General features: G+C 33.3%; 1 protein-coding gene across 1 annotated transcript; it reads left to right on the top strand.

The window, feature by feature from the left end:
- The first annotated feature begins 28756 nt into the window (after positions 1-28756).
- LOC129217220 (FAD synthase-like) lies at positions 28757-54434 on the top strand. The gene is made up of 5 exons (XM_054851496.1): positions 28757-28818; positions 34112-35239; positions 36284-36547; positions 40100-40250; positions 53962-54434. Exons 2-4 carry the CDS (start codon positions 34167-34169, stop codon positions 40245-40247), a joined length of 1485 nt encoding a protein of 494 aa, XP_054707471.1. The 5' UTR covers positions 28757-28818; positions 34112-34166; the 3' UTR covers positions 40248-40250; positions 53962-54434.
- Positions 54435-72089: the final 17655 nt, after the last annotated feature.

Below are 72089 nucleotides of genomic sequence, written 5' to 3'. Positions count from 1 at the left end.
GTAAAATGTTTATTAGATGAAAACACATAAGATTCGGCTTCAAAATTTGGATGCTGTGCTCTTCAAGTGGATACCCATATTCCATGGAGATTTATTCAGGCAAAAAAGAAGGATCCCCTGATGTGCAATTAGGATCCAGAGTTGTAAATGATCTATTATCAGTTTTGACTGACACGTCTAAGCATGAAGTATACTTTGATAACTTTTTTACATCATATGACTTAATTTCTCAGCTATCAAAAAAAAAAAAGTGTACGAGCAACAGGAACAATTTGTGAAAACCGAACTGGCCATTGTCCACGGAAATCCAAAAAAGCCCTTTCTAAAGAAGATCGCGGAAATTTTGACTATCGATCTGATGGATCAGTGTACATGTGCAGCTGGAAAGATAATGCAGTGGTTACAGTAGCATCTAATTGTTATACACATGAGCCACTTGCATCTGTAAAATGTTACTCAAATGCGCAGAAATGCAAGATAGATGTGCCACAACCTCATCTTATCAAGAGATACAATGAAGAAATGGGGGGTGTGAACGTCTTGGATAAACTTTTAGGGAGCTACAGACCTCATTTGAGGAGTAAAAAATGGTGGTGGAATCTTTTTAGTAATGCGCTGAATATTTCAGTTGTAAATAGTTGGTTACTTCATTGTGATTTACACGAAGTCAAGATGAAGCATTTAGAGTTCCGAAGAGAAATAACAACTCACCTCCTAAGAAGAAAAGTACGAGTGGAAAGTCCTCCAGGGCCTCGTTGTCATTTACATAAACGGTCCAGAATGTCTGACGGACATTATATTGTATCTGCATCCCAAGGACGTTGCGCGGTGTGCAAAAAAATGCGACTAAGAAATGTTTCCATTGCGACAAACGACTTCACCAGCAACGCTTCCTTTCATATGATGGGCATTAGATATTTCTGTATTGGATTTTCTGAATTCTGATATGTACACAAATGCAATTTCAAATATTATTTTTTCCGCAATAAAGTATTCTAAGATAAAAACCGCATTCAAAACCTCTTAGTTTAAAAAAATTCTCTGAAAAAAAAAAACTTCATGCAAAACGCCAATGTTCCAAAAATGGAACACGCTGAAAACCATAGTAAAAAATTTTTTTCTGGAAATTTTATTTTATTTCTGTATTTACTAGACATAAATAGACATAATTTCAAAAAATTACTCAAATTTGATCATCCGTCAATAGTTCGGCGGTTAAACGGTTAATGACACGCGCAGAACATTTTAAATGATAGAACTGTGTATGCGTTTTTTTTTTTTTTTTTTTTTTTTGAGGATTTGATGTTATTGGGTCACCCCCCCCCCTCCCGCGCAAATGAGAGGATATCAAGTTTTTTTGTTTTTTTTTTAGCCATAGCATTTTTAATGAAAGAACTATATAATATTTTATGAATTTGATTCATTGCATTACTTTCATGCCCCTCTCCTATTCAACGGCGAGCGCAAAAAAAAAAAAAAAAAAAGCATCGAAGGACATTTTTAAAAATTATATGTAAAGTATTTTAAATGAGAGAAATGCAGGGCCTGATTACCGCACAGACCAACTAGGCCTGGGCCTGGGGCCCCAGCTTCCTCAGGGGCCCCGATTTTTTAAAAACTTATACATAGCATTAAAAAGTCATGCATTTTTGTGAAAATAATGAAAATTAATGATTTATTAATTGAAAATATACCTCTAAAATATTGTTAAACATTTGCATTGACTTAATGTAACAGAATAGAGAGGGGGTGCTTCCAAAGCATTGTAGGCCTTGGGCCTCACATTTATTTAGTTTACGCTACTTTCGATGTTGTATTCTCTTCGCCCAATTAAAGTTGTTAAAATATTTAAGAAAAATGTCCATTAAAAAGCTTTAAAATTAATTAACTGATCAGTAACATGAATTGTTTTGCTTGAGTATTAATCACACTCTTAAATTTAAACAGCATCAACGTGTGGACACATTTTCCGCTTAACACATTGGCCAGTTTTTGTCATTTTTCACCAGGATTGCCCATCCCTCTCCAGAGTAATGGTACACCTCCAAATACGAAGATTATCAAACTCAAGAAAGGAATGAGAGTGCCCCCCTGCACCCCCCAAATAAAAGAAATACCCGATTAAACACCTTTAAAATGTTCAATGACACAGTCTGTACCAGTAACTATTACATGGGGGGGGGGGGGGGGGAGCACGCACTCCTGTTTTCACATTTCACACATACAGCATACTCAGGCCGCAAGTCCCAATAGCTGCCTTGGGCACGAAATTAGTTTTAACCACACATTATTTTTAATTATTATTCTTGAAACTGAAACATTCTTTCATTTTCCATAGCGATATTCTTTTCTTTTAATTTTAATGAAAAATAATGAGTGATAACAAGAAGCTGGTGCTGATTGCAGAAAAGCAGGTGTTATTGCGTTTAGCCAGAAGTCGCTACAAGATTGGAGTTTGACTGAGATTTTCAGTGCCTTATTAAAGTTTACTCAATTGAGGTTTCTTGAGTGATTGACATTTATTTTTTCTTTGATATTCTTAAAATATTTAAATTTAAAAATTAGCTTCTGTTAATGTTGCCTCGGAGGCAAATAAAAATGAGTGTCGAGCAAAAAGGCGAAATGATTTTTAAGTAATGAAATATGTAAAAATGAAAACCGGAGAACAGAAAAGAGTCATCAAAAAGTTTTTAAAATGGGCAGTTTTCAAAAGTGGAAACTTTCAACTCTGGAATGTAAATCCAGTTACAATTTACAAAGGAAATAAAATCGAAAAGTAAGGAGTGGTAAGAAATTCACGTAAGTGAACGCAATGACTGGGAGATTAATCAAATAGACGTGTGAAGAAGTTATTCAAATCGTAATGGATTCGTAGATGAAAAAAAAAGAAAGAAATGAAGGAAACATCATCTGAATTTTGAACGTCTTGAATTCATATTACGTTTTCGCAATCATGAATTGCGATATGACCCTACTAGTTTCTACAAATGGAATGGATCGGAAATGGCCAAGAAATTTGCACCCATCATATTACGACTGGTGATTTTCTAGAATGGGTATTTCGCGGCTAATCCATAAAAAAAAGGAATGATGATTGGGATACGCTAATAAACATAAAAATTTTATGGCCGCAACACAATTATCATAAAGAATATTTACCGCGTATAACGTTATGTACCTTTATCAGTATTAAATGATGGGAATATATAATTAGGTTTATATGAAGTTCTGCATTTTAAATTCATCTATATGGTGTTTTTTTTTTTTTTTTTGTTTTTTGTTTTTTCGAAAAACCTAATTTTATACCCCTCTCCCCTTCCCTTTTTCTATTTTTTGTCTGTTGAGTTAAGCACCGAAAAAAATATTAATAAAATCAAATCGTAGACGATTTTTAAACACGACAACTAAAATTTCGCTCTCTAAATAAATATAAAAACAACAGTTAACATGGTAATCTGGAAAATCCGAACAACATCAACTTTGGTCAAGTGATGATAAAAACAATTCGCGATTGTTCAATAACAGGATAATATTGCTTTTATAAATAAAGATGACAGCTATGATAAAATGGTAAACGCACATTGGGCCCGACTAACAAAAAGTGAGGCCCAAGGCTCACAATAATTTAGAGAAACTCTCTGTCTCTATTCTATCACTTTAAGTTAAACCAAAATATTGTTTAACTTTACCGCAGTATCGGTACTAGCTCTAGCGGGGCCCTTGCATATAGGGCCGCGGGGCCCTGTGCAGTCACTGTTTGCCCACTGCTTTTTTATATTAATTATTCATTTTATAAATTAAAACTTTTATAACCCAATTAAATAGCGAAGAGGATATTGCCCCCTCCCCAAAACCCAAAAAAATAAAACCACCAGATAGATGAATTTAAAATGCAGAACTTCATATAAACCTAATTATACATTCCCATCATTTAATACTGATAAAGGTACATAACGTTATACGCGGTAAATAATCTTTATGATAATTGTGTTGCGGCCATAAAATTTTTATGTTTATTAGCGTATTCCAATCATCATTCCTTTTTTTATGGATTGGCCGCGAAATACCCATTCTAGAAAATCACCTGTCATAATATGATGGGTGCGAATTTCTTGGCCATTTCCGTTCCATTCCATTTCTAGAAACTCCCACTCAAACATTAAAAAAAAAAAATGATTACTTGCCAAATAATTCTTTTTTTCAGTCTTCTGAGCTTAATTAGTCAGTTTACTTTAAGGAAAAAAAACTAGGAACCATATTTAAGTCTTTCTCTTACAGAATTACAAACTAAAAGAAATACTAACAAAGTATCAAAACAGTTTTTTTTCTAATTAATATATCATTAATTTTTTTTATTTTCTTAAAAATACATGATTCTTAAATGCTACGCATTAGTATTTCAAGAATTTCGGACCCGTAAGAAGATCAGCAGGCCTACTTGGCCTGTGCGGTAATTAGGCCCGGAACGCACAAACTGTTGAAGTTCAGAGCTTGGATTCAGCTTCATAGGCATAAAATAGCTTGATTAGATATTCGATCTTAAAACACAGGTTTTAATCAAAACAGCACTAATGCCTGATTTTGAAAAAAAATTCCAAAATTATTTGGAATGTACTCGTTTTTTTTTTTTTTTTTTTTTTTTTTTTTTTTTTTTTTTTTAAATGTCTTTTTGAGTAAAAGATAAGGAATAATGAAACAACTCAAAGGAAGTTAATTTCTTCTGAAAGTAAAAATGCTGTCTCGAATAAACCAGGTTTAGACAAATCTCGATTAATGTTTATTCCCCCATTTTCTGTTATTACACCTTCCCTTATAGGTCTAACTCATGTTTAAACCATTTTACAAAAATTCATCTGCGCTGTCTAAGAATGGAATGTTTTAAACTTCAAAGGATAAAAGAGAACAAGTGTTATAAAACTACTAGGGAGCGCTGCCTCCTGTTCGCTTCGCTCGCCAAACCTCATTTTGCCGAATCATGTTCCTATTTCACAAAGTGATGACGTGCGTGCATATCTTACAATAACATCTAACGATAAAGAAAATTAGGCATAACAAAAAAAAAAAAATAAATAAATAAATAAATACAAAGAATTTTTTTTTGGGGGGGGGGGACATTTTTGCGTTTTTTAAATCCAGGAAACTTTGCTCCTATTATTTTGAGGGGGTGAGGAGCAATTTCAACTCTGCCTAGGAACCCGAACCGGGCCACTATATAGTCAGTTTGGTCGTTCACTTCCCTTCTCCCATCCCGCATAAAATTTATAACTCTCCAGTGGTGTAAATAGCGCCCCCGCAACACCCGAGATGCGGGAGGGCGCACGAAGTTTCAGGACTAACGCTCCAGAATAATCAGTTTTAACAGTTATTTATTTATTTTTTATGAGTATTTATTTTTACCTGATTTATTGTCATAGCTTTGTCCTGGGCTTTCTGAATAAAATCTCTAAAAAAACTTGACAAATGCTTTCATTTCACGCTTTTTTTTCTTTCAAGATTTTATTTTATTTATTTATTCATTTTTTTTAAATTTTATTTTAAGTTTAAATGTAATGTAAAAGATTTAATTTCGTTTCAAAAAATCTATATCTAAAATTCAACACAGAGGCGTATGTTTAATTTCGAAAAATTGTATTTCATTATCGATATGATTTACATCACTAACTATATGTGAGCAAATATAACTTTAGGATATTTATGCTTTCCAAAACATGTAAAACTTTTAATGTTGGGACAGAGATGAAATGAACTGCCGATGATGTTACACACTTTGAGATCCCACTCGGCTATAAAGGCAGAGCCAAATTTCTAAGACCGAGTACGCAGAGCTGTCAAGAGCAGCAAAGATTTATTGGGGAGAAAAATTTACCCTTCATATAATTTTCAAGATCCATTAAAACAAAACATCAAAAAAAGAAAAAAAAAAACTCACAACTGTTTTGAAAAATCAGAAATTGCTTATTATCCCGACTTGACCAAAGTTGATGTTGCTCTGATTTTTCAAATTACCTTGAAACCGATTGTTTTTATTATTTATTTAGGGAGCGCAATTTCCGTTGTTAGAGTTTCAAATCACCTGCGGTTTGATTTTATTCATTTTTTTTTGGGGGGGGGGGGGGCTTAACTCAAGCAGACTTGACATTAAAAAAAGGATTCTTTGTGTAAAATTATGTTTTTTCGTTTTAGAGAAAAGCACCTAGATGAACTTTAAACAGTTAAATTTCATCTAAATACAAAATTTCCAAATGACTTATTCACAACATTTATGATTGATAAGAAATAAAAATACACACGGTATACCCTGTAAATGATCTTTATGATATGTCTTCGTCGATATCGGCCACAAAATCTATCTTTTTTCCCCGCATCCTAATCACTATTTCTTTTTTTATGGATATGCCTCGTATGCCCTATTATAGAAAATCACCAATCATAAGAAGAAGGGTGCAAATTTTTTTTCCGTTTCATTCTATTTGTAGAAAAAAGAAACTCAACGAGTAGGGTGCTATTGCAATTCGTGATTGCGAAAAACATAATTTGAACTCAAGGTGTTAAATTCAAACAAATGCTGGATGCATAGACGGCCAGTTTCAACGCAATTATTCACTAAAATGACATTTCAAAAATCGAAGCAGATGGCCACAGTAGACTTCCTCCTCCCAACTCAAAGTTCCATTGGGCCAAGTTGGCAATTTTTATGAAAATAATAACCGTGAGAAAAATATAAAACGCACACCACTAGCGCAGCCTGAATTTCTTTCTGGAGGGTTTTTTTTTTTTTTTTTTTTTTTTTGATCAAAACTCAAAACAATGCATGCGTGTAAAACACTGGTGGGTCCCCCCCCCCTTTCCGCTCTGCGCCACTGACGCGCACTTATAAGGCAATTCTTTATTTCAACGCGTGAATTCACCAATACTAGCATTAATTGATCGATCCATAATTTTTAATTTAAAAGTGGAGGAGCAAGGGCCCTTTGTTGTTGAAAAAAGTAACGGGGCAGTCGCCCCTTTCTCCCCCGTATGAGCCACGTATGGCTGCACGTTATATTGTTTATAAATATTTTATTTGAAAAATACTTTTTGATATTTTTCTATCATTCTTGTTTGCATTTTTGATGGGTAAAGCTCTATAAATAAAAATTCTTATGTAAGGGGAAAAAAAGTTCAACTTTGGTATAAGTGAATGAGTTCAGCTCTTTCTGAAAAAAGACATGGTAGTGAAAATTTTGTTAGTTCATATTTCCTTAAAATTCCATTTTTTAAAATAAAAATTTGGTGACCAATTTCTACTTTAGAAACGTTAATAATCAGGAAAGGGTCACTTAAACTAAATGAAAGAGAGAGTAGACATATAGGGGAGAATAAAAATTTACATTAGAGTTATGAATAAAATTATAGCTGATTCTTATTTATTTATTTATTATTATTGCATTTATTTATTTATTTATTTATTAAATTATTATTATTGGTTGGTGCAAACTCTTTTAAAACGGTACCTATAGTGGAAATTTAAACTGCATTCTGTGCCCTAGCTTTAAAGATATTTTGTAAATTAGACATTTTTATCTTAAGGAAATGTATGTCTGATCAATTTCTTAAAGTTCGTTGATGAAATCAATTCGAAGCAGTTTTTGAAATAAGCGGTTGTTAGTCTCATTTTTAGATCAAAAACTTTGATTTGATGCCTAGATTTCTAACTATAGGTACCAGGGCAGAGCATTTTGGATCACGTTGAAGCTTTTATTTCTTGTCTTATTGTGATTAAAATAAAAAGACCCGTGATTGACTCAATTGATGAATTTGTAAAAGTAATTTTCAAATGCAAATCAACTTTGTCTTTGAAAATCATTTCCATTTGATTATTTTACAAATGTCCTATCGGCAGCGTGTTTAATAACAAATTTAATGTTTGAATGTGACCCCCCCCCCATACGACAACGAGCCGCTCTTAATTGTTAAGAAGATTAGGTAATGCAATTAACGTAATTTAATCACATGTAAATTAACATTGTGAATTAATTGATTTGTTTGGTTATTATATTTTTGATATGTACTAATGTATTATGCTGAGTCGGAATAGAAGTAGAGTCACATTCATTTTAGGGTAAAGAAGGGGTTAAGATAGAATGGGTTCTGTGACCATGCAGAACTAAAAATTTTCAGACATATTCTCAAATCTCAATCTTAGTACTTTGTGTAAAGACTTGATATGACCTTCCCCGAAGGTAAATTCTGGCTGCGCAAGTGTACTACCGTAACTTTTTACTGCATTTTTTAAATTATATATGTTAAGCGTTTTAAAGAAAACCTTGTTTTCATAATTTCCCCTTTATTCAATCCTTTAATCAAACATTTTTGTATAAATTGGTTTGATTTCACCAAATTACATTTAAGTTCGTCTTGAAACCACTGAAAAACGACTCCATACTCCATACGAAAAACTAATACTTTTTTTGTTTTAAAATAAAACTGCGCTCTTTCCTTTTTTTAGAAAAAAAAAAAAGAAAAAAATCGAAGGTCCTTGATTTGAATTTTATTTTTCATTTTCACTAAAAATTCAAATTTCAATAGCATCTTGTTGCTTATCAATTCAAATGTTAAAAAGCAGAAAATAAGGACCAAAATTTAGAAAAAAAAAAAAAAACTCCCAAAAATTATTCTAATTCAGCGATCACGGCACTGAAGTCATCTCTCTCATTCTTCAACATCTAAGACCGGGCAGTGACCTTGAGTGACCCCGCGATAACAACTCTTTTATTCGTTTTATACCACAAACCCAAAGAATGCAGGGGTAGGGGGGAGATCATCCACACGTGTGGAGAGTTTCAGAAGAAAGCTATTGTCCTAGTTGCCGACACCCCGTCTTTCGGCAGACACGTGGGAACGTTCTCAAGAGACAAGAAATGAAATAGGTGTAAATTGTAAAACAGAGAACGGCTTAAGAAAGATTTTTTTGCAAGCTTAACACATACTTCATACTTCCAAATTTTATTACATTGTATTTTCAACTAATAATTTAAAGATCTGAACATAAGCTGTATTTTTATATATATTGTACCGGTTCGGTTCCCCGAAATGTGCGTTATTATTGTAAAAATAATGCAAATACATCGTAAATTTATGAAAAATCACCTCTTTCAAAATAAACAAACTAGTTTTAACAAAATGAAGGCATACAGTCAATTGCCCATACTTGGGACAGTTTTGAAATTTTACCTTTAGTAGCACATTAATCATTTGTTTTCCATTTGAACGAAGTATTATTTTTTTTAGAATGTGCCTTAGTACTTCCCCTAAGGACAATGCATTGATTTGTTGATATGTCCCTTTAAAAATACAGCAAAAACATGTTCATTGTCCCAAGTTAGGGAACCCACTTCCTAACTTGGGACACTTAATATTTTGATCTTTCTTTAATGTATGCAGCAGCAAAAGATAATCGTTTGGGACACCAACTATCACTTTTCAGAAATTATTTTTACAACTCAATAATAAAAAAAATAATTAGATAGAAATAATAAAATCTTGTAGACGCTCAAAGATTTTAGAATATATACTTGCCCCTGAAAATATTGCATGCCTCCCTAGTCATCTTAATGCTTCTGAATAAACGTTTTCCTCTATATCTGGAAGCATAAAAGCAATTGTGAACCCAAGTAATACTTAATGCAGCTGATTTTTAGCTCTCCATGTTCCTCATTTCGCATCTTTTCATATTCATTTTCATTACTTCATAACACGTAAAGTTCACAACAAATAAATTAGTCTAATCAATACTTTGAGACTCATTTTCATTAGTAGAACTAACATATGTAATATTTTGGAAAAACGTCTTTTGCTCATCAATTAATTCCAATTTTTTTTTTTTTTTACAATGACACTTTTTTGTCTTGCTACTGTATGACCCATTTATCGGCATCAGAAAAATCTTCGTTTTTTAAAATTTTGTATCTATGCTTTTTTTTATTGCAATTATATATACTTTATTTCCACAATAGGATAAAGACCCCAGTAATTGGCACTTTAAGAGTTTGTCCTTAAACTTACCTCTGTTTTAAGTACTTATTAAAAAAAAATACTCTCTTGCAAATATTTTTGTTTCAAAGAGTGCACATCTGTGCATCTATTTGGTTCACTAAAATCAAAAATATCTTGAATCGATACTTTTATAAAAATATGTATGTAAAAAGCTACCAAAATCCCCAGTAATTGGCACCTGACACTCCAGTGTATGACACCTTGTGATATAGTAATTGGCATATGTTAATAGAACTGGAAAATCACTTTTAAATTACATACAAATTTTATCATCATAAGAAACATGAGTAATGATAATGTAAAGTAGGTAATCTTTACTAATAATAAAGCAGAAAGTCTCTCTCTCTCTCTGGATCTCTGTCTCTCAGGATCTCTGTCTGTCAGGATCTCTCTCTGTCAGGATCTCTCTCTGTCCGGATCTCTGTCTGTCAGGATCACTGTGACGCGCATAGCGCCTAGACCGTTCGGCCGATTTTCATGAAATTTGGCACAAAGTTAGTTTGTAGCATGAGGGTGTGCACCTCGAAGCGATTTTTCAAAAATTCGATTTTGTACTTTTTCTATTCCAATTTTAAGCCCATTTTTCAAATAAATTTGATAATATGAGGAAGAATGTGTTTATCTTTCTTCTTCTTTATCTTTACTAATAATAAACCTGGAAGTTTCTCTGTCTGGATCTCCCTCTGTCCGGATCTCTCTCTGTCCAGATTTCTGTCTGTCTGTCAGTATCTCTATGACGCGCATAGCGCCTAGACCGTTCGACCGATTTTCATGAAATTTGGCACAAAATTAGTTTGTAGCATGGGGGTGTGCACCTCGAAGCGATTTTTTCGAAAATTCGATGTAGTTCTTTTCCTATTCCAATTTTAAGAACAAAATTATCATAAGATGGACGAGTAAATTACGAAATTATCATAACGTGGAACCGTAACATGGGCACAAGCCAATTGGCGAGATACGAAATTATCATAACGTGGAACCGTAACATGGGTACAAGACAATTGGAGAGAAAATTCGCCACACAGGCGAACCAAAAGACCTTTTAATTTTTCTATTACGGGCAAAGCCGTGCGGGTACCACTAGTTTTATATAAATTAATGCTAAATCACTCTTCTTCACGTTGGAAAAGTATTTTAGAGAAATAAAAACATAAATTTGGAATGTTCCATGGAAAAGATATTGAAATTAATGCTGTTTCATCCTTCGGTTTACAGTTTTGATTTTACGAATGCTACCAAGTTAGGTTTGCCCTAAGTATAGTTAAAAACTCATATAGCATACTTTTTTGCATAAGTTTTCCTCTTTTTTATTTATCAAATGTAACAAGTCGGTTTTCTTTCTCTTGAAAAACCACCAGCTGCAGGCGGCATTGAGATACCGTAGGTGGCGAACGGGGGTTAGCGAGCGAATCGAGCAGAGGACGGAGCCCCCAGTACAAAATTAATTACTGACTAACTTTCATTTGGATTTTTTTCTGGTGAAAGTCACTCCAATTGACAAAAAGCCACAACTTCAAAAATTGGTGATTTTGATGCTTTTTTTTGACAATTACTGTACAAAAGCTACCGATTTTAATTTCCGCTTTATCATATTCGTAATCTACGCAAAAAACTGAAGATAATGACACCTCACTCAGCTTTATCGCGGAAGTGACGCTATTTCCCCAGTACTTGGCGCACATGCCAATTACTGGGGACGAGCAAAATTAAAGCACCAGTAAGTGGCACCCATCATTATTTTAAAATTCCAAATAGGGTTAAAATTTAGTAACATGAATTGAAGTTATAATCTTTAAAATTAATGTACATTCAGTTGGTATATAGCCTTCTTTTTTAAAAAAAAATTGGATACGAGTCTTTTTTTAGGACATTTTTGTTGGAAGTGCCAATTACTGGTGCCGTGCCAATTACTGGGGATGTTACCCTATTTCGTATAGACACTTTATGCCTTAGTACCTGGAACAGTGTCCCAAGTTTGGAGCGTATTTGCAATTTCTTAAATTTACGAATAAATTAGTTAAACCGAATTAGTTAAGTGGAAATGAATTTACCCAAATAAGACACAGGTACATTAGCCGAGATGAAATGTGAAACAAATTAAAACTAATGCTGTTAAGTTAGCGTAGGTAACCAAAGTTATTTCCATCCTTAAAAATGGCATTTTTTTTTTTTTAAATTTTCAAAATCATTAAACCAACCCATAAAGCTAAAACATCAGAGTTTAGCTCTCATAGCCTCAAAAGATAACTATTTATTTATTCTGTAACACCATTTATTTCTTACTGATAAAATACTGACAAGTGTACCAGCCCACTAAACTAATTTCGGCAAAATGTCCCAAGTGCCAAGTTGGGGTACTGTCCCAAGTATGGGCACTTGACTGTAAGTAATTTAATCTGAGCTTTTTTTGTTCAAACAAAAATTTGTCAAATTTCACATTTACCTCGAAAAAGGATGCGTTCACGCAAACAAGGACGGAAACAAGGACTAGAATGTAAGGGGGGGGGTGTTGAAAAGTATGGAGCTGTAAGTACGAAAAATTACTAAAAGTATCAAATCGGAAAGGAATAAGGAGCTTAGCATGGTATACAAACTTTCTTAATTAATATCAGAAGCAATAAAAGGAACCAATTTTTTAAAATATTTACTTGAAAAAAATGATTAATAAATCCAAAAGATTATGAAATATACTTGCACTTTATTCATAAAGTACAATTTGAACGTAATGTGTAATTTGTGTAATATTACATTTGCATGATATTCTACATCCATCCATTTCGTATGCAGTTATTAAATTATGACCACATACAATCGACGGACGGTAATATTGTCGACAGTTTAGGTGGGGGGGGGGGGGGCGTTCAGGGCCCCCACGGCCCTCCCCACGTATCCGACGTATCCGCCCTTGCCTCCAAATTTTCTTTTTCATGTTTATTCATGAAACCTATTTTACAATATTGAAAATTTTTATAAATTTGAAGCGGAAAGAGGGGGGAGGGGGTCATGTGAACATAGTTCAAAATATTTCACTGAAAAAATATTATCAACTGTTAAAACTTTGGTACAGATGTTCAAAATTTATTTTGCTTTCTTGGCCTTGGGGCCCCTAAAAGGCGAGCCTCCCCCCCCCCGCACCGTGGGGTTTTTCGGGTACGTAGATTTGGGTTTGGCTACGAGACTTTAAAATTTGACAGCGCCATTGCGGGGCAATTGAAACTGACACAGTATAGGTTAAAAACCATTCAATATGTAATTGTTAGGTACATAGTAAAGGTTTGATATTAAGGAGCTTTTTCCTTGAAATATGATGTTTGCTTCCCGCAAAAAATCAGCAGGGCCCCTAACGGCTCAATTTTGAATTCATTTGTTTGCATGTTTTATTTATTTACTAGCTGCGTCGCCCGGCTTTGCACGGTCTACCTCGAAAATAAAAGTTATGTCAAGTGACGCCTGTTCAACCCTCAGGATTGGACAAAAAGAAAAGAAAAAAAAATCAGTGAAATTTTGCAGCAGATTGCGGAAAATCCCCAAAAAGTAAACATTTTAAATCCCCTGATTACAGGAAAAGCCTCAAAACAAAAACAAGAATTTTACCTGTTCATATTCGAGAAAAAAAATGGCAACAAATCTTTCATCTCAATGATTTTCTTCACCCGATATACATTTTAATAAAAGCGTTGTTGTGGAAAGTTGAGATGAAGCACTGAATAATAATTTGAATGGAGGAAAGCCTTCGAAAAATAGGGATTTGATTTTGTAATCTAAGAGTCATAATTAATAGTTTTTAATTGATATCTCCGCTAATTATTATCGGAGGATTATGTTAAATAGCCAAACATGAAGACGGGAAGATGACGAATCCATCGATACCTGGTTCGATGGTCAGTTCACTGTCGTTCGGGAGAAGAAGCTTGGACATAGATAGATAGATAGATAGATAGATACTCAGATTTTATATGTATAAGACTAGCTGCGTGCCCGGCGTTGCACGGGCTACCTAAAAAATGTAAGAGCAGTCCAGTTGATGCTTTTGTAGTACACTGACACTAGTTTCTAACGCGTTAAGGAATAAATAAATGCGCGTAAAGCAAGGTTTGCAAAACACCAGTAAAACATATTTTTGCCAAAACACCTCATCAACGTTAATAATCGTTATCAATGATACAAGTTATGAGTACATTTTCAGTCAGCACAAAAGGGGAAAATATATGCATTATCAACTATAATCTTTACTCACGTTAAACTGAATTACATCTGATAGACTATATCGGAAATATTTATGCACAATAACAATCCGCTTTTTACATAAAATAGTCTACTACCCGGCGTTGCCCGGGTGTTTATTAATGCAACATACCACTCAGATAAATATTTGGATGGATTCTATCCACATGGTCGTACAAGAATTACATCAATCCGTTTTCCAGGTACAAACCCTCAAAGAACTCAAATAACTTGTAAATCACTCATTTACTTTACGACGTGCACGGTCCTCCTCGAAAATGAAAGTTATGTCATGTGACGCGTATTTAACAATCAGGCTTGAACAAAAAAAAACAGCAAAATTTTGCTGCAGATTACGGCAAAATAATCGAAAAGTAAACAACTTAAACACCCTGATTACAGGAAAAGCCTTAAAACAAAAGCCTAATTTTATTTCTTTATATTCGAGAAAAAAAATTGCAACAGATGTTTCTTTTCAATGATTTTCTTCACGCTGTAAATTTTAATAAAAGCGTTCATCCGGAAAGTTGAGTTGAAGCACTGAATAATAATTTGAATGGAGGAAAGCCTTCGAAAAATATGGATTTTATTTTGAAATCTAAGAGTCATAATTAATAGTTTTTAATTGATATCTCCGCTAATTATTATCGGAGGATTATGTTAAATAGCCAAACATGAAGACGGGAAGATGACGAATCCATCGATACCTGGTTCGATGGTCAGTTCACTGTCGTTCGGGAGAAGAAGCTTGGACATAGATAGATAGATAGATAGATACTCAGATTTTATATGTATAAGACTAGCTGCGTGCCCGGCGTTGCACGGGCTACCTAAAAAATGTAAGAGCAGTCCAGTTGATGCTTTTGTAGTACACTGACACTAGTTTCTAACGCGTTAAGGAATAAATAAATGCGCGTAAAGCAAGGTTTGCAAAACACCAGTAAAACATATTTTTGCCAAAACACCTCATCAACGTTAATAATCGTTATCAATGATACAAGTTATGAGTACATTTTCAGTCAGCACAAAAGGGGAAAATATATGCATTATCAACTATAATCTTTACTCACGTTAAACTGAATTACATCTGATAGACTATATCGGAAATATTTATGCACAATAACAATCCGCTTTTTTACATAAAATAGTCTACTACCCGGCGTTGCCCGGGTGTTTATTAATGCAACATACCACTCAGATAAATATTTGGATGGATTCTATCCACATGGTCGTACAAGAATTACATCAATCCGTTTTCCAGGTACAAACCCTCAAAGAACTCAAATAACTTGTAAATCACTCATTTACTTTACGACGTGCACGGTCCTCCTCGAAAATGAAAGTTATGTCATGTGACGCGTATTTAACAATCAGGCTTGAACAAAAAAAAACAGCAAAATTTTGCTGCAGATTACGGCAAAATAATCGAAAAGTAAACAACTTAAACACCCTGATTACAGGAAAAGCCTTAAAACAAAAACAAGAATTTTACCTGTTCATATTCAAGAAAAAGAAATGGCAACAGATCTTTCATCTCAATGATTTTCTTCACGCTGTAAATTTTAATAAAAGCGTTCATCCGGAAAGTTGAGTTGAAGCACTGAATAATAATTTGAATGGAGGAAAGCCTTCGAAAAATATGGATTTTATTTTGAAATCTAAGAGTCATAATTAATAATTTTTAATTGATATCTCCGCTAATTATTATCGGAGGATTATGTTAAATAGCCAAACATGAAGACGGGAAGATGACGAATCCATCGATACCTGGTTCGATGGTCAGTTCACTGTCGTTCGGGAGAAGAAGCTTGGACATAGATAGATAGATAGATAGATACTCAGATTTTATATGTATAAGATTATTATTATTGTTTTAAAGTTTTTAACTTTCATGTTTTTACGTTTCTGGGTAGCTGTGTGGGTTTTATACTGATTTTTGAAAACTCATTTCATTTGTAAGTTACATCAGCACGAAAGCAAGTCTCCCATAACTTTACAGCCCCCCCCCCCCCCTGCTTATGTGCTTTAGTAATATTTGTTGAGTTTTAATTTTCCTCACATTTTTACTAAAAACATTACAAAAATGTATTCTTAAACTGTTAATGTTAAAACTTGAGTAAAGTTTTTAAAAATGTATTTTGTGTTTTGTATTTTTTTTCCTTCAGTTTCTTGGGCTATGAGCCTCCCTCACCGCGTGGTCTGCGGGTACGTAGATCCGGACCTGCTTGTATTTCATTTATTTATCTCCTGTTCATATGTACCCCAGGCTTGTGCACAATTATCCCTCCCCCTGGCCCATGTAAACAATTGAAGATAATTTTATCAAATATTGTAGACCCCTCGTTTTACGCGGGGGTTACGTTCCTCGGAAAGGCTGCGTAAATCAAAACCGCGTAAATTAAGACTTAATATTAGTGTTAAAAATAGGGGTTAGGTTCCGTAGATTAAAAAAAAAAAAAAAAAACTTCATTCTAGTGATGACTAATGTTGTATAACAAGTTTAATGTGTACTTAATCAATTTCTGTGAACAACATGTATAAAGAAAACACAAATTAATTTAGTGTTAATGAAAAGGAGCTGGCTATGATAGTCTTTTAGCAGTCAAGAATTTTACTCTGCAGTTCTTTGCATAGCATTGATGCAACATGATTATTTCCATAGAATCTTCCTTCAGTAACAAATCCGAAAGATTATTTCTATTGTAAAGGAATGACTGAAAATTTTCAATGTTAACGTTCTTGGTTCTGTGTCATCGATGTCGGTATCCTCGTTGCTCTTGTCCTCCTTTGTCACTCCTAAAAGCTTTTCTTTCAGTGAGTTCTGAACTGTGTGAGTTTAATAACTTTACTTTTGGAAAGAGCTCTGGAACCAATCGCATATAAAATGTCTCCAGTAGCCCAAGCTCGATTATTAGCACGCCAAAATTCAAAATTGCTTACATGTAATCTGAAATCTTTAGGAGTTTGAATTTTGAAAGGGGGGGGGGGATTTTATCTGTTTGCATTGCCCCATCAGCGTAAAACCGAAACTCATCCGCGTAAAATAAAATAAAGGTGTCAAATCTTAAACCGCGTAAAATAAATCCGCCTAAAACGAGGATAGACTGAACCATAAAGTAAATAAATATGTATTTGAAAAAAAAAAAACCTTTAAAAATTCCATGACACAAAGAAAAGTTATTCAAGCATAGGGGGCCTTTTGCGCTAAGAAATTGATAATATTTTTGGAAAAATTAAGAAATATATTATCGATAATAAAAGTTTTCTGCTTTCCCTGAAATTTCTATTTCCTAATCACCGTTTTTTTTAATAGATATACCCCACATTACTTATTCTAGAAAATCCGCAGTCATAATATGTCGGGTGCAAAGTTCTTGGCCATTTACATTCTATTCCATTTGTAAAAACAAGAAACCCTACCATTTGCGTCTTGTTGAAATTTGTGATTGCAAAAAACATAATTTTAATTCAAGATATCAATCTCAAATGAATGTTCTTATTTTTTTTTTTTAATTAATTTATTTTTTTGTCATACTGATCCTCCAATAACTTTCGCTAAATTATTCTGTGGCAATCTGCTGGTTAATAACGCTTTATCATCAGTTAGACTTCTGATTACAATGAATCACGATCTGGCGAATTTTTTCTCCGCTCAATTAGGAGGGGGGGGGGATCGAACTGATTCATGTGGCATTTAGCCACACCTACCATACATATATATTAATACCATGGACAGTTCGCTGCCCCCCCGCACCTCTTCCTATAACATCCAGTTTGAGAACACCTGTGTTATTGTGTTTTGTTGTTTTTCCCTTGTAGTTTGTATTGGGTTTGCACTTTTTGCCACCTTCCTGAAAAACTTGGAAATAACTGCCCTGAATGATTGTCTATTAATTTAAGATGAAAAATTAATCTGCAAAAAGATGATACATACTTGTATACACTTGTGCTACTAGTAATGCAGAAAGAAAACGCACACACACGCGCGCGTCGCAAAATGATAAGATAAATTGCCTTTGTATAAATGTTTATAAACAATTACTTACAATGCACCAAAGTGCCCTTCCGTGCCCCCCCCCCCGTACCTTCTAACTTTTATACTATAACGTGGCTTAGAGGTTAGATATGGAGTACTGAAGACGACTCTGTTTCTTGACTTCAAGACTAGGAGCCGCACCGCACCTGATCCAGCACACCCAGAACGAGGTATTGATTTGGAACGAGAACTAGAACTTTGTGAACACTAAATTTAACGCGCACTCGTCACAATTGCGTACACGAAGGTCTTTGACCAGCAACGGCAGCTATCGAATCCGCGAACCTCCAGTCACGAGTCCAAAGTTTTTACCGAACAAACATTCACGACTGTTCCCACATTATATGATGCAAATTTATAAGGGGCTAAAACATTTCCTTCTCACTAAAAACTGCACTACGCACTCTCATTTAATGAAGTAATACATAAATTAATTCAAAAACATCCCAGAAAGAATGTGCGTTACTGCACTAGTTTAAACATATATGCAAGATTGCCCATCTTCAAACAAGGAGGACGCGAGTCCATGTCAGCCTAGTGGGAAATTCTGCCAGCCCCTTGACAGGGCCCGGTGATCTAACTGACAAGGGGTCCGCTTTGGCTCTGGGCGCCTTTTGTTGTCCCCCCCCCCCCCGAGCAAGAACACCCAAAACGAAACCAATATCATAATGCAAAGTCACACGACCCCAAAAACTTTCAATGGCATCCCAAACCAGAGTCTGATTACCGCGGGGCACAGGTCCCCTACTCTTAGATTTCAGAGGGGCCCAAAATCTCCTTAATTTATCATGCTAATTAAAAATAAATAATGGTTTCACTCAGAATCGAGAGTACAATGATGTCATTGATATTTTCGCAAAAGCGAAGACAAGGAAAAAAATATCTTTATTTGTTGATAAAAATTCCCCTTACATCACTTTGCTCACATATATGTGATTTAAAGTACGGGGATGGGGGTTAAGAATTACGAAAACGCGTTTCAGTTTCGTAAAGTTGGCAGATTGCAGAAATCTATAGATTCAAATTATGACAAATGTTTGGGGCAGAGCCCGATCATTCTGATATTGGACATGAAGCTCATTTGTATTTCAGGGCCCCCCCCCCCCAGGGCTTGACTAAAGATTTTTGAAGACACTGGGCAGGAGATTCATTTTGTCCCCCCCCCCCCCCCGCATCGGACTTCGGCCCATTTCGGCTTATTCTTATGCTATAAAATATTTCGACACTTGCGTATTAACACAACCATGCTAAATTTAGTGGTAACTTCATATCACAAACGTTTAAAAAGTAGAAGAGATATAGTATACGATAATAATATGAAATGGGGTTAAACTTTGCTAGTTTACCGTCAATATAAAACGTACTTATGATATAGCTTTTAATAGTAAATACAGACTCAACTTGGAGTGACTTTGAGATTTGCACAGAGATCTATTTTTTAAATGAACATTTTCCAGTTTTGATTTTGCCACTTTATCCCTTTGCTTCTCACTGCCTCATATGCACTCTCAGTTCAATAACGTAATTATTTTAAAACATCGATTAAACACATGCCATAATTTTTACTTAAATACTGCAGTGCTAAGCACAAAAATCGTATTAGCACTTTTTGTCAAAATTGAGTTACTGTCACCATGTGATTCTTTGTCACATATTTCACCTATCTAAAATGTTTTACGGTAATATGACAATGGGAAACATTTTTTTTTTAAAGAAAAAGTTAGATTTAAATCAAGCACATGGAAGCGCAGAACTTTAAACGGCAATTTCTCATTTTGAACTGAGCTGCAGATACATACAACTTTTGCGTTTAGCATGGTAGTATAGCTCAGTGCATGGGCGCCCTTAAGAGGAGGGGAGCCCTATCCCACTTTGTCTCCCTAGGTACTGGCACAGCCAATTTCTTAAATAAAGTTTGAGCATAAATATCATTCAGAACATTTCAACGTAGTGAATGAAACTAATAAAAACCTTAACTTTTTAGAATGACCACGATTTTTTTTTATATATTGCTTCGGGGGGGGGGGGGGGGGGCGCCGACCAAACTGACAAAGGGGCCTGCTTTGGCTCTCGGCGGTCCCGTTTAAATTAATGCCTCGAAACATAAATTTTCTTAGTCCCACTCTAAAAATTACATATATTGGTTTCCAAGACTCCCTGCTCTCGAATAATTGGCAAAGTCAGTCCTGTCATTTCAAATTTCTCTGGGAGGTTTTAGTACTCAATGCAAACTATATCGAAAAAAAAAAAAAAAAAACACGCGACCATTTTTGTAAAAATTCATTAATTTTATGAATCTAGACGGAGGTGCAATGGTCTCTAATGAACCTGCTGCAAGGCATTAAAACTATCTTCCCTTCACTAGCACTTCAAATCATATTTGCTCGTCCATTAAATAAAGTAATTAATTCAAAAATAATTTTGATATAATGTACAAAATGTATTTGTCGGCATAAAAATCTTTTGACATTCAGTGCACAGGGGCGTGCACAGAAATTTTGGGGCCCGTTTCAAATGACTTATACGGGCTCTTCTCCATACTGTTTGCCCCTACGTTCCTAGAAAGAATTTACCCCTCATATTGACAATCTCGGGCCCTCTTCAGGCTCGAACTGAGGCCAATAGGCGCCCCCCCCCCCTCCTTCCCGTGCATGCCCCTGCCCCATCAACATGAATTTCTATCTTTAAAAGCAATCCTCTTATCCTCTTGCTCACCTCAAATCGTATACGAACTGCAATTTAACTACAAAGTAAAACCGGATTTAAAAAAAAAAAAAATGCATGTTATGCGTCATTCGGCAATGCATAACTCGGAATGTCTACATTATTATAACGTACACTTTCCGAGATAGAAAATAAGAACTAAAAAACATGTAGCCAAAATAATAATGTCAATGAACACCCAGCTCCGAATCATAATTTGTAAAATACCCTCAAACAATTTAAAAACAATTGCGAGAAAAAAAAATGTGAAAAGTAATGGATAAAATGTATTTAAGAATCTAAATAACAACACAATTTTATTATATAGACGACCCCCGTGCATCGAGTTAGAATTAATACGTACAAGCAACAATGCAAAACGTGGAACGTTGCCTACGTAAAACGAAGATTTTCCCTTTCCCCAAGATTCTGTGCTTGGCAAAGAAAAAAACGATAAACTGCCAATTATAGTAGCCATCACACTTCCGTCGCCCGTGACAATAGCTTATTTTGGTTACTTACTGCCACGGGCTTTCCGTGTCAATAGGCGCAGCCAATGTGATTTGATGTTAATAACATGTTACAATGTATTTAATATTGAGCTATTGAGATGAAATGATTAATTTATGTATTCCTCTTTCTTCAAAGTGATCTCGTAATGGTTTTGGCGCTCGTGAACATGAGAACAAAGAGGATTTTTGCTTTGATTCATAAAGGAAACAAACAATGGTACAATTTTATTCATATTTTAATTAAAGCATAAGTAAACTTAGATAACGGCTTGTAATTCAGTGTAGATTTCATATTAAATCAACTAATTTCTAAAGAAATGCATCTTAATAGTATCTTACAAAACGGTTTCGCTCAATGATGAACGTCGTTATTATGGATATGAAGTAAATAAGGATTTGATTTCAATAATTTCTTGCTATGGACTTAATACTTTGCTCGTTAGACGAAATGAGATTTTTCTGTTAACTAATAACTATTTCTGCAATAGTTATTATATTTAGCTTCCTATATAGTGTATCTGTTTCATTTGAGTAAAATTGCAAAGTTACAGACAGGAGCAAAATATGGTATTTTCTAGAAGAAAAATAATTTATGCATTTTTCTTTTTCAAAATGCAGGTACCTATTGACCAAATTATGTTTTTAAACAGGAGTATATTCATCTGATGCAGATTCTTACCTTTTTGAATTATAAAACAGTTATCAAACAATCATTTTTTTCCTTCTAGCTTTTGCTATTTAATAGAATTCTGTGTAACGGAAATCTCAAATTAAATAATTCACTCATCATCCTTTAAAAGATCTGTCAATCATGCTTTTATTGCTGAATTGCTTCATGACTTTCAGAAAAATAACATGCAGATTTGATTTTCTTGCCAGTTCCAGATATTGTCGCATGCTTAAGGATAAATACTGAAGTATTTAAATCAAAGTATCATGTGGGGTGCAGTAGCTGTGAGCAGCAACAAACGCTCCAGGTTAAAGTGCTTATATGTTGAGGATTTTTACTGCTTGATATTTGTTTTTATTCTTGAGATTTTTTCTCCATACGTAGAAAGATGTCCAATCTATTTTAATTTATTACAGTTCTACTTTTTGAAACTATTCTATATTGTTTATCTGTTTAATTATTCCTAGACTGTTATGAAACTTGATCCTCAACTTGAATTGGTTTTGTATCATACTATAATTTGAGAAATTTTTCCTGTAATAAGCAGGTCGTGCATTCAATTCTTGATGTAATATTATGAAGCTATCATAGTTGAAGTATATTTTTTTATAATAGATGGTCACACCTTAGTGTAATAGACAACAAAAAAAAAAGTTAAAGAGAATAAGCTATTGATAACAGCTAGTTTATTATTGTACCTGTTGAAGAATGTTTTAATTAATAACATGTTGAGAAGCAAAATATATTAATTATTTTCTGAATAGGATGGATACCTATTTAGAACTATTGTATGCTATTCCATTATCATTGTTATAGTGTTGCATTCAAATTTTAAATTAAGTTTTTCCTCCCCAGAGTCTAAAAACTGTTTCTGGTGTCCAGTTGCAGAGGCTGAAAATTCCTGACTGAATGGCACATAGTAGAGGGGATTGGTTTCATTTGCTGCCGTTTCCTCTGCTTATGCTTTTCGGTTTTTTTCCGAGCTTGAAGAGTAATTACTGAATCAATGGAAGTGTGGGTATGTTTGATCTTTAAAATTGTTACTTTCTTATGGATGCTATTCTCTATCGTTAATCTGTGTAATTGGAAACTTGGATTACTCCCAGACTGTTACTAAACTTGATTCTCAACTTGAATTGGTTTTGTGCCATACTATATTTAGAGAATTTTCTTGTAATACACAGGCAATGCATTTAATTCTTGAACAATCTTTCGTATGAATGTGTCTTGCTTTTATTCTTGATATAATCTCTATTATGAAGCAATCATAGCTAAGTAAATTTTTTATATAATACATGGTTACACCTTGGTGTAATATATGACAAAAAAAGTAATAGCAAATAAGCTGTTGATAACAGCTATTTTATTATTGTACCTATTGACGAAATATTTTAATTACAAACATGTTGAGAAATAAAATATATTATTTTTCTGAACAGGATGAAAAACAGGATTGTGTCCATTAGCATTGCATAATATTGTTGCTTTTAAATTAAGTTGTTTTTTCTTCCCAGAGTTCAAGAACTATTTCAGGCGTCCAGTTGCAGAGGCTGGAAATTCCCGACTGAATGGCACATTGTAGAGGGAATTGGCTTCGTTTGCTGCCATTAACTCTGCTTGTGCTTTTCGGTTTTTTCCGAGCCTGAAGAGTAGCTACTGAATCAACTGAAGAATGGGATTCTCTCTCTCTCAACACTCCAGGGTCATACTTACTACAACATGGAGATTAACCAGTTGGATGAGGCCTTGAAGACAGTTCTGGTTTTTTGATTCAGACCAGGAGCCAAGCAACCCCTGATCCAGCAGTCCCAAAAGTATCAATCTGGCATGGGAACTTGTACTTTAACCATGGATATATTTAACAAGCCGTGGTCACCACTAATCATCACTGAGGTCTTCAATCATCTGGAATAAATCCCGGAACACATTATTTTTTTATTTGTGTTATACAATCAACTCTCAATATCTCAAATATTCCTTGAGGGGCTGTGGTAACTTCCCATAACTTGAAGTTTGAACCAGTCTGAGATTTGAATGTATTATATATTTTCACTAAACATAATGAAGTGTAACCAAAAGTGTAGGGAATTAGTGTCATTGAACCCTTTAATTTCCAATGACTGGCACAACTAAACTTTTTTTTGTGTGTGTGTGTGTGTTTTTTTTTTTTATAAATTAGGGTTTTTTTTTTCTCATATCACTTCTTTAAAAACCTCTCTCTCTCTCTCACTTTACACAACCTTTATAGAAATGTATAAAGCAATTTTACTTCAGGTGTGGGAGCTTCTTTGAACATCCCATGCTTTGCTCAGTGAGTCCTCATCACAAGTAATCCCTTTTCCTTGATACCTCATTGCTATTTTTTTTTCATGTCCTGATATCTTACCCAAGGGTGCCTCTAGGGTCAGGGACTCAGCTGCATTCGATTCCATGTAGTTTAGTAATCAAAGCTGATGTCATTAACCCACATAATCCCTGATCTGGGCCAAAGGGAAAACCGAAGATTTTTGTATTGCTATACGGTTATCCTAAGGCTTCTTGTTAAAAGTAAAGATGCTTTTGAAAAAAATAATGGCATCAACTGCACCACCTGCTTAGCAAGATTAAATCAACTTTATTAAAAGAGTTTTGTTTACAACCATGTATCAAATTTCTGTTTCATTAATCACAAAGTAAAGATTACATATTTTGAAATGTTTTGTTTATAACCATATAAAAAGAGTTTTGTTTATAACCATGTATCAAATTTCTGTTTCATTAATCACAAAGTAAAGATTACATATTTTGAAATGGTGCCTATATTTTTTGTAGCTATAAATAAAATTCTTATATCCAAGTCTATGTGTCTGTATATTTAGTTTTTTCGACTAAATGGTTATATTTTTGCAAACCCTCAAATTTGCTACTTCTGTGTGATAAAGTTACATCAATTTATAAACTTTATTTTTGCTATAAAGAAGAAGCCAGAAAGGGGAGGGACCATTTTAATCAGGTGAAGTCTGGTTGCTAATGTAACAGATAAGCATTAGTTCAGTTATGTTTGATTAAATATGAGTAGAAGAAATTGTCTCAGACATACAGTTCATCAATTGTTTGTATATTTATATATTACAGAGGATATGTTTCTCTTTTGAAAATGAACACTAATAAAAGGTATAATGAAGTATTAATTAGAGAAACTAAGCATCAGTTTCTGACTAATTGATGAGTGGGAGAAATTGTCTCAGTCAGGCAATGTTCATCAAGGACATGCGTATTTATATATTAGAGAGGATATGCTTTTCCCTTTTTTAAATCAATACACGAATTGTAAATAGAGCTCACTCATTTTCGCTTTCTCTGTTGTAATTTCTTATTTTTCCAGATTTTGTTTATTTTCCAAACACTGGCAGGGTTTAATTTCAAATTAATACTTTTATTGATAAAGACAATGTATAGATTAAAATTAAAAACTGTTGTGTAACATTTGTTTATCACTTCAAATTTTCTGAAAAATTGAAAAAAGTAATATATTTTTATGGCTGTACTAACAAAGGGCGTACCACAACTATGGAACCTGGGCCAAATTGAAAATATCAAAAAGAGATTAAAATTCATGATTGATATTTCTAAGTTCCACCAAAATGGAAGGGATCGGTGTAGTACATTCTGTCAAGAGGCCGCAAAATAAAGGATAAAGTATAATATAGTCAAATAGAAATGAAAGAGACTAATTAGTTAACAAATATTTTATTAATTTCCTCCCCCATTTTGGGGATTTATATGTCGTGTATTTTATTCATTTTCTCCCTTATGGAGAGAAAAAATTTTAAATATAAGTTTTTATTTAATTTTTTTTTTCTTCTAGTGACTCAAGAATATAAATGGAATATCAACGTCATTTTTTTCCTGGTGCGAAGTAGAGATGCGACAATGCATTAGCATATCGGTCAGCGGCCACTTTAACAATTTTTTTCAGCCGATTTTTACCGATTAATCCGCGAAAAGATGCCACGAAGTGCCCACGGTAACATTCGTACACATATATGATCAATAAAGACTGGGATGCCGCGAAAAATTATATTTCTTCTAAGGCTGCCGCGAATTCAAAAAGTTTGGGAACACCTGCGCTATGGGATAGAATCGAAACCAAAAGTGAAACTTTTCGGAAAACGATGGTCCGCGTTTCTATTCCCTAGTTTTGAATATATGAAAAAGAAAAAATGCTACATTTTAATTTAAAAATGTAGATTTCACATGTTAAGAGCATCTGTTAAATAAGTGGAGACAAAACCAGAAAGTTAGAAAATTTGAAGAGAATGATGAAATTTTTTCAACAAACACTACCTTTATGTTGGTATGATGAATATGATTTTTGAGACTTTGATACTAATTTATATACCTGAAATTATTTTCGTTAGTAAATATTGGGCAAAATTTGACTATATTTAAAATTAAGCTGCCCAGCCACCAGAAAAAATGTCAATGCTTTATTGAAGGTATTTAATAAACTCCCTTTCATAATAATCGAAGCTTTCTTTTTTATTACTAATTTAAAATGGAAATATTTTCTTAGTTACTCTGTAAAATTACACATACAAATGTCTATGTATGCAGGCAGTCGAGGAGGGGGGCGGGGGAGGGAATAACAGTTGCAATTTGGCCTTGAGCTCACAGATTGGTCCTGCAAACGAGATGCCTGTTCAAAATTTTGTTTTGCGATTTTTTTTCTTTTTTTTTTTTTTTAACTGTGGGATTTTAGGAGTTTACTAACGAAAATTTTTTCTAGCATTTCATTTGCATTGGGCTGCGAAAAAACAAAGAAATAAATGCACCAAAAAAAAAAAAAAACAAAAAACTGATCTGATTAAAACAAAAAAATTATCTTCGTACTGAAATTGAGAAATTTATATTAAACAAAGTATAGAATAAGCAAATTTGCTATCCATTGCAAATTTTTATTAAGGAACGGCTCCAGATGGGGACGGGTACCCCCCCCCCATTTGAGCTCAAGAAGAGCAATATGTGACACGACCCCTCCCCCCCTTTCTGAATAACCCCCTCTAAAAGCAGAAGTTGGATCCGCTCTTGATTTATGCATGCTCTGACTGATTCGAGCACTTTATTATGTAAGCATGTATGTGAGTTTGTAGCAATGTGTCTTTTGTCCCAAAGGCCCGCCATTTCAAATTTTCTGGAATGGAGGGAGGGAGATAATGTCCCCAGAAACTTACATTATAAGTGCTCGAATCAGTCAGATTGTGCGCAATGCATTTAATTAAAAAAAAAAAAAAACACCAAATTCGTACAAAAATGCCCAATTTCAGAAACATTTCAAAAATCCAGGGGGAAAGGGCAATTGAATCCCTGATCACCCATATGACGGGCATGGTTGTATGTGTTGGGGGGGGGGGGGTTCATGGGACAGAACTGCGCTGCCATTAAAATTTTCTTTACAGGTATTTTGGTTTCGTTCTTGGGGGGGGGGGAGGGGTATCTCACTCTTGAAGGAAAGGGCACCCCTGCAGATCATGGAACAAACTTTGCCGTTGATTTTTTTTCGGGGGGTTGAGGAGTATTTAAAGGAGTCTTTTCTCTTTCATTTATGGTGTCTCTTTTGGGGGGGGGGGGACTTTGTACAGATAGCTCCAATGAGTTATTAGAGTCCCTGTATGAAAAGTTTATGACCCTATATGACTCTACCATAAGTGTATTAATCAACTAACATATAACCAAATTTCACGGTGAAGTTATAATAAAACAAGTAACTGCATTTAAACTGTGTAACTGTTTGTTTGTTTGTTTCTTATTAGTGCTTGCTTTTCAAACGTGGTACAATTCGATTTTTTAAAAATAATTTTTCATATTTGCCTTTTATGTGACATTAAAAATATTTTTAAATTAATTAAAACGAATTGGATGAATAAAACACAATTTAGGAATGGTTCTTAAGTTCAATTATAAACTAATATATTTAAATCATTAAAAATAAAAAATTGTTTTTGTTAAATGTTTTTTTTTCTTAACTGTACACCATTAATGAAGTAACTTAACTTGATCCGTAACGATTGTATCAAAAGAATTGCTTCATTTTGCTTATCGCCAAATAGGGCGATAAACAAAAGAATCTAGCAACCTTTTTCAAATATGGCGGCTGGATTTAGCTGTATTTAACGGACGGTTTCGGATCTCGATGCCCCTCCTCCGATTTCCGTTCCGATATAAACAATGAGTTGAGCTGTATCTTCTGGTAGCAACTGCAGGTGCGTTCGAATGATCGTAACTTTATTGTTCTTCTTTCAGAATTCTGTTCAAGATTTCATTTTTTGGAAGCTAATTACATCCAAAGATATTGCTTTTTTATTTAAAAGTGATTGTTAATATTTTCCCATGCCGCACGTCTTTCGAAAGCTTGCGATGTGGTTTGAGAGCTCAGTCTTCTCTCCAGGTTTTGCTTTAACTCAGTAGCTTTTGGGTTCTATTATTTTGTTTTTGTTAGTGGCAATTTGTTTCCTTTCTAACAACTGTCGTCTGCATATTTGTACTTAACGTCCATAATGTGCCTCGGTAGCGCATTGGCAGCGCGTCAGTCTCATAAACGTCCATAATTTTGTTACCGATGGGTCTGTCTTTGCTGATCATGTCATAACTTATCTGAGGTTTGAACATTTGAATTTTGAAAAATTAAATAGAAGCAGGGAAAGATGGAGGAATTATGTGGCAGTTTTTTTTTCATGTGACATCTTTCCTCTCGCTTTCTTCTACACACATTTATCTTTCTGCTAGAGCTATAGACAGCTTCTTTTATTTAAAAAAAAAATACATGGGTATTTATTTTTGAAATATTGTGAAACATTTGTGATTTCAAATTCCAAGTTGTTACAAACTTTTTTCTCAGCTATTTGTATCTGCATCCTTAATATTCTGCTAGCTTTTGAAATGTTTATCTTCATTGGGTTTATCCCTCAATTTAAATGTTATACTGTACTTGAGTGAAGAAAAAATATTACAGCACTATTTTTGTGTCTCAATGATGTCTCATGAGGTAACTTATGGTTTTCAATTTTATGGTTGGTGCAGTACCAAATCTACGATTTTTCCGAATAGATTCAAAAACTTGAAATAGCTGATATCGAGTTTCAATGAAGGGAAAAAAAAAACAAATGGGGTCGAGAAACTCTCTTGGGGATAATGCTTCCCCCACAGCAACCGGTTTGATGATGCACAAACAACATTGTCAGATCTACGATTTTTCAGAGACAAGGCAAAAACTTGAAACTACCGCCCATACTCATCTTCCTTTGCGGTTTTCTATTCTTTTTTGTGGGGTTGCAATGAAAAAAAAACTCGAAAATGAGTTGAATATGTTGCCTTCTAAAAGTTGCCACCCGGGGCAATGACCCTGATATACCACACCCCTACTAGCAAAATTTCTTGCATCAATCTTGACAGATCTTGATATTATACTGACGGCATCAATATTGACGTGTTTCATACTGCATAAAGCTTGCATAAGGATTAAAAAGCAATTTTACAATAACAACACGTATGCAACATTGCATTCATCTTAAAATATCAATATTGATATTACCTTACAATAACAACATTGCATACATGTTGAGGCCGTCAAGATGTATTGATTTCATGCTGTCGCCGTCAAGTTAATTAGTACACAATAGAACAGGTGGACCTTCGTTGATACTTGCGCATGCGCACAGTTCTTTCTACATAGCGTCTCTCGCACTGCTGGCACATCTTCCTCCTTCGACCTACGATTCAGTCGGTTCAGAGGAGCTGCATGTGGCGTTGGCGTTGCGTTCTTTAGGGTTTGTTAAGTTGGTTGCTTAGTTATAAGTGTGGAATAGTATTGTTTTAGGAATAACTTATGAATGACTGATAACTGCATTTGTTTATTAATATAGTTAAACAAGTCATATCGCAGACAATGTGCGATCAATGTTAGAAATGGTCGAAAATAACTTTTTTCGTCACTAGACTTTGAAACAAGGGACATGAAGCCCAGAATTTCTTATTATCACTTCAATCTCATAAGTAAGATTAATTTTATTCAATGGTTATTTATGTTATTCTTTAAGATAAATTCATGTGTTTTGTCCATGGGATATTTTCAATGCTGACATCCATTTGGAAATGTACTTTATTGTATTTATTTACGCCCCCTCCCTCTCTGATGTGAAATGATCGTTTTTCTTTGTATAAAATGCGTACATACCTTTAAAAAAAACTATTTAAGTTTCTTTGGAATTTAAAACTTTTCGTCAAATCATTAAATTAGATTTACAGTTGCTTTAAAACTAGCAAAACTTTAGCGAGTAAAGCGGTTTTTACTGCAATTTTAACTATTTCGCCAAATAAACAAAAAAGACATCAAATAATATCTTTCAAGTGTAAAAATAATTCTGCAGCTCTATTGTTTATCGCTAAACTTGACCAGCGACCACGCTATCATAATCCATCCGTCTAACGAAAAAAAAAAAAACATCCCGTGGAACATTCAAAAATCATCGTCAGAAAAAAGAAGAAAATGTTGTACATTTCTCTCGGATAAAAACAAATCAAAAGTTTCTTTTCTTTAAAAAAATCGCCAAAACAATGAATTACATTAAAGGTTGCCTTAAAACAACAATCCTAAACTGAACCCCTGCTCAGCGCCTAACGTGCCAAGCGACCACGCTACCGGAACCCAGCCTTTTTGTGAGTGAAGCGGATGTTTTTTCTTTGGCAATAATAAATGTTTCGCCAAACAAACAAAGAGGTATAAAATCACATTAACAGTAGCTTTCAAATCTTTATATATTAAGAGCTGCGTTGTCCGGTCTACCTTGAGAACAAAAATTGTGTCAAGTGACATATATTAAACAATGAATTAAAAGAATAACTTAAAGAATAACTTAATAAAAGAAAAAAAAAACACCATGCAAAATTACCCTTCCAAACAATGATGACAGATATTAAAATACTTTTAAGAAATTAAAATGCGAAAGATGGATTTTAAAAGCGTAACCATGGAAACATGAAATAAAATAAGTTTAAGAAATCAGATGCAAAGGATTCAAAAAGCGTAACCATGGAAACGCGAAAATAAAATGGTTGACAACCTGAATCAAAATGACATATTTCGAAATTGATTTAAAAACGCTTGTAACTTTTTTTCCTTTGAAGATAGAAGCTAATTTTTTCGACCAAAGGTCGAGAGAGATCTGGAGTAAAAAACCTCGTTTTTTCCAATGCTGTCAAAAAGAAAACTGTGGGACAATTCCTTCACTTTTCATTGATAGATTTAATGAAGAAAGTTTTGTCTAAATTTCAGCTAAGCCTAAAAAAGTTCGAGCTAAAATCGCAAATTACTACCGCTGTAATTAAGTTAGAGCATTGAAATAAATTGTTTAGAACGCAGAAAATTCTACCGTTTTTAGCCATATATAATATTAATATGTGCAAGTAATTTTTCACCCCTTTAATAGCCAATAATAGGCAATTTACGTGAAATTAGGGCCTAAATTTAAATAAAAAAAGAACTATTTATCGGATTTTTCGAATTACAGCCTATGTTACTCAGTAAGAAAGCACCTTTCCTATAGTGAAAGAATTTTTCAAATAGGTGCTGTGGTTTCGGAGATTACCTCGAACATATAAACACACAAAGATCCGCCCTCTCTCTTTATAATATTAGTAAAGATTAAAAGCATGAATTTAAAAAATAAGTCAAGTATTACGCAAAACGAAGAAACTTTCATTTTTTAAATTAAATTGCGAGTACTATGAATACCTTTATATGAATTTCTGATCAGATGTCAGCTTTAAGGAAATATTCTTAGGATAGAAAACTATCTTGAAGAATAACAGAAATAATTAAAGAATGAAATTTAATTCTCGAGTTTAAAGTGAAAATAATACAAATAAATAAATAGATAAAACACCTTGCAAACGTGCTGATTTCATACTGTCATGTCAATGTATCCTGACTCTTTCCTGTCATATCAATACCTATGCAATATTACAAAAGCAAGATCATCTTGCCTAGACCTTGATTTCATGCTGTCATGACAACATCTTGATATTATCCTGTCACATCAATACGTATGCAAGATTACAAAAGCAAGATCATCTTGCCTAGACCTTGATTTTATGCTGTCATGACAACATCTTGATATCCTGTCATATCAATACCTATGCAATATTAGAAAAGCAGCCTACCTTGATATTTTCCTGATATTATGCTGCATACACCTTGTCAGTCAATATCTGCAGCCTGCTGACAGCATAAGTGGAGTAACATAACAACATTGAGGCAGCATTAATGCAAGATGATTTTTTTTTTGCATGCCAACCTTTATGCAATACTGAGGCAAGATATTTTGCTTACTGGGACGGGACACGGCAAAACAATAGGAAGAATTTTTGTGCATACATTCTACTAGTATGTTGCTCAAAAATAAAAGACAGTATGATTTTTCGTAGAAATTTAGTAGATTTTTTTTTCATTACTCAGATATAGAAGTTCATTCTTTAATTTTGAAGTTCAAAATGAGCTCCTGGGTGTTCCTATGCTGATTTGAAATCAATCCCCCCCCCCCCAAACAAACTTACCTTGACTTTAAAACTAACTAAAGCTTTAAAAAGTAGTACAGTCAACTCTTGATATCTTGATAACTTGAGTATTCCTTTATCTCTGAATTTTCATTTGGTCCCAGACTCCTCAGAAGGCTGTGAGAACTTCCAATAACTCAAGCTTTAAACAACTTGAAGGTTTTAGCCGATCCCCTGAGCCTTCAAGTTATTGAGCGCTGAATGTCTACCTAAAATTAAAAAAAATAGCCCATTTTGCTGGTGTAGAGCAGCTTATAAAGTTGTTTACAGATAGATAGTTGTTACATAGATAGATATTTGATATAAAGTTGTTTACAGAAGTGATATTAACGATATGTATATTTACATACAAAATCAACAGATCATTATTTTCTCATAACCCTACAGTTTTCTAATTTTTCAAAATTTGTAATTCTTTGAAGTCCTTAAACTTTTTCCAAAAATAGCAATGGTGACGAGCCATCTATAAAGAAAACTTGAATTACACTTCTAAAAATATAACAACATACAGTGAAGCACTGTTTATACTTTTCTTTTTTATATGTTTCTATAGATTATAGATTTTTAAAATTAGTCCCTGCATAGTTTAATATACCTTAACGTATGCATATTATACGATTTTTCATTTATATGCTTTTTACATACAGTCTCTTCAAAAAAGTATAAACGGTGCTTCACTGTAAAATAAAAAAATGAGTAGTAATTATAATAATTAGTCATTTTTGCATTTAGGGGACCAACAAAAAATTGATGAAACCAAAAACGTTTTCTGATCATTCTTCATTGTAAATAGCTGTGAATTAGAGCTGCAAATTTCAGAAAGAAGTTTTGCTTACTATGTACAGTTACTTTTTATATTTTTGTGAAAGTAGTACTTATACTCACAAAGATATAAACCTTTCTTTCAAAAATAGGAATTTTAATTAATGGTTTTGAGCTCATAACATGCAGAATTTTCAGTTATCCACTACCAAACTTTGATATTTGACAAGCCTACAAAGAGCCTGAAAACATTTTACAGCCTACAATAGAAATATAATACTAAAATTTGAAGTAAAAATATAATACTAAAATTTGAAGTAAAAATATAGAAAAAGACAGTAGACGGCCAAATATTTCTGGAGAATCACAAATGAAAGTTGACATTCTCCAATTTCAGTCTTGCACGGTAATTGATATGGAAATTTATATTGAATTGTGCTTCTTTATTGGTTTAAAATTTATGTGTTTTGTTTATCGAAGAAAATTATTTTGGAATGTTGTCAATTTTATTATACTTTTTAAAAATGCATATATATTTTAATTATTTGTTAATTTGTTTTTTTTTTCTTTTTAATCTAGGTAATATAATATGAGCCTGTTTTAACCGGAAACGGACAGCTTCCTTTGTGTGATCATGACCTCTAGGCCAACTGTTGCCATCATAATCATAGGAGATGAAATACTGAAAGGTCAGACAAAAGATACAAATTCTCATTTTCTTTGTAAAGAATTTTACAAATTGGGCATTAGTGTGTTGCATGTCTCTGTTATTCCCGATGACATTGATAACATAGCAAATGAAGTATCTTCACTTTCTGAAAAATTTACTTTTGTGCTGACATCTGGTGGCATTGGACCTACTCATGATGATGTGACATATGAAGGGATTGGCAAAGCCTTTAATGAAAAATTAATTCTGAATAAAACTTTACAGCTAAAGCTTGAGCAGCTGTGCCTAAGCATTGGACTGAATGAGTCGGCAGCATTCAAAATGTCCCATGTCCCAGAATCTGCAGAAGTTCATCACACCATGAGTAATAATCGCAAAACATTTATTCCAATTGTATCAGTCAGGAATGTTTTCATTTTTCCTGGCATCCCATCATATCTTGAGCATGCATTTACACAATTGAAATCATTATTTTGCGAGTCTGCAGCTAAATATTTCACCCGCAGTTTATATCTAGATACCAATGAATTTCATATTACAGATATTTTGAATAATGCTGTGAAGGAGTATGAAGGCAGAGTTAAATTTGGATCATATCCTGACCTCGATTCCAAGTATTACCAAGTGAAATTAGTACTTGAAGCCGATACTGAACAGGCTATTATGGATGCAATAGCGTTTTTACGAAGCCACTTGCCTTCAAATGTCGTGACTGGGAAATATCCTCCTACTTCTGTTGATGCAATGAAAGAAATGTTTAGTTTGTGCGATAAAAAAAGCCATAATTTTGATAAAGAATTGAGCGATTCTATTGAAATGAGTATGCAAGTCCTTCAAGAGTGTTTTAAAGCATACCAGATTGATGATATATGTTTGAGTTTTAATGGTGGAAAAGATTGCACTGTGTTATTACATCTCGTTTTTTTATACTATGCTAAAATGTATCCCAAATCAAATCACAAATTAAAAGTTTTATATGTTCGCAGCAAACAGCCGTTTTCAGAGATTGAAGATTTTATTCAAGTATCTGTACAGAGGTAAATATTCTTAAGCTATACCTTTCAAATTTGAGAAGCTATGAAACAGTTTTAATTGATATGCAGCCCCATTCTTTTACAGAAAAATATTTAAAATTTAACGACACCCATTACTCTGAAAAAAAAAATTAGAGGGGGTAGCTTTGGTGGGGGTACCATTGCTCTTGGGGTGCCCATCCCTCCAGGAGTAAGAGTAAACCCCATTATGGCAGGAAGGCTGCCCCCCCAAGTGGGGAGACACCTCCCCGGCAAAAAAAAAAAAAAAGGAAAATGCCCCTTGAAATACGGCTTTCTAAATATTTCAATGATGCAGGCTGTGCCATGACCCCAAGTTGGGCACCCCTGGCTATGAGAGTGACTATTTTAGAAATATATAGTTGTAAGCAGCTGTATTCTATACTGTTCCAAAATGTTTCCACCTCCTTAAAAAAATTTTTACTTTTTCAGTTTGAAAATACTTTAACTATACTTTGATATGGTAAGCATGAATAGAATTATAATGTTTCAAGGTGTCACGCTGGACAAAGAAATAACAAACTTCGACTTTGTTGGCTTGTGAACAATGAAAACAAACCAAATAAGTATAAATTCTTCTTAGTGCCCAGAAGTCAAAAACCTTTTTTTTATTGGAAAGTACCTTAAATCTCTGAAATTTGTGTATGAAATATATACACTTTGCAATTTGTGCTGTTCAACATTAATGTTCCTATAAATTACTTCCTGTTGACAACAAATTACTTCAATTAGAATTTCTAGTAAAATATTTACTTTTTCCCATACTCTAATCCCATGTGTGATCAAACTACCAATTTTCTTGTATGATTACAGAATTTGGTAAATAATTTAATCTGTATTAAACAGAATATTTTTTGAAAGAAATATTTTTTGAAAATTATAATCATTAAATTAAATAAATAAATTAGTAAATAAATGTATTAAATATTTATGCAATGTTTGAGTGATACCTTTCAGAGTATTATTTGTAGTTTATTTTTTACATATGTCTAACAGTATTTCTATTTAGTGATAATATTTCTTTTTTAGGTACAATTTAAAGTTGATAACTTATGATGCTCCAATTAAAGAAGCATTATGCAAGTTAAAAAAGGATCATCTAGAGATAAAGGCTGTTTTGATGGGCTCTCGGCGGACTGACCCTCACTGTTCAAATCTCAATTCCTTTGAAATGACAGACAGTGATTGGCCACAATTCATGAGAATTAATCCCTTACTACACTGGAGTTATCCCCTTGTTTGGAAGTTTCTTTGTGCTTTGGAAGTACCTTATTGTAGCTTATATGACAGAGGGTAGGACATTTAAAATTTCATATTTTCTCCCCAGACTTTGCGTACGTTTTCTAATAGTCTACCCAAAGTATAATGAGCCATGTTGTCCAAATAAATTGACTGCTATAATGAGGTCAATGTTACATTAATGTACGAGATATTGCATGTTGTTTATTCATATTTCTAAATACAGGAATAACTTTTCAAAGTTATACTTCACTTTAAAAGATAACTCTGCTTGTTCATTTTAAAACCTTTTATTACTTCATTGTTTAAAAAACGTGTTCTCTGCAAAAAATAAATAAATAAATAAATAAAATAAATAAGTGAATAAAAATAAAACTGAAATATTTTAGTAAAAGTAAGATAGCCCATATAAGAGCATAAATATCTGTTAACCGTACATTTGTCCTTTAAAATCCTGGTGGATGGGAAAGGTTAATATTAGAATCAAAATTTAAAAAGATTCAAAATTGAACCGATAAATTAGCTTTATAATACAGTGCTTGGTTTGGAAAAAAAACGCAAAAGTTTGAATGTGTCTCATGTTTCATTTAACACAAATAGGTAGTGTTAAATGGCATATGTTCTCTACATTTCATTTGGCCTGAAGAGATAAGTTCTTATTGTTTCTGTTGAGAAGAAAGTTATGAAAAGTATGCTTGTAAAATTGTGTTGCCCAATTAATAGCAAATTCAGTAGCTTCTACTTTTGACTCTTGATGAACTACTCTAGAAGTTTGGTAAGACCTCATTTGGAGTATGCTGTTCAGTTTTGGTCTCCTTATCTTAAGAAAGATATTAATGTATTGGAAAGGGTTCAAAAACGGGCTACAAGGCTAATAATTGGATTTTGTCATTTAGACTATGTTTCCAGGCTTAGAATGCTAAAAATGTACAGTCTTGAGCAAAGAAGAGACCGAGGGGACATGATTCAGTTGTTTAAATTTATTAAAATGAAAGAAGTTACGGGGCTAAAGTTTAGCCCTGAAAACAGGACAATGGGTCATTAATTTAAGCTATTTAAATCTCAGGATAACATGGATATTAGGAAAAATTATTATTTTAGCAGAGTAGTGGAACAGGGTGGCGACAGATCAGGGAAATCAGGGAAAAGTCAGGGAACTTTATTAATCATCGAAAAGTCAGGGAAATGTCAGGGAATTTTGAAAAAATAGCAAAAAATCAGTCAAAATTGATTTTATGAAGATTTTTTTTTTTGCTTTACAAAATTAAGTACTATAATTCCCTATGCGTTTTCCGCGAATTATCTGTTCAAAAAAAAAAAAGTAAAATTAATGAAGTGCGATTATACACTGCCGCATATTTGTGCATCTTTTTTCCTCAACGTCAAAGTATTGAACCTTACTTATTAACCACAGGATGAACTTCCTAAGATTGCTTCTGTGTCTGTTTGGTTGTTTATTTTATCTAGCTTGAAATTTCCTTTCAAGCTGTCAATGCTACGTAAAATAAACACTCATACAGGCAAAGAGGAAGCCTTTATTAATGCCTTAGCTCCTTTGCCTTTATTCCATTGTCTCGAAGTAATTAGCGTACTGTAATCACAATTTCAAGAAGAAATCTTTGGTTTTTGAATTAATACTGGTAAAAGCTTAAAAGTTATTACTTCTTCGCATTTTTAATTTAATTGCTAAAATTGAACTTTCAATTTAAAAAAAACTTTGTTTTTTGCCGTTATACTATTTGTTGTCAACGCAGATTATAAAGGTTTTTCTTTTTTTCAGACTTAAGTGATTCTTTTATTTTATATAACCAAGTTGTTTTCTTCTATATATATAAAAATGAATGTTTGTCTGTATGTCATCCATGAACTCAAAAACTACCCGGCAGATTTGGCTGAAACTTTCACTGTATGTTATTTTTGGTACTGGGAATGTTTATAGACCAGTTCGAAAAAAATCCGATCAGTAGTTCCTTTTTTATTCCAATTTAAGTCACAATCCATTGGATAAATACGAATAAAATTATCGGCTGCAGAAATTAATTCGCGTGAAAGATCTCATTGATAAGAAGTTAGCTGTTGCCATTTTTCTTGAGTTTGAACAAATAAATTCTTTCTTTATTGTTTTATGGCTTTTCATGCAACGAGGGATTTAAAACTTTTTCTATTTGATATGTTTAGCGATTGATTGATCTTGCAAACTGCGTGAATACAAAATTTGAGTATAGTCACGGCTTCACTTGATACCTGGACCGATTATTATGAAAATTGCTATATATATGTATTTTTCCACAGAGAAGGTGCATAATATGCTCATTGAAGCCACTCGCCACCAGGTGGCACTGCAGAGTAGCAACTTCTGCCCCGTTCAACCGATTGTCATGAAAATCAGTATAATGATGTATTTTTTTGTTGGCGTAGCAACGCGCGTCGGGTACACCTAGTCTTTTATATATTTTGAAATTAACTAATTGCTTTTTTTTCTGTTTTTTTCCCCCTTGCATTTCAAAGTTGTTTGTTACAAAAGCAATCTAAGACTTTTTTTCGTTGCATACTGAAATCATTTGAAATAGAGTTAACTTGTGTACTTAAGTAAATATCTTTATTTTTTTTTTATTGTTGAAATGCTGTATTCATTCATTAAAACGTATGTTCTTGATTAGAGAAAAGCTCCCTATGATGGATGTCAAATGGTTTTATCTGTTTTGCATAAATATGTCAATTAGTTACATAAGAATAACTATATTACTTCTATTCTTTCACTATTACTTGTTATTCTTGCAACAATTATTATACTGTTTGAAAACTTAGTTCAAAATAATTTCAATTACTTTTTAGTTCTATCATAAATACACATATGTTTTTAAGAGTGATTAAATAGTTTCTTAAAATTCTCATGCTAAATGGTTTCTGAAAGTATTTTTTTTTTAATTTTTTTTTTTAATTCTCTATAATCTTTCCATGTAGAAAAATTTAATGTAATGTTTTGTAGGTTTTTTTTCCAAAAAAATTGACTTGATATGTTTTTTTTGAAAACCATTTTATTAAAAAAGTATCATCTTTTTAAAATATATCTTTTGTTCAACAACTTTACACAACTTAAAACGTTTAAAATACTGCATTTTATACAAACATACAATAGATTTCAAGTAGAGCAAAGAAAGAAAACCATTATCATTAGTAATGTAAATCAGGGAAATCTGGTGAACTTAATCAGGGAAATCAGGGAAACGTCAGGGAACTTTTTTTCACAGTTCCTATCGCCACCCTGTGGAACCTTGAAACAGCTTACCGGAAGAGATGGTAACTAGCAAGGGAGTAGATAGTTTTGAGAGGGCCATTGATCTTCACTGGGGATTGTAAATTGACTAGGACCAGTCTAGCTGGGCCTAGAGCCTGTTGCTGCTCGTCACATTTGTATTTGATCTTAGCAAGCCTAGTTTTAGAATAAAGATTTAAGAAAATTCTTTGTAAATGAGGTTTCAACACAAAAGTTATATAGGTTTGAAAAAACTTGTTCCTTTGTTTCATTTTATTTATGTATGTTTAGGCAATTGAACCAGTTTTTAAAACATTTTAATTCTTTTTTTATAATATGATTAATTTCAGATACACCTCCTTGGGTTGCCGTCATAATACTCTACCAAATGCTCTTCTTAAAAGTGTAACTAAAAGTGGTGAAATGTTTTACCTTCCTGCTTATTTATTAAAGGAACCTGAACAAGAAAGAGAAGGACGAACTAATAAAGCAACTTAATAAGTAAATATTTCCTTAACTATTAATGTTATGAAAAGCCCTTTTTTTTTTAAATTTAGTCTTTGATACAAGATTGTATCATTATGTTGTAAGTATTTAAAGCAGAGTAAATATTTTCATTCATCCAATAATTTTCTATCTTCGACACAATAATACGAAACATAGCTGGAAAGTTTCAGTAATTTTAATGCCAAAAAATGCTCATTTTCATAATAGATTGAAACTTTCTTTTAAAGTAACTCACTCTTGTTCTGAGAGAAAATTTGTCATTGAGGGAGGAGCTCACTTGATGGAGGTTTCAGAAAAAATGATCAAACCTATGTGTCAAAATATTGTAATATAATTTAACTATGCTAATGCAATCTGAATAAAATCCATTTAAAAGGAGAAGAGAATGAACTTTTACTTTAAACTTTCAAGGTTTCCTACAGTTATATGCATAATTTCCTAAAATGACAGCTCCACTCAAGAGGACATTAAAATTGAAAGAACTCGGAAGAGAGTTGTTCTAAGAAATGGGGTATGGAATCTCGGTCAAAAAGCAAGACGTCATTCTATTCCTGTCTCAAAAGAAAGAGATATGATACTCGCTTTACTTTTCAAAGAAGCAGTAAAACCAAACTGAAACGCCGGATTCGTATAGGAAAACCCACCTACCCTAGTGAAGATCAAGATTATCGGTTACCACTTCCCTAAATTAAAAAAAAAAAAAAAGCTGGCTACTAAAATATTATTTTTTTTCCACCCAGTCACCACTATCCACAATGCCACTTTTGTTATCATTAGTCATTTTGATCCTTAGAAATTTTACCCCAGCAACCTGTCTTCAGTACAAGAAGTATGGCATGGTGAGCCATCTTTTTTTTCTTCTAATGGGGGCTACGTGTTTTAGGCTATTTAGCCTTTTAGCAGACCTAGTGTGATCCCCTGATACGGCATCTACTCTTTCATGTGCCACCATTAAAGCGCGGATGTCAGTGGCATGAATAATTTGGACAGCCAGTTTCCACCAGATGGAGGCACTTGGGCTCTCTTTTGATGCGAAATTGCACTAGGAATTTAAATTTGCCGAAGGAATTCTAAGCCAAAACGAATGCCCAAGGGATCTTTTACCTGCCGCATAATCATAGAACATGGGTGGTAACGATTTTTTGCATCTCAAAAATCCACCGACTGGCCACCCCAGGTCAGAACCTGGGTCCACAGGCATAGAAAGCCATCGCCTAACCATCATGCCACCAGCCGGGCTAGTGAGTCATCTAAAACTGAGGGACATGGCAAAGTGCAAGTTGATTGGACCCAATCACATGGTTGACAATGGCAAGAGACTTAGATATCTGTGATACAACTGTTGCTACCAATCCTGTCTCGAGTTTAAGGCAGGGCATTTTGCAGAAAGTATTTACTTTGTTCCTCCAAAGCAATAAAATACCTTTCCATTAACCTATAACATTGCACTCTACCCTCTCCCCTCTTTAGCTTTTGCTTTCCTTTTTCTGCGTGGAGATCTTGAAATCTGGGTTGAAAAAGAGTTTTGAATATTTTTTTTTGAAAATAGAGCAAAAGCAAAACGCATGCAGTCATGTAAAAAGTCACACAAAGAAAATCGTTCAATATGTCTTTTATTTAAAGATAATTTTTTTCCTATTTTCTAATCACTGAAGCAGCTAACTAATCTGTGAATTATTTCTTTACCTTCTGTAAGTTTTGCCTGCAGTATGTCCCAAAATGTTCATTACCATTTTATATAGCAAACACTATTTTCATTGCATTTATCTTTTTTTAATTATTTAATTTTATTAAATCTTAAATAAGTATCATAATTAACACTTGGTTATGCAGTTACTGTTAGTACCATTAAATTATTATTTTAAACTGTATTTTAAGATATTTCTTATGTTTTAGCAGCTACTTAAAGCATTTTTTTCCACAAAAAAAAAAAAAAAAAAAAGAGAGAGACTGGAAAGGAAGGATTGGCAACTGATAAAGTGGTGATGTATGTGTCTCCTAGGGGCCATGCAGCAGGGAAATAATCTGTTTAACAAACACAAACAATAATGCATCACCTTTGTAGTTTAAGTGGTTAAATGATGTAACAGAAGTTATTTTTGCTGGAAGAAAATTTATTCGTTTTTGGACAGAAACTATTTGAAATGCTGGCATAGTAAAGAGCTAGTTTGCATTAAATTAATAATGGTAAATTTTGTGCCATTAAATTTTGGGTGTTGTCAGGCCCGGCTCTAGGGGTAGGCGACCTAGGCGGATGCCTAGGACAGCAAATTTCAAAATTGAAAAAGATTTAATATCTGTTTCAGTGCCATAAGATACACAGCTTTAATGTTAAAAAAATAATAATTTAGAGTTTGTACCAGAGCTTGAATATGCAAACACGGAGTAGGAAGAAGGAGAGAAATGTCCTACGGGATGCTGGTGTAAAAGTGGCAACGTTTGTTCACTTTTTCCAGAGGGCGCTGTATGTGCACCGCTCCCGACAATCGCAGCAGATCAATGTAAATGATGCTAAGTTTCTCATTTTTTTAGAGGCAGCTATTAAAGCAAAAAAAGAGAAAAAACTACTGGAAATTGGTTGTAATAAGGGGCCAATATAGTGGACGATGTACGGCTTTCGTCCACAGGAAGTTAGCGCAGTATTTTGATGGAAAAATTTATTTTGTTTTTCATCACCAACTTACCGAATTCGTCTGCTATTAATATTGCGCTGTGCGATGTTTTATTTTTTACAAGTTGGAATGTTTCTATTCCTGTAAATAATTGACGAAATGAGAATGTAGTAGAATTAATAACGTAAATACTGTTTTTAATTAGTTGTAAATTTCGTGACATGTTTCGAGAACTACTTAAAGCAAAATAATTTTTTACTTTCACGACCTTTAACAGATAAAAATAAATGTTAATGTTCTATTCACTTAACTTCAAGCTGATATTGATTATAATAATTTTATTCATGTGTTTACTCACTGCTTAAAGAGAATTGTTATCATTTATTTTTTTTATTATTGTATTTTTTTCGACAACCAAACGGAAAAAAAATCGAGAAACCTAATTCATTCGAAAAATTATACCTTGGAACGCTTTTTTGAGATAGTTTGTGGGGTTTTCTGTTGAAATTAATTATGTGCATTTTTTAAATGAAAAAGGTTTCCCGATTTTTTTTCGATTTGGTTGTAGAAAAAAATGTAATAATAATAAAAAAATAATGACAACAATTCTGTTTAAGCAGTGAGTAAACACGTGAATAAAATTATTATAATCAATATCAGCTTGAAGTTAAGTGAATAGAACATTAACATTTATTTTTATCTGTTAAAGGTCGTGAAAGCAAAAAATTGTTTCGCTTTAATTAGTTCTCGAAACCTGTCACGAAATTTACAACTAATTAAAAAAGTATTTACGTTATTAATTCTACTACATTCTCATTTCGTCAATTATTTTCAGGAATAGAAACATTCCAACTCGTAAAAAATAAAACATCGCACAGCGCAATATTAATAGCAGACGAATTCGGCAAGTTGGTGATGAAAAATAAAATAAATTTTTCCATCAAAATACTGCGCTAACTTCCTGTGGACGAAAGCCGTACATCGTCCACTATATTGGCCCCTTATTACAACCAATTTCCAGTAGTTTTTTCTCTTTTTTTGCTTTAATAGCTGCCTCTAAAAAAATGAGAAACTTAGCATCATTTACATTGATCTGCTGCGATTGTCTGGAGCGGTGCACATACAGCGCCCTCTGGAAAAAGTGAACAAACGTTGCCACTTCTGCATAGTAAAGATTTATCTCCTTCCCTTTAACCTCCCTGTATGCAAAACATAGTTCAGAATTCAACTAGAAAATCAGTTTAATTTCTGGGGCGTCAAATTACGTGATTTAAAAGTCTTTTGAAAATATTAATACATGTTTCATTGCTACAAGATGCACTGCTTTAATATTTAAAAAGATAGTTTTTAGTGTGTACCAGTGCTTGGATACACAAAACCCAGTTTGGAATTTAATTAGAAACTAACTTGAATTTTAAGGGCGGCAAATTACTTGGTTTATTTATCTACTAGCTGCGTTGCTCGGCTTTGCACGGTCTACCGCGAAAATAAAAGTTATGTCAAGTGACACATGTTCAACAATTGGGCTTAAATAATACAAAAAACAAACTGTAAAATTTCTGGGCTAAAAAATGTTTTGTAAATTTTGTTAATGGTAAATCTTTAATTCCTAAATAAATTAAACGCAACCCTCTATTAATAAAACTAAGATCCTTGGTTATTTTCTGTTGGCACTACAAAGAAAAAAAAGGGGGGAGGGAATATGCAAAAGGGGAAATTTTTACCTTAAAGCAAAAACAAGAATTCTATTTGTTCACAGTCGTGAAAAAAAATGGCCACAGATCAAAAATGATTTTATTCACATTAATTTAAACTGAGCTCATTGGCGAACAATAAATTTCTGATTTGATATAGATGTTCCATTGGTCTTAAAAATGTTTATAACTCTTTTCTCGATGATTTCACAGCCTTGGTTTCTTTGAAATTCGAAGGAAATAAATAAACTTGAGGGGCATTTTTTGTGGACTTTCAAATGAGGCCTAAATCAAGAGAATTAGATAATAATTTGGAGTGGAAAGAGCTGGGCCCTAAAATTTTAATTCAAACGGTTCGGTATTTTTTTGTTGTACGATCCCCCTCCTTCTCCCCGACATTCCTTTTCGAGTAGGGTCAGGTGGGGTAGAATGGGTAGTTTATTAATCTTTCAAGTTACAGAAAAGATTTTTTTTTTTAATAAAAACACTCATGTTATTTACAATAGTTTGACTTTCTTTTGGTTCAAGAAAAAACTGAATGTAAACAGTCAGTTTAGTGTCAGCCTTCTTGTAAGTGTCAACTAAAAAAATCAGAAAAGAAAAATTCCATAGATTTTAAGAAATATGTTGAAATTTTTTAAATGGGATGGAATGGGTATAATATTAGGCTTAATGACATAGGCTGTGAAATTAATATTTTTTCCCTTTAAAGGTTACTCTCTGAAGTAATTTTTTCATTTTATCAAAAGCTTTATATTCTGAAATCCTTATCTTATGGAGTTGTTTATGGTCGTTGCACTAAAACTGGTTGGATAGAAGACACAATCTTTAAAGAATGGTTCAAACTTTTCTCAAGGCATCTGAAATGACATGCAAATGAGCTGACCTATGAAACTGTAAAGCATGCTATCGATAACGACATTATCATTTGCCTACCGACTGATACGAGTCATACCATGCAACCACTAGGCAACGGCAGAGCTGACTAAATAAATTGAAATCCAGTCTGATCAAACTTCCATTCCACTAAGCTTATGTTCAAGAACAATATCTGCAGGTGATTGGGTGCTAATTGAATTACATTGTTAAGAAATTTGAAAACTATTTTATTGCTCAAGCTCTAGAATCTTTATACACTTGTGCTTATGTTGTAAAAATTCTTAAGAAGTCTTTGATGGGATTTCTTTCACCTTCCCCAATAATGCGAGAATGGAGATTGAAGAACAGATCATCAAAACCTAAGTCAGCCAATCCTCTATAATCGTGGACATTATACCTTTAATTGCAGTGACAATCATTTCAAAAAAACCTGTTTTTATACCCAGTCCACCCCACCTGACCCTACCCAAGTACCTCTCTGCCAAATTTGGTTGAGATCCAACGTAAACTGTGGATTTGTATAGGAAACAAATAAACACATACACACATACATATATAGAGTAAAAGGGGGCACATGTGAACATGGTGTGTTTTACCAGTCTTATTTCTCAACCAATTTTTTGGAGCAATGAGCCAGTTTATGCTTTTGTGGTGACAACTTCTTTTCATTTTAGCAGGTGTTGTATGTAATTTTATTGTTGTTTTCTACAAGTGAAAACATATTTTAACAAACTAATAACCTAAACATAATCATTGCAAACCATTATACAAAAATTCAAGTAAATTTATGACAATGTCTAAATTTTAAAATTAAATTAAAAATCCTTTATTTTAAAAAATTAGTTCTAAGGTAGGTGATGGGGCACTTAAAACAACAAATAGGTGCACATGTGTACAGTTTCCATATCCTCTCTGTAATGTAAATATTAGTGTAGGGTCATTATAAGTTTTAAAAATGGTGAAAAGGTTTATAATTTATATTTTGCTGCAGTCAGTTTGTACGTTTGTTGTTAATTATTTTTACATTATTGAAAATTGATTATTACTTATTTTATTATTATTTTTATGTTTTTAATTCTTTTGTTCCGAAATAGTAGGGCAACAATTTAGTGTTATGTAATATTTACAAGAAAAAAAAAACATTTTCCTTTAACGAAAAACTGAAGTGTAAAATAATTTTAAATCTCATCATCATATTCTGTATGAAGCTTAAACTCACTATACAACAAGAATGAACTTCACATAATAAAGTATTCTTTGCATTAATTTCTCGCAGTGGCGGCTCGTGCCTTGAAAAAGTGAGGGGGCCAGATCATGGGTGCACTCCCCCCCCCCCCCCAGTTTTTGAAAAAAAAATATATATATTAATCTTATGGTTATATTCATGATTGCCGGCAAGTTGGTGCACTTTCACCCCCTGACTTTCAAAAATAAAATTTACTTACTCAGATAGGAAAAACCTACAAAATACATCACGAAAAGTTAATCTCACGTTTATGTCCAGCATGCTTTCCGGCACTGCAGCACGCCTCCCTTGCAACATCGGTAAGGGGCTACAAGGGTGGCACTTTCACCCAATGGCTTTTCAAAACAAATAAATAATTTTTGAAAAGCAATATTAATCTAATATTTTTAATAGTAATATTATTTTTTATCTTTAAATAACTATTTATTTTGGATGAGTAATATTAATTTTATTTTAAGCAAGACCAAAAGTGCAAAAATATTATGATCAGAGACATTTGTAAAAATTATAAGCAGAAAAATAATGATTTCTTCTCTAAATTGTCATTATAGTACGCTAATTACTCGAAGACAAACAGTCAAGAAATGAGCAAACGGTCTAATCTGATGCAAATGAAAGCTTCTTCCTTTACTATATGTTGTTTATTTTACATAGCCTGAATCGCGTAGAAGAACATTCCAGCTATGTAAAATAATCAACATTCAGGCAGGGTAACAGTCTTGGCGAATCCTGCTGTAAATATTGAGGTTCAAGGCGTTGGTTTTGAGGGGGGAAAAATACACACAGATAATCCGTGGCAGCATATATTCTGCACCTCATTAATTTTACACCTTTTTAATAGAGTAGGGGCTCTGCGCCCTGTTTGCTAACGCTCAACAACCCCCGAAGATTGCTTCGCAATCTTATTTGTTTTGCAAAGATTTAAATCGTCAGTTAGAAAGAAACATATTAAAAATGCATTATGAGCTCCCTTTGGATCAAAAAGCACCCCTTCCCCGGGTTTCAAAATAACTTGTACGAACTTGCAGAGCCATAAGGGCTGAGGGGCTCCTGAGCATTGCAAAACTGCAGTTTTGTATATTCATGGTCTCAGTAATATATAGCTCTTTAGCTATATATATATATATATATATATATATATATATATATATATATATATATATATATATATATATATATAGCTCTTTAGCTCGGGGCTTGAATTGAGTTGAGCCTAAGATTTTCCGTTAAAATCGAAACACTTAAAATTAGTTAATAAAGGAAAGAAGAAACATGCAAATCGAAAAGACGCAACCATGGCAACGCCAAATAAAGCATCAATAATTTTAATGGAGATGAGGATTATTCAAACTTTATTTTTAATGGCTTGTAACTTTTTTCCTTTGGAGATAGAAGTTCAATTTTTCGGTCATAGGCCACGTTAGATCTGGAGTAAAAAAAAGCCGCTCTTTTCAGTCGTGTCAAAAGAAAACTGTAGGACAATTTCTTTGCTTTTTACTGATAGATTTAATGAAGGAAGGAGTACCTTAATTTTAGCTAAGCCTAAAAAAGTTTGAGCTAAAAATGCAAGTAACTCCCGCCATATTTAAGTTAGAGCATTGAAATAAATTGCGTAGAACGCGGACAATTCTACCTTTTCCAACGATGTATAATATATTAATGTGTGCAAGTAATTTTTCACCCCTTTAATAGGCGATAATAGGCAATTAATGCGAAATTCAAGCTTAAAAAATTAATCACAAAAAAACTAATTCGAATTTTAAAAAATAAAACCCTAGGTGCACACCCCCTGGGATTCAAAGTAATTTTGTACAAAATTTCAAGGCTGTAAATGCTATGGGGTCTCCTGGATGCACATCCGCCACAGACTTCCTTCCAGAATTTCTTTGAAACCTTACTTTTATTTACTATAAAGAGATAATCGGCAGATTATACGCATAAAAATGTGGTACATTCCTTTTTTTTTTAAATTTCAAGCATGTATGCACAAAAAAAGGGAAAATAAATAAAATGTTATAGATTATTGTCTGAAAAAAGTGAGAGGGCCCAGGCCCCCTCTGGCCCCTCCCACAAGCCGCCACTGATTTGTCGCATAAGTTTTTTCTTGTCGATCCTTTGATTACAACATGCTACAAAGCTTTAAAATTTGACAGTCAGCAGAATTGTATAATTTGGAAAAGATGCTTTTTTTTTTTGTTGGCAGTTGCGGTACAACTTAAACAGACACAAACAGCTGATATTTGGTTACAAACCCTTCAGTGTAATTGATATATAGGTATAAGTTTCATATTAGTTTTTCATTGAAATATGATGCCTGTCCTGTATTTTTCAATCGTGTTCATATGAACCCTCCTATAGGGGCACATGTGGACAATTGAATGTACAATCGATTCCGGTTAATAGGCCCACATTGGGACAGGATCGTTTTAGCCCTAACAACTGGCTAGTTCGATTAAGCGAACAGGACCGATTAAGCGGAGCTTATCGGTCCTGTTAAGTCAGTTAGTCTCCGCTTAAATAATATCACTTATTTAAGCGGAGGTAGCTTGACTGAACATGTTACGCACAAAACATATAAATGCCCTTATGATTATTGTGAGCCCCCATATATATGGTAAGCATACAGAGAAGAAAAATTGCTGTTTACGAAATTTTTCCATTGAAAAGTAAATTAAAATAAAGCAAATAAACTTTTTATACTCATCCCAGACCAATATGGTTTTAGTCATTCTTCCCAGTTGTCAGTATCGATTCAATTCAACAACCAAAAGTAATTAAAAATGTGAGAGTGAAAAAATAATTGCTAAAAAATACTAATTGGTCATTGAAAGTGTCCAATGAAATGTAAATTGCGTATTTTACAACTAAATTGAAGAAATTTGAAATTTCACAGAAATTTTGATTTCTGCTGAAACAGTGCTGCTATGAAATGGTTGTTTCATTAAACATTTTTTCCTGTAAATATTGCTGAGTTCAATTGAAAGTTACTAGGAACCATTTTTAATTTTTGTTGCACTAACTGTTAGGTTCGTTGACCCACTTGAAACTCATTTCAAGTGGGCAATTTTTAATTTTTTTTTCAATTTGTTCTCATATTCCTTGATCCGATTTAGTGGGTTTTTGGTCCTAATAAGCGAATATTAGGCTTGTGTGTGTAATGGGTATTGTTTTGGTTCTTTAAGATTTGGTTCAAATAAACAGCTGGTCCAATAAACCGTTGGCCCCATTAAGTGGAATTCACTATTTTTTTTAATTCCATAAGGTAACGAAATATTTTTTTTTTAATCTAAAAAAAATCCAGGGCCCTAAGAAAAGACTATTTAATCATGGAGACAGTTTTGCTTTGAAAAATAGATAATATTTTTGGGACATTAAGAAATGAAAAAACATGTGCCCCCTTTTCCCCTATTATTTGTTTTATTTATATGTATATTTTATTTATTTATTTAGTATTTAATTTTTTTTGTTGAAAACCTTAATTTATGTGCCAGTGCCAAGAGACTAGCTGTTTAACATTAATAAAGATCATTTAAATTGTGCTCCCGTTTTTCGATATGCAGAAAATAATTCGGAATTCAACTTAAAACTCAAGTTAAAACTTGCGCAATGTCAATAGGGAATGAGAAATGCACATCATTTTTCAAATGCCATATTGTCTTAATATTTTTATCCGAAAACTCAACTACAAAACGCAGCCCTTATTTCTGCAGGTTTAGATCGTGTTTTGCAATCTCAATCTCAAATTTTAGGTGATGATCCAACTAAGGTGATTGTAACAGTTGCTACTTGTTTAGAGATTCCAAACCCGTCTCGCCATTGTTTTAAAAAATGGGAGGTTATTTATTTAGTTTTGAATTACAAATGAGGGAAAAGGATTACTTTTAATGTACCTGTGTATCTGGAGTATTCGATCCCCGGCAACAATGTTAGGGCTAGGATGTAAGCCAATTTTTCATTTCTTTGTTTATTACCGATTTGTATTTATCTAGTTTCTGCGGTAAAAAATTTGCTCAAAACATTGACAGCTGCCTTAGCATTACAGTTCTGACAGATGAAATTTATACAATTCTGCCTGAGTTTTTTTTTTTTATTAGACACAAAAGAAACTCCCTATGCATTACATAGTATCACATAGGGCCAGAAGGTAAGAGGCACAACAGTACAAAATACACAAAATAAAATGAGCACAACATACAAACAATTAAACAACGTATAGAGACGAAAAAAACACACACACACAAAGGTCAAACAACTGAATAAATAAAACGTTTAAAAGGAGAAAAAGTCCTATATGCTCTGAACCAGAGCAGAAGGAACAGGAGGCCAGGAAACGGACAACTTCCTCGGCTCCCGCATAAGGATTTCTCTCTGGGGGTTAAAATGGTTGCAACGAAACAACAAGTGTTCTGGATTTTCAATATCCTGTCCACAATCCCACACGTTACTAGTAGAAATATTAAATTTATACAAGTACTCTTTGAAATTACCATGCCCAGTAAGAAACTGAGTGACAAAAAAATCAGTTTTGAGGTGTTGCCATTTCAATCTAAAGAAAATAGTGGGAAGGAAGCGCTTGGTTCATTTTCCCTTATTTGAAGACAGATACTCTGAATTCCAATCCTTATCCTGAGTTTGGAAGGGGAAATTTTTTTCAAAATTGAGAAGGCTTCTTTCTAATTCCAGAATCAGTTTAATTTAATCTCTTTCCAAAAAAAATTTTCACTTGCCTAATTTAGCCATGGTTAGTGTGAAGTTGTGTACAATAGGTGGGGGATGTGGTTTGAACCAGGGTATTCTGTTGAAAAGGGTTAATTATTGCCAAAGATGGTGTTTGTCTGTGAAAAAATAGTAAGGAACATAGCTGGGACAAGTGCTATGAAAAGCTGGACCTTTACAGCTGATTCTCTAGCATTTGGTGATTGTTACAAGCATTTGAAAATACATCAATGACATAGGGTTTCAGTTCAGACGAGTTAAAAGCTTCGCTGCAACCGAAGTATTGTTATGTCCCGGGCTCGCTATAGCTAGGTTGGACTGTAATATATTATGTTCACATTTATCTATGCAGCAGTTTCTTATTTTTTAATGTATATTTATTTAAATGAATAAATCCTGATTACAATGTTGATGAATTCATATTGCTTATTAAAGAGCATTCTGTATTATCTCTCTTTCTCAAAATAATTCAGAGGTGCTTACGAGGAAGGACAAGGGTCCTTGACGCAGACTGCGACATTGACATGTTTTAAGGGACTTGATTTAAGTGTTATTTTTCTCTTTTTGAGAGGGACTTTCCTTCTGGGGGTATTCTGTAGCATTTCAGAGTGATGCACCATTGCTCTTCAGGGGATGGACACCTTTAAATAAGTTCAAATCATTATAACCTGTATTGCTTTAAATTTTATGTAGTTTCTTTCAATATCAGCGCTATTTTTTTCTGTGATTATACAGTAGGCGCCAATGTGACCACGGTTAATGTTATCAAAATCACGAAGTCTGGTAATGCATGTTAAAAAAGACTGATATTGTAATCAGTGTTTTCGTTTATTGTTATCACTATTTCATAAACTTTCAATGTTTCCCCTGCTTTTGGTTCCTCAATCAACAGGAATACAAAAGCCAACCCTGACAAGTTTAACTTTCTGTGTGGCATTTCGTGATATTCAATAGCAATGCAAACTTTGTCTTGGAAGAAACAACTGGAAGTGTGTTCTCATTGACCACAGACTGCCCTAAGATGCCTTTCATTCGCACATACAAAACTTCTGTCACTGGACATATCCCTGGTTGCAGAAGATGATCTCCCCCCACTTTGAGAGGATTAATGTAGCTCCGGGAAAACAAATTCCCCTCTGAAAGTAAATAAGAATTCTTTTCGCTGTCCAGTTACCCTAAAAGCTTCAATCTAAATGGTCAAACATTTTATCCATAGAGGAAAAGCACAATGATTTAACTGTTAAGGAAGAAATTAACATTTTAAAACGCTTTGACAATTTGCCCACTTTGAGTCAAAGAAATGCTGCGGCACAGCTAAAAATTTCTCAGCCATTACTTTGTAAGTCCTAAAGAATTGTGATGAGATTGAAAACAAAGCAAACTAAATGAAAATTTAAATAAACGAAACCGTGATGGAAAAGATGGTAAAGTTGAATCTGCTTTGAAACTGTGGTTTACAAATATCAGGGGAAAAAATACAGGAGTAAATAGGCGTATTTTATTTCACCTATTACTATTTTTTTTAAAAATTGCATATTTTAATTTTCCCTTTTATGACTCAGCTATGTCCATTGTGCTAATTTAGGCATTTATAATTTAAATCAGCGCCGTGTCCAAGGGGAGGGTTTTAGGGGTTAAACCCCTCCCTTGGGGAAAAAAATAAGCAAAATGAAGAAAATGTATATTTGACTTAAATTTACTTTAATGAGAAAGTTTGCGTTCAGCGTTTTTATTTTATTTTAATTTTCTCTCTGAAGTTTTTTGCGATTTACAACTACTAAAACCTTACAAACTGATGTAATATTTCGGAAAAAGTATGGCGGACGAACCGCTGAATGATCTACCAATGCAAAGAAAGAATATTGCTTATTGTAAGGAGCTTATGGTGAATTTGGCATATGTTACATCTATGAAGATGCATTAGTGATTGTGCTTGGCTATGTAATTTGCATCTGCAAAGAGCTCTTTCTTGTTTAGTTTATTAAGCATTATTTCAGAACATAACAACCTGATATACATTCTACATTATAAAAGAATTTGTGAAGAGTTTTTAATACTCATTGCAATATACTACATAGTAAACAGATTTAATTAAAAAGAAGCAAGCAAAATTTGATTGAAGCGAATCTGTGAAACGAAGGAATACTTTGGTAACTTGTACAGCTAGAGGTATCCTTGAAGAATACAGCAGTCCTTACATGTGAATAAACGCCATACTGGGATCGGCAATTTGTCGTAAAACTAAAAGCTGTAAGGGGGTTGAATTCTCTCCCCCCCCTACTGGTAAGATTAAAACCCCTCCCTTTATGAAAATCTGGACACGGGCCTGATTTAAATCTGCCTCTAGTTGAGTCATTGTAATTTTAATTTGCGGTTGCAAGAAAAAGAAAAGAAAAAGAACTTCATAATTGAAGAAAAAAAAGATTATTATTTTGTGTCTCCTGGATTCTTTTCGGTTATTGTTATCAAATTGTATTTGTCCCAAAGTGATCACAATAAGCGGCGCCTACTGTATTACATTAATTTTTTTATTAATTATTATTATTATTTTTTTTAAGATTATGACTGAAAATAGTTATGAAAATGAAAAAGTTTCTTTGAAGACACTTAGTGAAATTTGTAACTTCGTTGGAAGTATTTCGGAAAGTGTTATGGAAGAAAATTCTACTGCCCTCATAATTGGAAGCACTGGTGAAATAACTTTTACCAGAAACAGTTGTAAAATTTTATCAGAATCTTGCTGTAACCACCCAATTGCAAAAATTATCTTAAATGCAGCTCATAAGTATAACCAAGTGACTGGATATGATTGTGACGTATTTTTGCTTCTTGTTAAAGAAATTATTGCTTGCATCGCCAGGGAAACAACAAATTCAGAAGAAACGCATTTAAGACGGATATTTTATGTTGAAATCACTGATTTCATTCAAGTATTGCCTTGTATGTTCGAAAAAATTTATCTTCTTTCAAATGTTCAAGTTTTTAATTCTAATTCTGATGTGGACAGCAATTTAAGCCAGCAGTTTAAAAGCAATCTTAAGTCCATTTTATTATCTTTTATGTTTTCTAAATTTTCATTATCTGTTTCTGAATTATTAAGCAGTTTAGTTTGCAGCATGATATGGGATTGCCTAACTGAGTTGAATTTTCTGAAAGAAACATTAGAATATCTTACTTCTTATTTTGATACCTTATGTGTGAAAGTAATAGCGCCTTTAACAGAATCATCCATAGTTGAAGGTTTTGTATTTAATAGAAATGTGTCATTACCAGATAAACCTTTAGAAAATGTTCATTATGTCATGGTTTTAGATTTGTCACGAGATGCTTTGTGTAAATCCGGTTGGAAAATCAATCCTGAATTATTTGAAAATGAATTAGACTATTATTACAATCAGTACAAAAAAGTTCTGGCGTTTTATAAACTAAAAAATATTGTCTTATTACTTTCACCATCTGTAGCTAATGAAGATTTAAAGTCTGCGTGCATGGAAAATAGTGTGATACTTATTGACAGGTTAGAGAAAAAAGATTTTGATTCTATTCTTTTTTCTTCTGAAATTTCAGTTTTAAATAATTTAGCTGATATTGCACAAACTGAAAACATTGGAACCCTCAAGTCGATAACACGTTTAACTTGTTTTGAAGCCACCTATGTTCAAATAAAAATTGATTCATTCTCAAAACATTTTAAACCAAATAACTTTCTTCTTTGTGCTCATCTTGAATCCTTATGGAAGGAATATTATAATGAATGTTTTAATTCTTTAAAAGTTGCAAAAATGTGGTTTCATCCGGAAAGCAGGGATCCATTTTCAAATGAAGGTAAATTACCAAATCTCTCCAGGTTTGAAACTGTAGTTGATGCTTTGAAGCTCGATGTTTTGGCTTTGAGCACTACTGACATGCATGAAATCTCACCGACAAGATATTTTCATAGTGATAGTCATAAGAATTTGAATCAGAAGACTAACTCTGAAATTAACTTGTCATGTTCATCTTTGCCAGTGGGTTTATGGGAAATACAGTTCAAATGCATTGCAGAACACATCAAAAAAAATTCTTTAAATTTATTCCCTCTTTTAAGTAAAGCTATCTGCATTGCTTTTTCAAATCTGTTTTGTAAGAAATATAAAGTGTCATTTCCTTGCACAGACAGTGAACTGAAGAAAAGCTATTTTTCATATCAGAAACGCATGGCAAAAAAAGTGGCTACTTTTGTTGAACCTTTAGCTTCTAAAGAAATACTTATTTATAGTGTAATGCAGTTGATTCTTCAATTGCTAAAAATTGATTCCATCATAAAAACTAAGTAACTGTTTTTTGATACCATTTAATCTTTTTTTTGGCGTTCATATTTGTTTCCTGGTCACAAATATGACCTGTTGACAGTATTAACAAATATTTTCTTTCATATATAATTCTTTCCAAGAGTAAAAAACAACATAGATGAATACGTTTGATCAGTCGGCAGTTTAAGACTAGCGAGAGTTCTATACTCTATGATTGAGTTTCCAAATACTTTTGAGATTTTGGCTGCATATAGAGGTAGCGTAAAACGGGGCGGCTTGGCCCACCAAAGCGACTTTGCCCGATTTTAATTCAAAGTAGTTCTCTTAAAAGTCGTACATTAAAATTCCGCTTCGATGATCTAAGACAGCGGTTCCCAACCTTTTTCTCTTTGCGAACCCCTTGGAACAGGCAAAAAAGTTCGCGAACCCCCTGATGTTGAAATTAGTAACATGTAAGAAACAATAAAAAAACAGCATTTTGCTTTCCATTTTTTGCAGCATTTGATTGCAATAAACAAAAATATAATTGTAAAATATCATTAAGTGCAAACATTAATAAAAAGTTAAAACTACATCTACAAGAAAAATTATAAACAAGAAGTTTTATAAACCAACTATTTTTTTAAGCATACTTTAAATTGGGGAAAAAATCCTTAATGCGATATTTGTGGCTGTTTGACGGAACAAAGAAACTGGAAGTTTGGTTCAATGTCTGACAGTTTGAGTCTTAAATCAGGCTCTGCATTCAATCTGCTTCGGTATTTATCTTTGAGATAAGTATAGGAGGAAAATCCTTTCTCGCACAGATATGTTGTACAAAATGGTAATAAAATTCGAATTGCTTTTTTGGACAAAACGGTATAGTCATTTCTTACACTGAGCCAGAAGTCAATTAACGAGAGCTCTTTAAAGGTAGTTTTCAATGAATTATCACAGGATAACTCGATGAGCATTTCCTTTTCAGGTAATGTCAGGGTGTTCTCTAAGCATGGATTTCCTTCAAAAGGATTGCGTATCCAGTTGTTTGAGAGAGGGACGTTATGCCTATTAGGAAAATACTCGTCAAAAGTTAGTTCAAGATGTTGCAGATGTTCACATACATTTCTTTTAACGCTTTCATCAAGTTTCATTGAGTTTTCTGATAAAAAACTACTAAGAGAAGTGAAACAAGAAAACTCACCCATTTCCAGGCATTGGATCCAAAAATTCAATTTTTTTACCATAGCTTCAATTTTATCATATACAACGAAAATATTAACAACTGCACCTTGCAAGGATAGATTTAATTCATTTAATTTTGAAAAGATGTCAGCTAAATATGCAAGCCTTTGCATCCAAAGAGGATCGAATATGCAAGTGGACAAGTGAAATGGATGATCAACAAAAAATGCTTGGACTTCTGACTTCAATTCAAATAAGCGTGTCAAAATTTTGTCACGGAAAAGCCATCTAACTTCTGTGCCAAGAAGTAAAGTAACATGAAGGCTTCTCAATTCCTCACAAAGCGCGTGAAATAGACGGCAGTTTGTGGCACGTGATTTTATGAAATTTAAAATTTTTACCGCATCATTCAAAGTAGCGGATAATTCTGCGGGAATACGCTTACATGCTAATGCTTGTCTATGAATGCAGCAATGAGTCCATTCAATTTTCTCGTTGATCTTCTTTACTCGCACCACAAAGCCAACAAATTTTCCTGTCATTGATTTTGCACCATCCGTGCACACACCCACACACAAAGACCAATCTATTCCATTTTCTTCAAAGTAACTGTTGACCAGTTCGAAAATTGCTTCTCCAGTTGTGTTGGTTTTCAAAGGTTTTGCAAATAGTACATCTTCTTTAATTGTATCGCTAAAAATATACCTAACCTAGACAAGTAATATTGCAGCGTTTGCTACATCAGTCGACTCATCAAGCTGGATCGCAAAATTATTCTCTTTTATTCTATTCACAAGTTCTTTCTCCACATTACTTGCCAAATCAGTAATTCTGCGTGATACTGTGTTGTTTGATAGCGGAACCAGGTCAATTTTTTTTGCTGACTTTTCTCCTAGCATACACTTAGCAATATCTTTAGCACACGGTCCAATTAAATTTTCTGCAATTGTATGTGGCTGTCCAGATCTTGCAATTCTATAACTGACTCGATATGAAGCTTCAAGGGCCATTTTACTATCTTCGTTGGATTCTAACAGGAACGTAGAGACGCTACACTTTTTATTATATTCCAATTTTCTTTTAAAATATTCAATAGGTTTGTCCTTGTGTGTCGGATGCTTTGTTTCGAGGTGTCTTCTCAGAAGTGACGGTTTCAAACTGCTGTTCGCTAGAACTTCGTTGCAGAGAAGACAAAGCGGTCTAGGTTCACTCTTCTCCAGTAAAATAAAAGCCCATTTGTAAATAGTCACTGTCATATTTTCGCTTTTTTCCTTTTTCTCCCCTAGTTCACTTTTCTGTTTAGTCGGGGGAGGCGGCAGCTCATTACAGCTATCTATTTCAATATCCTGTGTTGATTCGAAAGTTACTGCTGATGTTGAGGGTTGATCGATTGACTCTGCTTGTCCATTTGTCGCTCAACCAAACTACCAGTTTTCAACCATCGATCCATAACAGCAGAAAGTTATTAAATCATAAAAATTACCAACACGTTTATAACTTCACAAACAGAGTAGCAAGTTCACGTAGCAAAACCAATTGCAAACAAAATCACTTGTTTTCAAGCATCTCTAAAGTATCTCTAAATACGTCTGTTAACAACTATTTCCCCAGAACTATGAGCATGCTGATGTTATATATTTTTGAAAACGAACAGATGGGTAAAATCCAGTAATAAATTTTAAGTTTGGAGCCTTTTGCTGTCATGTCTGCTATTCGATGACTGAATTCGACGGAAATTCCCGAGTTATATTTCAACCAGATTAGAAATAATACCCCTATGATGCATTGTTTGAGAATTCTTTATTTTTTTCGACATATGTATATTATGTATATTGTTTGATTGACTCCACGCGATGGCGCCTTTTTAAGGTCATCGTGATCCCCGCCACAGCTTAATACAACGTTTCTGCATGGCGCCTCGCAATAAAGAAGGAAGGATATCTCTTTTTGTTGTCAATCGAAAAAAAAATGAGAAAATTTCTTTTTAACCAAGATTATAAAACCGCTGAAAGATTTTTTTTTTTTTTTTTTTTTGAGCTTAATACAAGAGTCTGGCGCGTTTTCAAATTAAAAAAAAATTTAGTAACTATGTGTGCAAATTGAATATTTTATAATTTTTTACCAAACTAGGAAAAATCCGCCATTGCACCGAAATTTTCGCGAACCCCCTTCCTGCACCTCGCGAACCCCTGGGGGTTCGCGAACCACCGGTTGGGAACCTCTGATCTAAGATAGTGCAATATCATCTCTACATTGTGTAGAATGCATTATGAGGAGTCAGAATGATTATTGATAAGTTATTAGTGAAACAGTTTGTTTCGTTTGCTGTAAGGCAATAGAAGAAAATTTTAGTGCACACTAAATTACATCTGTGCTGTGCATGTATTAAGTCAGTAAGTATCGTCTGTTATATTTTCCTGTTACTCTTATAATAAGGAAGAAGTAGCATTTTCATTTTTTTTCAAAATCATACACACTAGGTATAATCCTTGTGGGCAATTTCACCCGGCTTTTGTAAAAAATTTGGGGTCACTTTGCCCACTTGATCCATACAATAAATGGATCTTTACTTAAGAATGTATGAATGAATAATGATTAATATTAATATATATGACTTTTATATTATTTGTTTCAAACGTTACCTAAATGCCACTCTCATATAAAGGAAAACTAGGGCACCGCCAATATGTCTTATACACAAATGCTGTGCTCAAGACAAGCCATTTGTGATGTTGTTGAGCTGGGGTTAATGTTTTGGCAAGATTGTCTATTTGGCTGAAAAGCATGGGATTTCCCGAATAACTTTAGGAAATCTCAAGATACTGTTTAAAGACAAATTGTATGTAATCTGGCAATCGCCCAAGTAAAGGCGATTCCATCTGAATGAATCTAGCAGGGGAGATGGAAAAATACTGATGTTATATATTTAATACATGCGTTTTATAATGTCACTATTCATTTACTGCATTCTCTAAAATAAAACGAGGGAAAACAAAAATAATTACTATGAAAATTTCAAAAGGAAAATAAAATGTTTTCATTTCATTCAGGAATGTAAAAGCAAAATGGTGAACTCAAAACTATAAAAAAAATTTTGTAGTGAGAATATAAAATGAATATATTTTAGATTTAAAAAAATATTGCCATGGGCAAATTTTCATTTTTACAAAACTGGGGCTAAATAATAAAGAGGCAAAAGTGCATATCTGTAACAAACCAACTAACACCCCTATAAACTAATAGATAGGTCCATTTCCGCCTATAAACCGGATATTAGCCTTTCCATATAATCGATGGTCAGACAGTAAGAATATTAAACAACTTGTGGGGAAAACATGCCCGTCAGTGCTACAGGAAAGCAAGATAATTAAATTTTTGAGTGCGCTGATTAGGACATGCCTTTGTCATCAATGGATATACGGCTCATTGCTAAAGATTACTTGTCGTGAGCTGGTAGAGTGTGTGTGAAGTTCAGTAATAATCTACCAGGGGAAGATTGGTTTAAGTCATTTTTCAATCGTCCTGAAAAATAGCTTTCACAAAGTAAATGTCAAAAGATATCCCGATCAAGAGATGAGTGGAGGTTCTGAATCTATATCTTATTTCAATCATCAATATGAATCTTTGCTTACCGTCACACCCAAAAACATCCTGAGCTACGACTTATATGATCTCCTGAAACTGATCTCTGTAATGACCCAGGTGCTAAATTAACGATAGTTTGACGTGGAGTGAAGTATCCTGAAAGCAGTATACCAAAGCAATACTGTAGCAGGTACTCCAAAGGGAGTATATTTCTAATTTTTGCTAATACTATTGCTGGTGAACCTTGTTTTATAGTGTATAAAACAGAATGTTTTTCATTTTTTCCCCGATTTTCCTTTACATATCAATGTTTACATTTTTTCCCTTCATTCCTTTGTTCAATCAATATTTTTAATCAATAGACAGCGTGGTTTTCTTCACCCCTGATAAAGTTGACTTTGCCCAACAAAATATTTGAAGGAGTTTTCCTATGAAAAGTATAAGTGGGCAATGTCGCCCCTTTTAGCAGGTTTACTTTGCCCACCCAGTTTTTCAATTTTTAAAAATATATCAAGTCAGTCAAAAATGAAATGCAGTAGCGATTTCGATTCCTTTTGCCTTCCCCCAAAACACAAAATATTCATTATTCTAATATTTTAAAATCTAATTTAATATTTTTTTTTTTTTTGTGCAGCATGCACAAAAATTGACTCTAAACTTGAAAACTGGGCAATCCCACCCCGTTTTAAGGCAAGAATAATAGTGTAACTCTCGCTATAAATACACAGGGGGTTGTTCAAAATTATCTATTCAAATGTTTAGGGAATGTAAAAAACATAAACACAAACCAGAATAACATAGAAATCTGTTACCTGTAACCCCAACCTATAAAACTACTAGATGAACTACCTAAATCAAGAAATGAAAAGGTAAGAGCAAATGAAAAGAATAGTAGGGTACACCGGGGCACGTTTACGTGGATTTTTTTCAAGGAATTTTCTAAATTTTATGTTTTAACTTAGGAATTTTTAGACATTTCGGTTTTATAAAGCAGTTAATGGAATCAAAATTAGTCTATTCAGTTGTTGCTCAGTTTGTGTTTTTAACCGTTAAAAAAATATTTTTGAAGCCAAGTTGGTTGTATGAATTAATTTTGACACCTAACGTGGTTCTGTTAGTGTTTTGAACATAATGTCTTACCATCGTTAAAATAAAGCAAATTTATTACAGACTGAAGAGTGTGTAAAGTAAAAGTCTAAAGGGCATGAAAACTGCCCTACATAGTTGTAAGCTATAAGATGCGAATTCATAACTCGATTAAAAAATAAATGGTGATTTTCAAAACTAAATAGCCTGAAAATACTAAAAAGTTTTGAGACAGTTCGGAGCAAAAAAAGCGCCAGGGCACATTTAGAAGTAAGGCACAGTAAAAAACGTGCATGAAGGTGCTCAGACGTCAACGAGTGAACTTGCCCCATCTCAAAGTTTGGTTTTATCTCTAGCGTGCGAAAATATTTGATAACATTTCAGTTCATACAAATACAATTCTTAAAAAAGAATAAATTTCTACTAAATTTTATACATTTGTTCTTTCTTAACTAAGTATTATTTATGCAAAATATGCTTCAAAACGTTCAACTCAAAATTTACTCGAATTGGTAGAAAACAGATTATTCTTTCTGCATGCTAGACCAAAGTTCGACTGATGCTCAAAAACTTGTGAGGATATTTGCTAGGGAGCAGCATCAATCTGTTATGACTGTCGGCTCTCCAGTTATAATTTGTTTTTCAAAAAAGGGCAGTGCGTAAACGTGCCCCATGCGTACACGTGCCCCGGTCTACCCTAATAGTGATTGATATTTGTACAAGAACAGGGTGTGTAATGAGGCAACACATACTATTCTTAGTTAAGCAAGCTTTACAGTGACCTGAACTCATTGGGTCATTGGCGAATCCATTTTGGAATGCAAGCTTTTTCACTCATGCGCTGTACGAACCTTTGTTCCATCTGTAAGAGTCTGAAACAGTCCACCTTTCTTTTGTCAACCCGCAACAAGCTTTAAAAATCAATTTATATTCATGTGACTTACAAAATTGTGAAAAAAAAAAAAAAATAAATAAATAAAAATAAATAATTAAAAACGATGTTTCATGCAGAAAAGTTGCTTTGACATTGCTTGATTTTAGCAAACATGATTTTTCTTGTTTTCAATTGGTTTTTAAGCAAAGTCATCCGAAGATTAGCAAACCTGAGGTGAACTTAGCTATCAGTAAATTATTCCTTATTTCAAGACAAGTTAATCTGGTAATAGTGGGGGGCTATGGCATCGGTCTGTTCCTAATTTGTTTGGAATTATTTTTATGTTTTCTGCCTTCCTTAAGCAAGTATAATGTACCCATGCTAAGTAGTACCCTCTATGGTTGTCTACAAGTGGTAAATATTTCATGAGAAATCATTTTGCCTCTCAACACTGAAAGAGAGGTATACATGAGTCCGATATACTTGAAGCAGAGGTGAAAGAAATTAAGCTGTTTTGAAAAGATTTTGTTTGTTTGTGTGGATATTGGGTAACGACCCCCCAGTAATTGGCACTTTGAGAGTTTGTCCTTTAAACTTACCTCTGTTTTCATTACTTAGAAAAATGAATTCACTTGCAAATATTTTTGCATTAAAGAATGCACATCTGTGCATCTATTTAGTTCACTAAAATCAAAAATATTTGAAATGATATTTTTTATAAAAATTTACCAAAATCCCCAGTAATTGGCACCTCATACCCCAGTGTATGACACTTGTGGTCCAGTAATTGGCACATGTTAACAGAACTGGAAAATCACTTTTTTTTTTTCACTTTTAGATTACCTACAAATTTTATCAACATAAGAAGCATAATTACTGTTAATATTAAATAGGTAATTTTACATAAATTAATATTAGATCATACATCTTGACGTTAAAAAAGTATTTTATTGAAATGAAAATAAATTTGAAGTGTTGCATAGAAAAACTATCGAGATAATTGCTGTTTCATTAGTCGGTAATCAGTTTCGATTTTACGAATTATAGCTGTTTCCACAGAAAAAGGAACATTAGGAACATTGACCCGATGGATTCTAAGGGACCATAAAAAAATGAACCGATTCTCTACCGTCGTAATATCGTACTGATGGCCTAACATATTTGTTTTTTATTAATTCTCTTAAAATTTTAACAGTATATTCTGTAGGATCCAAATCAATAGTGGAACCTATACAATATAGTTGCTGAAAAAGGATCAGAAATCAAACTAGTGACATATTGCACAACACATTAGTGTTTATAGGCACATGTGCCAATTACTGGAGACTAGCAAAACTGAAGCACCAGTAAATGGCATTCATCATTATTTCAAAAATCCAAAAAGGAACAAAAATATGTTTCTACCCACTCAAAGTAACACCTTTTAACTAAACAAAACTTTTGAGAACGAAAGTTTAAAATACATTTTAAGTCGGATTTCAATGGATTAATGCGTATGCTTCCCTTAAGCCAGAGAAGAAGCTTTTGCAACAAAAATGGCCGATTTGACAAAAGCCACAATTGTTTCTCTTTTCTATGCTCTGTTACCATTTAGTAACATGAATTGAAGTTATGATCTTTAAAATAAATGTACATTCAGTTGATATATAAACTGCTACTTTTAAAAGATTGGATATGAATCTTATTTTGGGACATTTTTGTTGGAAGTGCCAATCACTGGTGACCTGCCAATTACTGGGGGTGTTACCCTACATTTTTAATTTAGAAACATAATTGTGCGTTAAGTTTGTATTATCATTGAAGAATGAAGAAGCTAAAGAATCTCTAATTTTGTACAAAATGTAGAAACTGTATCCTTCAATCATTAAGCAAGAGTTATCAGTAGTGCAATTGTTTATGTGCAATTTTATCAATAAAATTATCGACTTATCATTTGCTAATTATTTTACATAACATTTTACTTTGACCAATAAAAAAGCAATATGTGTATTTATGTATGTGTGTATGTCTCTGTTTGACTTGCATTGTGCCAAGATTGCTTAACCGTTTTCATGAAATTTGCTTACTTTTATTGCTGTGTTTTTCAACATCTGTGTGTCTAAATGTGTGGCACATTTAAAAAAAGGTCATATAAATTGTAAATTTCAACTAAAAAATTTTGAATAATTTGAAGAGAAAGAAAAAAAGGCAAAATCTGGTTATTTTTGTTATTATTTTACAACTACATTGTCATTATGAAATGGCACAGCTATAGGTGCTAAGGGGCTACTAAGCAAGCTATCCCCTGCAGAACAGCAATTTTGTACGTTTAAAAAGTCGCTTTCAAATTCGTGGTCTGGTCTCGAGCAATATATTTTGCTCTTTAGCTCTGGGCTTGAATTGAGCTGAGCCTTGGAATTTTCCTTAAAATAGAAACCTTTATATTTGCTGCTCTAATTGATTAAGAAAATGGGGTGGTTTCCTTCAGTCAAAATTACTACTTTTAGTCATTAAAATGGATAGAATGAGCAAAAAAAAAAAAAAAAAAAAACATGAACCCAGAAAATACTTTCATTCTCCCAACATTTTTTTTAAATTAATTTTTTAAAACGTCCGATTTTTCAAACAAGGCGTGGTCTTTATGATGTCACAAATGATGCACTTTGCCGCATCTTTCCACTACGTTTCCACGTTATGATAATTAAGCAGCGAATTAAAATTGCGCTCTACGCTTGCTATCAACCCTATCGTTGCCAATACACGTGAGTAAAGATGCGAATTAAATATTTTGCTCTGTCAATGGCAACACAGAATGGCAATTCATCATTTGTGATGTCATTGCCAAGAAATGTAAACAATAAAAGCTCACCGATTTAAGTAATTTTTAAAAAATATTAAACTTAAACAAATTAATTAAAAAATTGTCAGATCCTATGTTTTTAAGCATGCTCTTTCGGAAAAAGTACTTTTAAAATTTTGGAAACGACTCCATTGTCAGAAAAGAAAAGAACTGCGTTCAGCGTAGTTCGCGCTGCACGCCCAAGCGCAGCGCCAGCAACTGAACAAGTCTTTGTGAAAGACTGCTCTCTGTATAATTTCTTACAAAAGGCTTGCTACAACTTCTCAAATTACTAGTCCCAATCAGTGGTTGGAAAAACATTTTTTTTTTGTAGCGAGCTACAACTACAACTATTTTAGCACAAATGTAGTTAACTACAACTACAACTACTTTTTCCAAAATGTAGCAACTACAAACTACTTTTGAAATGTAGTCGCTACTTCGCTACTTTACAAAAAAAAAATAATAATAACATACACATACACATCATTTGAAGATTGAATGAAAAAATTTAAAAAAATTTCAGATTGATATATTGGTTTATTTGAACCTTGAATACAGAAGACCCTCGTTTTACACGGGTTTATTTTACGCGGTTTAAGATTTGACATTTTTATTTTATTTTACGCGGATGAGTTTCGGTTTTACGCGGTTTCGGCAATGCAAACAGATAAAAATTTCCCCTCTTTCAAAATCCTAACTCCTAAAGATTGCAGATTGCACGTAATAAACTGCATTTTGGCGTGCTAATAATCGAGCTTGGGCCACTGGAGACCTTTTTTGCAATTAGTCCTAGAGCTCTTTCCAGAAGTAAAGTTATTAAACTCACACAGTTCAGAACTTACTGGAAGAAGAGCTTTTAGGAGTGACAAAAAACCAACGAGGATACCGACTTCGGTGACGCATAACCAAGTACGTTCACCTTTAAAATTTTGTGCCTTTCCTAGACAATAGAAATGATCGTTCTGATTTTTTAGTGAAAGAAGATTCTATCATGGAAATGACGCAAGTGATCGCGTATGCGTTAATGCTCTGCAAAGAATTACAGAGAGAAATTCTTAATGACTGCCAAAAGACTATCATAGTCAGCTCTTCATTATAAACAGAACACGAAATCAGTTTATGTTTTCTTTATGCATGTTGTGCATAGTAATCGATATAAGTACACATTAAACATATTATACAATTAGTCATCACTGGAATGAAGTATTTTTTTATCTACAGAACCTAACCCTATTTTAACACTACTATTAGGTTTCAATTTACGCGGTTTCGATTTACGCGGCATTTCCGTGGAACGTAACCCCCGCGTAAAAAGGAGGGTCAAATGTATTGCTATAAATTATATATTCTTTCTTGCCTTTACTGAAACGATTCGTCAATCCAAACATTTTTTTACCATTTGCACGAATATTCCCTGCAAGAAAGGATTTAAAAGTGGTAGGAATTCAACCTTCAAATTTTTAATCCTTTCCCGACAGCAGGCTAGGAGTCAATTACGAGGGAATGTAGTCGATTACGATTATGATTACGGGCCCAAAAAAAGGGGGATTACAATTACGATTACGAATATAATCCTCTGGCAAAACGTAATTACGATTACAGCAACTATCCGATTATGTAGAAAATGTAATCGATTACGATTATAATATGCCGATTACGATTTTGATTACGATTACAGGCTAATATTATAATGTATATATATCACTCATTTGCATCAACATTGTGATAGTTGAAAATTATGATTTTTGATTCAATATTAAAGAGATAATTGCAACTACCGTGTAGTATTAACTTAAAAATTATTTATTTTATATTATTGAGCTGTTGCAGGAAAGGAGCCTTATATGAAAGATAAAAAAAAACAACATCTAGAAAATTCAAATTGTGTACATTACATAATGCTACAACGACTGTACAGGTATAGGCACACTCTTATTCAAATGTATACACACTGCTTATTGTTTTTGACTCGGCTGTTCATTATTATTTTGCCATTGCAGTAGTTCTACCTTAGCCCTGGCTTAAGGGCAATGGCTTACTGCTAAACTGCTGAACATTTTAGAGCTTTTTATTTCTGAAAATTGCGTGGTATATTTCAGCATTGTATTCTCAATTATTTAGTATATTATTAGTTACTTTAAAATGCAGCTATTTAAAAAAAAAAAAGAACCTTATATGGGGCAATGTTATAAAATACTCAGAAAATGTAATAACTAAAAGATACGGACTTAAACAATTGAAAATTAAAAAAAAAGGATAAATGCATTTAAGTGTAATTAATACTTCAAAGATGTCTGTTTTTTTTTGTTTTTTTTTTTTTTTTTTTTAAATTTATTCATTTTTTTTCCCTCTCTCATTCTTTGAGAAGTGAAAAAATTTCCAGCAATGCTAAACAATCATTGAATTGGAGCAGATGACGCAGAAGTGAAAAAATACTTGGGTAGTATTATTTTTAGCAAAAGGATACTTATGAGTGTTAGACCCCTACAACTCTACAGGATCAATTTTATGATCATTTGATAAGCTATTTGCATATGCTTTGATTTCATTCTTGAATCAATCACGTACTAAAGAAATTGCACTTTTACAAGTACTAAAAGGTTTCAACTTAACACTCAAAAAAATATAAGATTGGGCATAACATGTTTTGCTATGATTTCTTTTTTTTTTTTGTCATACAGGTTTTTTTTTTTTTTTTGCATAAATGAGTTTTTTATAATAATATTTATACATCGCAGTTTTAATGCAGCAGTGAAGTTCAATTTTTCTCACTTTAAAAATGTGGCTTAAAAAATAATAAAATTTCAAAATTTGTGTTAATTCCTTGATACAATAAAACGTAAACAAACTTTATAAAATCTGTCAATGCAAACTTTTTACTTTCATACATACGGATCAATTAGAGATAATATCAGTTGTAAACATATAAACATACATTTAAGATGAAACTATGCGAGGAATTGTTTTGAAAACATACAAAAAAAATCTCATTCACCAGGGTTTGGATTAGATGTCATGTAGTAAAAAATAAATGCAATACGTGTAAAAGGCAAGAGAGTTTAAAGAATCACTGAGAAACAAATGCAAATTCGATTTTCTTTTGACAAAATCTTTTTTCAGTCATTGACTATTTTCTCATGAAAGTATAAAAAAACCAAAAGCTTTTTGTTGCGCAAAACTTAGTTGTACTTTTGATATCATTGTACTTTTTCTGCTAAAATACGATTTTGAGGCTGCAATGTGCTTCGCTTGATTGCCTAACATTGACAGATGAAAGGGAAACTGATGAATGACCAATTGGAAGGATTTCGGAAGACGTTCCCAGGAAGCCCTGAAACGCAAAAAGGCCCACAGGGTACTAATTGTACTAAACACTTAAAATAGGGCTCGATTTATAACTCTCGTTTGCAAACAGGGACGAGTGGGAACGAGCACTGAATAGTACATTAAAGAAGTCGTTTTCTATGTTACTATTGAACTATGTTATCTTTTTATACATTAGTAAAAGCGCAGCTTTAATGTTTTCACTTTTAGAAAGTCAAGATTACAAGGGGAAATTACGGATTATTTTACTTAGATTGCAGTTACGATTACGCATGAAAATCCTGATTATGATTTTGATTACGATTACGGCATTATCCCATCGACAGATTACGATTATGATTACGCAAAAACGTAATCGATTACTCAGATTACGATTACGTAATCGGCGATTACGCCAAGCCTGCCCGACAGTAAATAGTATTTCATTCAAGAAGTGTAACTCGGCTACTTGAAATTGAGATAAATCCAGTCTTAATTTGATTTAAATTTTATATAGACATACATAAACATAGAATTGATTTAGATGATGAAAATCATCTTTTAAACGAAAGAGAAAAACTTTAATTTTCATTATATGAGTTAATTTAAAAGGAACTTATATTTCATAGGAATTAATTGCTTTTGCACATCAACCTAGGGTTCCGAACCTGGACACCATCTCTTTTCTTACGCCCCTGATAAAATGAAATAAAATCATTTTTCAATTTTACCGAATAATCTCAAAAACTCACAACATTTAGTAATTGACTTTTAATATGTTAATATATCAACATTTAATCAGTAAAAAAGAAAAATAAAGAAATAGGGAAAATATCCCAAACGGTACTATTAATTATCCGAAACATGAAACATAACTAAAAATGCTTATTTACTTCAATGTGCAATTTTTAACAACAGTGGTCTCGGCTACAACGCAATTCGACAAACGCGAAATGTCTATATAGCGAGTTTTACTCGAGAAACGAATTTTGCAGCTGACGCGAATTCCTCACCCGCAACATGAAAATTTTCGGAGCGGAAGCGCAGGGCTTATATGACCTTCTTTCTTGGGTATTAAATATTAGTTTCGTGAATGGAATTTCCTTTTAACATCACTGAAAGCCAAAATTCCCCGCACCGTACTAGTCGAAACAGATTGTTAACGTACAAATCGCCGCATTATTTTCGTTCTAAATATGAAGTTGATGAAACATAATTTCACAAAGCTGGCTGTTTATCTAAAGTTTGGAACGCATCCCTCGCGTAAGTTGAGATCCGACTGTATGTGCAAATGGAATTGATACTGAAAGCATTTTGCTTAAGGGGCAAAGTTTGCATGAAAGGGAAAAACTTCGTTTTTTTCTATCTAAGTCATGCTCTATTCAAGGCGAATATTGGGAAAATGTGTAAGTTTCTATGCCAAACAAACTAATGGCGTCAAACAGATAGAACGCGTGGCGTCAAAAAAATATATCAGAGGTCAGCTTGTATATTTCAGTCTTACGAATCTGATTGGTGCAAGTTTTACTCGCGTAAGACTTGCACCAGTCAGATTCGTTTGAAAACGCGTTTTTTTTTTTTTTTTTTTTGAAACTTTATTCAAAAGTAGTTTTTAGAAATCACTACAAACTACTTTTTTTTTGTAGCGAACTACTCGCTACTCTACTTTTTTTTTTTAAAGTAGTGCGCTACACTACAAACTACTGAAAACTGTAGCTACTACAGTAGCGTCGCTACTTGTAGCGCGCTACTTCCAACCACTGGTCCCAATTTAAATATGTGATTGGTGATTCAAACTCTGCCTGGTCTTAAAGTCTGCCGAAATTTTAAGAAAAGTCACCAAATTTAAAGAGTTGGCGTGAAATGGAAACTATTATGTGACTTCACCGTCTACATCATAGACTAATAATAAGATACTGCATAAAGTTATTACTTTTTAAAATAACTTAACATTAGCGCCTTAAGGGGAAATTCAAGGCAAATGTAAATCCCGAACTTATAGAGGCGAATTTGCTTCAAACAATCTTAGTTGGAAAAAGTTTTTGAAGAGCAAGTATAGAAAATATCTTTTTGATTCGAACATTTTCCCGTTCAATTTTGAACAGTACAAGTCCTTTAAAATTTTTGCTTACGGGGAAACTAAAAGTCAATATAAATCCCGAATTTAAAGGCGGATTTGTTTAAAACAAATTGTTTTGGAAATAGCTCTTGATGGGATCAATTCCGGACTCCCACTCCTAGAATTTTAGGACCGTCGACTTCTGTACCCGAAAATTAGTCGAACTCCGACTCCTGGACTCCAACTCTGGCTCCGTAGCTTTGGCAAAAATTTAGAAACGGAAGTAAAATGATGTGACCCCTACTCTAGGAATTTTAGTCTTCGACTGCGACTCCGATTTTTTTGTTTGAAAATAAGTCCAACTTCGAATCCACAAACATTGGCAGAGTTGCTGACTTTTGAGAGAAAGTGACCGATTCCGACTCCGAGTGCTGAATTAAAAATCTTCGACTCCTGACTCTGACTCCTAAATCCCAAAATAAGATTGACTCCGACTCCGCAGTCATGGTCTTTACTGTGAAATAATTATTGTTGATATGATTTGTTTTTATTTTTAACCGACTTCAAAAAAGGAGGTTATGATTTCGTATTGCGGCTTTTTATGTATGTTTTCGTGTTACTTCAAGAATACTGGACCGATTTGAAAAATTCTTTTTTTGTTTGGAAGAGTATGCTTTCCAGATGGTCCCATGTTATTTTGTCTGGATCTGACGAGGGGTCTCGGAGAAATCTAAGAAACTTTAAATTTTATACGTTGTGGCTACGTAGACCATCAGCTTTCGTCGGCTGCGTGATACGTCACAGGAGGTCACGTGGTTTGGCGTGAACTGTGCATTTTTTTCGACGAAGGAATCTTGACTTGAACAATATTTAATTCTCACGCATCGGGATGTTTGATTTTCACGGCGACCGCATGACTGTTAATTTTAATTATAGTCTTGCTAATGTATTTATTGCTTATGTAGTGAATCAGTAGATTAGATGTATTTTGCTACGAAAATAGTTGGATTAATTAATTTACTATAAAATTCTTTTTGCTAATAAATATTTTCATTTAGTCATTAAAGTTTGTTTTTTTAAATAAAACAGTTTTGAAATATATTTAGTGTTCAACTCAAATTGAAGTCTAAAATCGAAAGACGATTATATTTATATTCCTTAATAAATATATCGTAACTGGAGTCCGATTTCTGAAGTTTGACAAGTATTTTAGATTTAATATTTCAAGACGGCGTCAGTTTAATTTACAGTTATAGCAATACTTATTAACAGACTTCGTTGGAATTTTTTATGTACTATGCTCCCGATTACTAGAAGACGCCTGGACCGATTAGGAAAATTCCTTTTCTGTTTGAAACAGTATATTTCTCCCGGTAGTCTAATGGTCTTCAAGTCCGGGTATCAGGGATCCTGGAGAAATCGAGTTCACTCTTCAAATTTCATACTCGCGCTCTATTGTTTGTAACTTCATAGCGTCTCACTTAAAAAAACGATTTTTATGTGTT

This window comes from Uloborus diversus, chromosome 2 (genome assembly GCF_026930045.1).
Source record: "Uloborus diversus isolate 005 chromosome 2, Udiv.v.3.1, whole genome shotgun sequence".
Lineage (NCBI taxonomy): Eukaryota > Metazoa > Arthropoda > Arachnida > Araneae > Uloboridae > Uloborus > Uloborus diversus.
Note: the sequence above shows the minus strand (reverse complement) of the source record. Positions and strands in the feature narration are given on the sequence as shown.

What these genes read in the sequence shown, in the direction of transcription:
- LOC129217220 (XM_054851496.1), top strand. Translation starts at nt 34,167, where the DNA reads ATGACCTCTAGGCCAACTGTTGCCATCATAATCATAGGAGATGAAATA. An exon ending in ATTCAAGTATCTGTACAGAG is followed by an intron (nt 35,240 to 36,283) that starts GTAAATATTCTT and finishes TTTCTTTTTTAG; the next exon opens with GTACAATTTAAAGTTGATAA. An exon ending in TGTAGCTTATATGACAGAGG is followed by an intron (nt 36,548 to 40,099) that starts GTAGGACATTTA and finishes GATTAATTTCAG; the next exon opens with ATACACCTCCTTGGGTTGCC.